General features: G+C 40.5%; 4 protein-coding genes and 2 pseudogenes across 10 annotated transcripts in view; 2 read left to right on the forward strand and 4 right to left on the reverse strand.

The window, feature by feature from the left end:
* Window positions 1–8,517, forward strand: part of pla2g6 (phospholipase A2, group VI (cytosolic, calcium-independent)) — a 16,323-nt gene extending 7,806 nt beyond the window's left edge. For 2 of the 4 annotated variants that reach the window (XM_085409286.1, XM_085409287.1), the window contains exons 9-18: window positions 113–235; window positions 825–915; window positions 1,749–1,912; window positions 1,993–2,143; window positions 3,435–3,571; window positions 4,075–4,229; window positions 4,334–4,385; window positions 5,548–5,663; window positions 5,870–5,943; window positions 7,456–8,517. In XM_085409286.1, coding sequence (XP_085265412.1) covers window positions 113–235; window positions 825–915; window positions 1,749–1,912; window positions 1,993–2,143; window positions 3,435–3,571; window positions 4,075–4,229; window positions 4,334–4,385; window positions 5,548–5,663; window positions 5,870–5,943; window positions 7,456–7,600 — 1,208 coding nt within the window. In that variant the 3' untranslated portion in view covers window positions 7,601–8,517. Of the gene's footprint in view, window positions 1–112; window positions 236–824; window positions 916–1,748; window positions 1,913–1,992; window positions 2,144–3,434; window positions 3,572–3,859; window positions 3,938–4,074; window positions 4,230–4,333; window positions 4,386–5,547; window positions 5,664–5,869; window positions 5,944–7,455 lie in introns of all 4 variants that reach the window. The other 2 variants (XM_085409289.1, XM_085409288.1) reach the window with 2 other exon arrangements.
* An 11,253-nt stretch (window positions 8,518–19,770) lies between these two features.
* LOC146667630 (uncharacterized) lies at window positions 19,771–23,751 on the reverse strand (annotated as a pseudogene).
* Window positions 23,752–29,387: 5,636 nt separating this feature from the next.
* Window positions 29,388–38,629, reverse strand: LOC146667631 (B-cell receptor CD22-like). Of its 3 annotated transcripts, none has more exons than XM_085408492.1 (11): window positions 38,510–38,629; window positions 36,170–36,460; window positions 35,853–36,086; window positions 35,643–35,747; window positions 35,318–35,536; window positions 34,538–34,864; window positions 32,703–33,048; window positions 32,537–32,588; window positions 31,887–32,029; window positions 31,593–31,647; window positions 29,388–31,063 (listed from the first exon to the last, which is right to left on the reverse strand). In XM_085408492.1, exons 1-11 carry the CDS (start codon window positions 38,562–38,564, stop codon window positions 30,938–30,940), a joined length of 1,953 nt encoding a protein of 650 aa, XP_085264618.1. In that variant the 5' UTR covers window positions 38,565–38,629; the 3' UTR covers window positions 29,388–30,937. The 3 variants fall into 3 exon arrangements, 2 of the variants coding, with proteins under 2 accessions (XP_085264618.1, XP_085264617.1); XM_085408491.1 differs by having other exon boundaries at window positions 29,400–31,063; window positions 32,537–32,591; XR_014911960.1 differs by having other exon boundaries at window positions 31,017–31,063; window positions 31,593–31,669; window positions 32,537–32,591.
* A 1,072-nt stretch (window positions 38,630–39,701) lies between these two features.
* LOC146667632 (uncharacterized) lies at window positions 39,702–46,084 on the forward strand. The gene is made up of 10 exons (XM_085408493.1): window positions 39,702–39,773; window positions 40,996–41,117; window positions 41,395–41,685; window positions 41,769–42,002; window positions 42,108–42,212; window positions 42,319–42,537; window positions 42,991–43,332; window positions 44,452–44,797; window positions 44,890–44,947; window positions 45,307–46,084. Exons 2-10 carry the CDS (start codon window positions 41,063–41,065, stop codon window positions 45,490–45,492), a joined length of 1,836 nt encoding a protein of 611 aa, XP_085264619.1. The 5' UTR covers window positions 39,702–39,773; window positions 40,996–41,062; the 3' UTR covers window positions 45,493–46,084.
* Window positions 46,085–58,641: 12,557 nt separating this feature from the next.
* LOC146667633 (B-cell receptor CD22-like) lies at window positions 58,642–66,128 on the reverse strand. The gene is made up of 10 exons (XM_085409294.1): window positions 66,087–66,128; window positions 65,565–65,686; window positions 64,997–65,287; window positions 64,680–64,913; window positions 64,470–64,574; window positions 64,145–64,363; window positions 63,506–63,832; window positions 61,690–62,035; window positions 61,527–61,584; window positions 58,642–61,068 (listed from the first exon to the last, which is right to left on the reverse strand). Exons 2-10 carry the CDS (start codon window positions 65,617–65,619, stop codon window positions 60,949–60,951), a joined length of 1,755 nt encoding a protein of 584 aa, XP_085265420.1. The 5' UTR covers window positions 65,620–65,686; window positions 66,087–66,128; the 3' UTR covers window positions 58,642–60,948.
* A 2,384-nt stretch (window positions 66,129–68,512) lies between these two features.
* The window catches only part of LOC146667634 (B-cell receptor CD22-like), a 6,974-nt pseudogene continuing 4,642 nt past the window's right edge, over window positions 68,513–70,844 (reverse strand). Inside the window, exons 7-9 of the transcript XR_014912085.1 lie at window positions 70,395–70,740; window positions 70,260–70,317; window positions 68,513–70,137 (exon numbers count right to left, since the gene is read on the reverse strand). The product of XR_014912085.1 is annotated as a B-cell receptor CD22-like (transcript). The remainder of the gene's footprint in view (window positions 70,138–70,259; window positions 70,318–70,394; window positions 70,741–70,844) is intronic.

Consider the following 70,844-nt stretch of genomic DNA (forward strand, 5'->3'; position numbering starts at 1 on the left):
CTTGCTTTCTCTCTTCCTTTCATCTCTCTCCGTCTCTCATCTTTGTGGCGTGTGTGCACGTCTAACTTGTTGGCTGCTGCTCTGTGTGTGTGTTTGTGTGTTAACATGAAAGGTCCTAATAGAAAGATACTGCTGGACTTGCTGTGTAGTGTAGGAGTACAGCGTTGCCTCCCTCCCTCCCCCGGCAGTCCTCCTCCTCCTCCCATCTCCAAGAAGGTCAAGCCTCAAGGCATAGGTAACACCACCACCCCCTCACCCCTGCTCCTCCCTCATGCTTCTCCATTTCCATTTTTCTGTCACTTCAAATATTCGAGTTTGTGTTGTCAGTCAATTTTTTACCCTTACTTTTCTTAGCTATAGATCATTCTTTCTGTATTATATATTTAATGATCAAATTTAGGATAATCTTAAATCGCTGTAAACGTAATGTAAGAGCTGGATTCAAGTGTTCCTTCATATTTAAGTTAAAATAATAATAATAATGGATTGGATTTATATAGCGCTTTTCAAGGCACCCAAAGCACTTTACAATGCCACTATTCAGTCACTCTCACATTCACACACTGGTGGAGGCAAGCTACGGTTGTAGCCACAGCTGCCCTGGGGCAGACTGACAGAAGCGAGGCTGCCATATCGTGCCATCGGCCCCTCTGGCCAACACCAGTAGGCGGTAGGGTAAAGTGTCTTGCCCAAGGACACAACGACCAGGACAGAGAGCCCGGGGATCGAACCGACCCCGTTTTTTCCTAGTTTAGTTTAGTTTATGCACAAATGTGATGTCATGTTTTGCTCCTGTACCAACAGCTGTTGTGATTGGCTTTTAGGATTTGAGGACATCTTGTATGTGGGGGCTGCAGTGGGTGCAATGAGCAGAGGCATATCTGAAATAGACGGCCCCCAAATGGAAACGAGAAAGTGAGTATAACATATCACGCGCCTTTATTGCTACTACTTACCCATAATCAAAGCACACACAGAAGGTTTTAGGCAAACACTGAATATATAAGACAGACATGGCCGTTGTGACTTTACCTACAGTTATCATAGTTCTGTATAGTTACTGTGCTGTAACAATGACACATATTTACCTACACCACAGTAACTATGTGTCTTTTTTTCAAAGTGGATGTGACGGTAACAGGTGGATGTGATATTCCTCATACTTCATCCTAAATCATACTCTGCTTTATCTATACTGTCTATTTAACTCTAAGTGGGACCATCATTTATAAAATAATCATATTGTGTTCAGATTGAGATACACATGCACACTGACAATGTGACTGTGGCCATAAACTCACCATGAAAGTGTTTCTAAAACCACTTTAATACAAATGTAATATTAATAATTCATATTATTGTAAAGTGTATAACTGATACACCCACAGCTCACTTTTAGAAAGAATCCAGGGTCAAAGCACTTCTGCTGTTCTGTGCTGCACAATAATAGGTTTCACAGTGTAGTAATGCCATTGTTCAGTATGCATTGAAAGCCTCTGCCCTCCTTGATTTCTTTACCATTTGTGGGCTTTGACCTGCATGCGTTTAAGGCCTTTCTCTCCAGGTTTACTTTGCTTTGTTTTATTTTGCTGTTCTCTGTGTTGTGATGTTTGGTTTTGCTGGTCACATGACTCTTTTCAGTAAACTCTGTTTCGAGGATTCTGCTCTGTTCCAGAGGATCTAAAAAGTTGGATATGCAAGTGATTGGCTGGATAAAATTCATCATATTGGTCTTGGCCATCCGACAGGATGGACAGTCTGCTGTGTCTTGATGGTGGCGGTATTAAAGGCCTGGTGCTGATCCAGATGCTGATCGCTCTGGAGAAGGAGGCGGGCAGACCCACCAGAGAGCTCTTCGACTGGGTAGCTGGCACGAGCACGGGAGGCATCCTGGCTCTGGCTATAATCCACGGTGTGTTTGTGTTCTCTTTTCCAGTGCTGGGTTTTCATCACATAGCATCAGAACAACAATGACACTTCTTCTATGTGTAGGTAAATCCATGGAGTACCTGCGCTGCCTGTACTTTAGGATGAAGGAGCAGGTGTTCAAAGGATCAAGACCCTATGAATCAGCACCGCTAGAGGACTTCCTAAAAACAGAGTTTGGAGAAAACACCAAGATGACTGACATAAAGTTCCCCAGGTAGATATCTGAATGTGATAATAGGCAGAAAAATGCCAAAAAAAAGCTAAAATTCAAAAGAATTGCAGACCTCTGCCCAAGCTGCTCGTCATCTGGGCAGCATTTACTTTTAAGCAAAGAGTAATGTATCTTCTATTAAAACATTGTGTACAAGCAGGCAATAGATAATAGGTATTGATTTGTAAATAACTGAAATAACTTGAGCTTATTATATAATATTATAATGCAGTTTATTTCTAACCAACTAGCAGCTCATTCATCATCGTGTGAAACAAAGGCAGATGTGATACGTAAAAGTGAGGTCAGAGGTCAAATGTGACATGATATTTAAATGGTAACTATAGTGTGATATTTAGAATCCCCATATAACAGAATCATTTCCTAAGTAATGCCAATATAAACAAAGGCAGCAGAATTTTAAACACCATTTTAAGAAAATTGACATTTTATGAAAGTTTGAATTTATCTGACCTCGAAGAAGTAGTCAGAGACAGTAACATGATATTTACAATCCCCATATACCATTCCCTATATAACTATATGTTGTCAATACTGACAATGGCGGTAATAAACAGTTATAAATAGCTCTAAATAGAATTATTATCACTTTAACCTTGAGTTTTACATTGAAGGTGAGGTCAGAGGTCAAATGTGATTAACATGAACCCACTCTACACTCCTACAAAGTTTTATTATAATTCATTCATAACTTTTCGACCTGTCACGCTTACAGAGAGAATGACAAATTGTTGCGTTCTAAATGTTATGCAGCCATCTGCCACAAGATGGCGCTGCAGCTTTTCCATTGCTATAGTTAAGCACCAGAAATTTGTTAATGCAGCCTTAATCTTCCTTTAAGTCTGTCATTGTTCAGACCTCAGTGTTTCTTAGGTTTTATACTAATCAATTAGCCAAAGATTTTTCCTTATTTACTCGACTAAGAATTTAGTCGCCCCAGTTTCTGCTGGTGCGAACAGTGTCATATAAAAGCTTTAAATATCCCACTCTTTTGCTGTGATTGGTCAGTTTTTAAAACTTTGAGCTGGTTTTACCCTGATGTGTTAAATTGAGTCACCTAATTTTTTTCCGAGGTTCAGTTCCTGAGAATTAAGAAAAGGTACTGACTTGCTTAGATATGTGTAGCATGGCTCTCTTAACACTAAAATAATACAGCTGAAGCCAGATTGGTTTTAAAAATATTTTTGTAATTTGGTTGAAATGCTGCTGTTCAAATTTTCAGGTGTTTAAGGAGAACAGGCAAACATCCTTTCACTTCTTTCTTTCTTTACAGGGTAATGGTGACCAGTGTTCTGGCAGACAGACATCCAGGCGAGCTTCATATATTCAGGAACTATGACCCTCCATCCGTCTCCAGAGAGGCCCCATACACCACCACTGCCACATTCAAGCCTCTCACCATCCCACAAGGCACGTCAGATATCACCTGTGTTTGTCAGCTACAGCACCAGCCCTCAAATGTCAAATGTATTAAATGGGATAATGAAGTGCTCTGAACATACCACTGGATGGCACCAAAGGAATTTTCAGAGCTCATATTTTAATGTGAGGGTTATCTACTTTCACTTCACTGAGGCAAGAAAAGCTGAAAACTAAGCCTGTGTTTGAACACAACACTGAAACTGAGACTGTGTGTGCTGTTCATGAAGGAGTCGTGTCCTGTGTTGTGTGTGAGTCCCAGCCGTGTTGTTGTTACAGGCTGGGAGGATAAAGATGTGTTGATAGTAGGATACACAGAAGAGCCACCCAGAAAGATAAGGAAGGTGACAGATGAAGGTGTGTGTATGCGTACAGGACCAAGTCCTGGAAAGTCATGAAAAAGACAGACAGGAAGTGATAATTATGAACTCAGAACAGTGTAATTGCATTTACTATGCATGACTTTCTTACTTATATCCTTGTGTTCATATCAGAACAACTTGTATGGCGAGCTGCTCGCTCCAGCGGCGCTGCTCCCACCTACTTCCGACCAATGGGGCGCTTTCTGGATGGAGGGCTGCTGGCCAATAACCCGACACTAGATGCCATGACAGAAGTCCATCAGTACAATAAGGCCTTAAAAGCAGAGGTAGGCAACCGGAGCTCTATTCACTTTCCTTCCTTTATGCACTTAATGGACGTTAAGCCACATGGATTTGTTCGTGACTTCTTCTCTGCACGTGTGTCTCTTAGGGCCGTGAGAAGGACTTAAAGAAGCTGGGTATAGTGGTCTCTCTTGGAACAGGTGAGCCAAGTAATTGTGTGTCAAAATGTTAAATTATGTGAGTCATATCTCTTCTTCTGTGTCTTTAATATTCATTAAATGCAAAGTAAACTGATATATACACACACACTGGCCACTTTATTAGGTACATATCGCTAGTACTGGGTTGGACTCTGTTTTGCTTTTAGACCTGCCCTAATTCTGTGTGGCACAAATTCAACAAGGTGATGAAAGGATTCCTCAGAGATTTGGGTCCATATTGACATGATATCACAGAGTTGCTGCAGATTGGTTGGATGCACATAAATGATGTCATGTTCAAGGAACCAGACATGGCACATTATCTTGCTGGATACAGCCTTCAAAAGATTGGTACAGTGGGGTGATAAAGGACCACATAGACATACAATATAGACACGCTCAGCAACAATAGTCGGGTAACTGTGGTGTTTAAATGATGTCATTTAGCACTAAGGGGCCCAAGAGTGCCGGGAAAGTGTCCTTGAAACCATTGCACGACCAGTAGCAGTGCAGACGTTTGTGTTTTTTATGCCACATTTTGACCCAACACTCTAAATGTTGCTGCAGAATTTGAAACTTATCAGACCAGGTACTGTTTTTCTAATCTTCTGTTGTCAATTTTTGGTGACTTGTAGCCTCAGTTTGCTGTTCTTAACTGATAGAAGGACACCTGGTGTGGTCTTCTGCTGCTTTAGCCCATGCGTTTGACATGTTTTATGTTTAGAAATGCTCTTAATTACCTTAGTTGATACTAAGTTGACCATTCTCTTGTAAACCTTAGAGACGGTTTTGTGGGAAAATCCCAGCAGATCAACAGCTTCTGAAATGCTCAGAGCAGCCTGTCTGGCACCAACATCTGTGTCGCTCAAATAAAGTTTGTTCCTCATTCTGATGCTCAGTTTGATTTTCAGCAGTTCATCTTGATCATGTCTAAATGCACTGAATCGCTGCCATGTGTTTGACTGATTTAGATATTTGTGTTAACATGCAGTTGAACAGGTGTACTTAATTAAGTGGCCAGTGGGTGTATATATCAGTTGTATCAGAGCTACACAGGAATGCATACCTATCACATTGTGAATAACTAGCTGGAGTTCAGTGTCTCTATTTGAAGTCTCCCTCCCCTTTATCATTTTGTACGCGTGCTCCTGTGTGTCTCCAGGTAAACCTCCACAGGTGGTGGTGAGCTCTGTGGATGTGTTCCGACCCTCCAACCCACTGGAGCTGGCCAAGTCCTTTGTAGGAGCAAAAGAGCTGGGCAAAATGCTGGTGGACTGTGTGAGTGCATCATTTTTCAGTTTATGTCTGTGAGTGGTTAACTCTGGCCATTGCTGTAATGTGCCCTGATTACTTATTTTTATTTAATCTGTTATTTGTGTTTATTCCATTTGACATATGTGCATGTATTGGTGTTCTAATAACAAAAACATTTGTTAAAGCATGTTTTTCTTGCTCATTATAAATACGTCTCTCTTACTGCACAGTGTACAGACTCTGATGGCTGTGCAGTGGACAGGGCCAGAGCGTGGTGTGAAATGATCGACACCATTTACCACAGGTCAGAAACGACACACGTGTTAGTTTTGCTTCTTTTTTAATGCATCCTCTTTTCTCAGCCTCTCTGTATTTGTACCAACTTGCTCTCATCCATTTATCTTAGAATGCTTGTAGTTGTTTCTTATTCCCAGACGCTTCATCTGCAGGGGTTTAAAAGGAGTTCCTGTAAGACTGAGTGTTTACTTCAATTTCATTCAGTTTTATTCAAATGGTGACAAATCACAACAACAGTTGTGATTTGACTTTATATTGTAAGGTAAAGACCCTACAATAATACAGAAAATAGAGGAAAGTCCAGCAATCATATGACCCCTCTATGAGCAAGCAGGAAGAAACCTGCACTAAAATCAAACTCACATAGGGGCTGAGTGGATGAGACCGAACAAAGACATGCTGTGGAAGAGAGCCAGAGATTAATAATAACTATTGATTAAATGCAGACAGTTGTATAAACTGATTCACACGTACATTTCATGTGAACTGTCACAGTGATCAAATCTGCCGCATGTCAGTTATCTAGAAGTAGGACATTTATCACCAACCTATATATGACATGACTGCAGTTTTGTCACATTATAAATTACTTTCATGGATGTAGTTATGACATTTCAATTCAGTTTGGTTTTAATTAAGTTTTATTTATATAGCATCAAATCACAAGCCACATCAAGGCACTTTATATTATAAGGTAAATTACTTTACAGTAATAGATAATAAACCACAACAATCTTATGACTCCCTATGAACAACCACTGCTGACAGTGGGAAGAAAAAACTCCCTTTTAACAGGAAGAAATCTCCAGGCTCAGGGAGAGGGGCGGCTTTTTGCTGTTGAGGGGGAGGAGGAGGAAGAGGAGGTAAAAGAGGCACTGTGGAACTAACTGCTGTGTCTTTTAGCTTCATGGATAGATAAAGGTGCACATCATTTAAATAGCAATAGAAGTATGTATAATATGCCTGCCTAAGAGGAGCATGTAGAATATAAATAGAACTGGTCCCTACAGAGAACCGTGTGCATCATTAAATAGGTAGATGTTTGTGTTTATAAATATGATATCAGTTCATACATATAAATTTTGATGTCAGTGTTTCCGTTAAATTGTGTGATAAAAAGGACCGTAAAGTGTCACAAGGTCATGAGGTTATGTTGCATCTCGTCTTTTTCGCTGTACTCACGTGAGAACCTGAGACCAAATGCTGTAGTTTCACTTCTGTTAGAAACTCATAAAGTACCAAATAACAGGTTTACACTGCAGTCGATCAGTTTAGCACACACACTCTTTTTCTGTTGTACCATGTGGTTCAGCATTGTCTTGTAAGCAAGCCTACAGTGGAAAAGAAGCATGAACGTAGCTCCAAAAGCTCTTCAGCAGCAATGGTGATTTTTCCTGTTGTTTTTATTTATCCCTTTTTTTGCATTTAGTCTTTCTTTACTATCTTTAGCATGTCTCTCTGCACAGTTAGTTATCATTATTTTGTTTATTAATCACTGTGTCCGTTGCATTGTGTGCAGATTGAGTCCCCAACTATCTCAGGAGGTGATGCTGGATGAGGTGAGCGACGCAGCCCTGGTGGACATGCTGTGGGAGACCCAGATGTATCTGTATGAGAAGAGGGAGGTCCTCCAGTCTCTGGCAAAATTACTACTGAACAACTAAAAGCACAAGAACATCACAAATGGAGGCTGTGAAGAGTGTTTGAATGGAGCAGTGAGATTACTGAGCTGTATGTCTGACTAAAAACTGTAATGTGTGTGTCGGTGTGCTCTCTGTTCAAACTGAATGAATCAGTTTGAGTATGAGTACAAACGTATTAAATATGTGGAAAGCTAACCCAGGAAACAGCTGACCTACTAAAGCCTGTTTAAAGGTGTTTTATGTAGCATCATGTGACCTTAGCACTGATCCTGTTGTGGTTGATCAGGTTTACTTCTAACATATGAACCAATGAAGAAGTTGAAGTTGTACTGAGGAAATGTAAACTGACTGTTACAGTGTCATGTAAGTTTCCACTTCCCCCTACACTGTGGGTCAATCTACCTCTGGATTTGTTGAGGTAAATCTGGAGTGTTTCCTTCCCCTTTTTTCCTCACTTGTTCATCACATTCACTTCTGACACACACTTACAAATACACCCGAGTCATTGAATTTTTCCATTAAGCTGTGTGATAAAAGGGACCCTGAATTGCCACCAGAGCATCAGCAGTATTCTCAGGTGCAGCTGAGATGGTGGTGATGTTGAACCAGTTCTGCCTTATGTGTGGGACCCACATTTGTACCTTTTCTTCCTTCCGTAGTAATCTAATGCCTTTCTGAGTTATTTATACTGACTTGAAACGCAATATTTAGCCTCATGTCTGTTGATAAAATATGATATTAATATGAAATCTTAAAACTGACATGAAAGATGTATTTGAATGAATCATCTCTGTGAAAGATAAAGGAACAGACGCCCTGCTGCTATGTGCACAACACGGACAGGAGGAACAAATTATTTTGTATTTTTATTTTTTTGTATTTGGCTTAATCCTGAAGTATAAATGGTATGGGAATAAAATATCTTAATATTGACCGAACTGCTTTGTTGTTGTTTCAGTTAATCTCAGTCAGCCTGCACCCTTATAAACTTGGCTGTTTATTGCTTTGAAACCCTCTATGCATGATAAGGTCAGTGGCTTTATTGCTTCCTTTGGCCAACTTCTTGTCCCAGCAGGGTATCTGACGAACAGCAGGGTGTAGATTTTGCCCTGGATCTTGTCCACCCCATTTGGCTGACTCCTCAGAAGTCGCCTTACTCTCTGCAGGTGTTTGGTGGTTGCAGCTTGCCAAGCGGCCTCTTCATGGTTGCCATTTGCCTGTGATATTCCAAGGTACTAGTACTATCCAAGTACAAGGTACTAGTTCAGTGATGACGTGACGAATCCTACTTCCGGGCCTAAAGTAGTCTGCGTTTAATATGGCTTTTGTGTTGTTAACATGTTTAATGTTTTGTATTTTCTTCTATTTAATCTCAAAAAGCTCCTAAAACAGTCAGTGATCACTGTTGACCTCCCTCGGCTTTTATTACCGCTAATCATTTATTTAAGATCAGTTTTTAAAACCTTAGGATGTAACTACAGCCCAGCCCATGCAGCAGTATATGAATGACTAACCTCGTATTGTGGATGGATTATCTCAGTTGTTCTCCTGGCTGAAGTTTGGTCCTTTTACAGCATCCTGCCATGCGATTACATTTGTTCCTGACCACCGAGAACACTCACGTTAACTTTTATTGAGTGAAAAAAAAGTTAGCTTGTTTATATTATGCTAACATAGCTGTGTCGCTAGCGGTCACGTAGCACATCATTATATACCAGCTAGCCCAACTTCAGTAACCCTACAAGTTTCACTGCTGTTTAGTTTTCTGTCTTCATTTATGCTGGAAGTGATAACAGAGCTGTACGTTTTAATTTGTTTCCAAAACCCCGCAGTCAGGACATGCTATATTGTATTTAGATAGAAGCTAGCGAGCTAACTCCCTGCTAACTTTTAACCCCGTTAAATGTCATAAATTCCGTTTTCATGGATGCCTGGATGTTAAACTCAATTGTTACACCTGGTAGAGCAGAACGCTGATCATTTTATTAAAGATGAAAGACTTTAGACAGTTTTTCAACTCTCAGTAATGCCATAGTGATCGTTTGATATATGGACCTGCAGCGGAGTTTAGGTCCAGACACGGCTAGTGACGTCAGACTGAACAACCGGATAGCTGTCCTCAATGTTTGAAATGGTTACTTTCTGGTAATGCAATCAGACTACAATTCTCCGGTAGGAATGACAGTCCAGTGTCATTGCTGGTTGCTGCATTCAACAACAGAAGCTTGGCATGTTGTAACATCTATAAGGACGATTTGTTTGTCAGTCCAGGCATGATTTAGGTGATCCAAATGCAATTACCTGAACAAAGTCTTTAATGTTGTCCTAACTTCTTTTAAGTATAGTAGCAGTGGATGTGGGTTGGAGTTGCAATGACCTTCAACCTGCAGGTGACCACACCATTTGTGACGGAGAACTCATCTCCATTTGTCATGCAAGGAAACAATCATATTCTTTAAAGCACAGTTATATATTTGCTCTACTTAAAAAAAAAAAAAAAAAAAAAATGTCTGCTCTCGCAGAACAGAAAAGATTGACAGGGGAAGTTTATTTCTGCTGCTTGTATCCGTGATCTCATTCTTTCAATCTTTAAATCAAGCTTATGACCATAGGTGAAGATAAGGACGTAGCTCAGACAGTAAATTGAGATCTTTGCTTTTACACTCAGCTCTGTCTTCACTTCAAACTGGGAGTTTAAGATCTTCTGTACCAGGGCCTCTGTCAGATGTCTCCAGCTCAGCTCCTCTCCTCACCTGAGTGTCCAGACCATACAGCCGCAGATCCTCAAGCTGTTTATTGAGGTCAGTATCTCTCAACCCAAGACACTAACTCGGGCTCCCTCCCCAGTGTCCCGAGAGGTCACATATCATGTCCCACTCATCAGCCACTGATAGCTCTGACCACCGTCCGACAAACAAGAATGTCATGAGAGCATATTTTAATAAAGGGCTTTGCAAATGTAGCTAATAACTTTTCAACAGTCCCGCCAGGCACACGACCTGGCCACCCGTGTATCCGGCAGGGAAAGTACCTCCAGGACACTCAGGCCCACCCGAGCCCAGGCTTCTCGTTGAGAAGAGGGTGTCAATTGCATTCAGGGAACAGATGATGATCAAATTCATTATTGATGAGATAGCAGAGTAAAGTTACAGCAAATGGATAGTGCTCTGTACAAAACCTGGAGCTGTACTCAACTACAATACTTTAGACTTTTTTTTTCAAAAGGCATCAACAGCACAGACACAGTGGATATCATTCACAGAACAATGTTTTCAACCAGGATGTAAACGTTTTTATTTCTGCTGTTAGGTTGTTATAATTGGACATTTTCACATGTTTTAAATGAGACAAAATGTTCACACTTCAGATGTTTTGTTAAATCCAATTGTTTATTTGATTGGTTGATGGTAGTTTTTCATGGGTAAGATGTTATAATACCCTGGTTCACTCAGTGATTACGCCGTCTCCTAAAAATCTTCTTTAATTCAGTTCAATTCAATCCAACAGTATTTACATACAAATGAACTGAATTGAACTGAACTAAAGAAAAAACCCAACAATCCCCTATGAGCAAGCACTTGGCGATAGTGGGGAGGAAAAACTACCTTTCAAAAGGTAGAAACCTCCGGCAGAACCAGGCTCAGGGAGGGGTGGCCATCTGCCGCGACCGATGACAAAGTTATACACAACTAAATATTAAAGCAAATATGCTTTTAAATGGGTGTTTTGGCACTGGAAGTGACTGATAATATTTAGTTGTATATTACTGTGATTTTATAGGAGACGGAGTGGAAGGCACTTAAGTAAATGGCCTGGTAAATGGCCTGTATTTATATAGCGCTTTACTAGTCCCTAAGGACCCCAAAGCGCTTTACATATCCAGTCATCCACCCATTCACACACACATTCACACACTGGTGATGGCAAGCTACATTGTAGCCACAGCCACCCTGGGGCGCACTGACAGAGGCGAGGCTGCCTGACACTGGCGCCACCGGGCCCTCTGACCACCACCAGTAGGCAACGGGTGAAGTGTCTTGGACACAACGACCGAGACTGTCCAAGCCGGGGCTCGAACCAGTAACCTTCCGATTACAAGGCGACCTCCCAACTCTTGAGCCACGATCGAGTGAATAGTCTCCAAAACCAGTTGCGCTTCTTTTTCTTTTTTGGTTTTTCTTTTGGCACTTGGTCATCTCGGGCCTCTGGACTTTCTGGTTTGGTAGCGCTGGCCTCCTCTTTTTCTGGCTGTTTCTCCTGGAGTGTCTCGTTTCGGGCTGGAGAATTTTCAGGATTGGCAACGTTGGACTGGTCTTCTTGCTTTTTTATTGTCTCTTGCAGAGACAGCAAAAACTCCTGAAGTGTGATCTTTTCTTCCTCTGTTTGCCCGAGTTGGTTGGGGATTGTTGTGTTCTCCAGGTTTTGCTCCACGATTTCCTGGTGGGAAGCTTTGGTTTTCTCCAGCTTTTCTTTTAAGTTTTGCGCCTTCAAATCATTTTTTTCACAAAGAGCCTCACTGGTGCTGAGTTTGTCTTTCAGCTCAGTGAGCTCACAGTTGACTCTTTGTTCCTGATCTTTGCGCTTTGCAACTTCCTCTTCAAGATTCTTTTGAGTTTTGAGGAGCTGCTCACGGAGTTGTTCGATCTCTTCTTGCTGTTTTTTGCACTGGACCTCCAACTCAGCTTCTCGAACAGTTTTTACATCTGTAGAGTCTGTGTGTGGAGCTTCTGCAGTTTGTGTTGAAGCGTCCACACTCAGCTCTGCAGCTGTGTTGCTGTCTTCAACAGGAGTCTCACTCTCCTCAGGGGTGAAGTTCTCCTCGGGTGTCTTTCTACGAGCCTCTTCCAGCTGTTTTTGGAGCTCAAGGATGGTTTTTTGAGCGTTTTGTCTACAGCACTGTAGCTGCAGGTGAACCCAATCATTCTGAGTTTTAGCTGCAGCAGCTTTGTGGTTTGCAGCTGTCATTTTATAAAGATTGGTTTTGCACATGTGCTGAGCCTCCTGCAGGTGGAATCTCAGCGCACCCAGTTCATCAGTCTCATTGTATGGACGACTGCCATCATTTGGTGTTAAGTGAGGCTGTGGCTGAGGTGGCCCAGGTGGTTTTATGGTCAGGGATGGGGCTGATGTGGCACAGGCCCTCGTTTTGGCAAAAACTGTGGATTTTGCCAATGTTGCCCAGGCCCATTATTGGGTTTAAAGTGGGCATTGGGCTGATGTGGCACAGGCCCTCGTTTTGGCAAAAACTGTGGATTTTGCCAATGTTGCCCAGGCCCATTATTGGGTTTAAAGTGGGCATTGGGCTGATGTGGCACAGGCCCTCGATTGGGTCCAGGGTTTCTGGCTCTGGGGTTTGGGTTTGCATTTTTCTGCATCTTCTTCTTGTTTGCACCCTTTGGTTTGGCAGCATCAGATGGAGTCCCCTCATTTGGTGTCTTGTTTTTCCCTCTTGGGTTTGGGTTTTGCTGCTTAGGGTGAACAGCGGCCAATGAGGTCCCTTCCTGGGGATCAAGGTTTTGCTGCATATGTTGCATTTTTCTTGTCTTTTGTCTTACAATGTCGAATGATATTTTCTCTATTCGATCGGGGTTTGGGTTTGTTGCATACACTTAACGTGTCAAATCTTTGACTAAAGGTTGGCTCGTGGTGTGTTCCTATACAGTTGCACAGTTCTGAGACATACTGAGAGCACGCTGATGTCCTACTTAATGTTATTGCTCAATTTCCCTTTGATCCTTTGATCTGGAGTGTCATGTCAGGGAGTGCAAATGGAGTGTGATGTCATCCACTTAGAATGCAAAATGTGATTTCATCAACTTAGCAGAGAGTCTTGCTTTTCTTTGAAATAGAATTCTACCAAACTTAAATAAAAGTCTTTAACTTTGTACAAGATGGTAAATTCCCAATCGAAAGGCCAAATCTACCTGAGAACTTCAGGAGAAGATTACACAAATAGCTCAGAAGCTCCAATAAATGCTTCAGGATCAACATGTTTTCTATATATACCTTTAGGATGTTGCATCTTCAAAAAATAAAAATGAAATGACTGAGCCTCACACAGGAATATTGCTGCTACTTGTTTACTGAACCTTCTCTTAGCCACATGTTCATAACATCAGTGTCTGTTCACTGCCTCCTGCAGGACGCTCTCTTCTTCCACTTTCTTACAGAACCGATACTGCCTCTCCTGGCATTACCAGTGTAACAACACACTATGTCCTTTATCACACTCATTCTATCTATGAATAACATAAGCTTGTATCTATGTATCTGTATCTATGAATAATAAATGTTTTTCCATACCAATATATTTATATAACAAATATTTTTTTACGAACCAAATGGTGGACACCAGAGGTGAAGGGAGCCACCAGGCTGAAGAAGGAGTCCTATCGGGCTTGGTTAGCCTTGGTTAGCCTCTCCGGAGGCAGCCAACAGGTATCGACAGGCCAAGCGGAATGCGGCTCGGGCAGTGGCTGAAGCAAAAACTCGGGTGTGGGAGGAGTTCGGAGAGGCCATGGAAAAAGACTTTCGGACTGCCTCGAAGAGATTCTGGCAAACCGTCAGACGTCTCAGGAGGGGAAAGCGGTGCTCTACCTGCACTGTGTATAGTGCTGGGGGAGCGCTGCTGACGTCGACTGAGAAAATTGTCAGGCGGTGGAAGGAATACTTCGAGGACCTCCTTAATCCCACTGACACGTCTTCCGAGGAGGAAGCAGAGTCTGGGGATGAGGGGAATGACCCGCCAATTTCCGGGGGCGAGGTCACTGAGGCAGTTAAACAACTCCTTGGTGGCAGAGCCCCTGGTGTTGATGAGGTCCGCCCCGAGTTCCTGAAGGCTCTGGACGTTGTAGGGCTGTCCTGGTTGACACGCCTCTGCAATGTTGCGTGGAGATCAGGGGCAGTACCTGTGGACTGGCAGACCGGGGTGGTGGTCCCCATCTTTAAGAAGGGGGACCGGAGGGTGTGTTCCAACTACAGGGGGATCACACTCCTCAGCCTCCCTGGGAAAGTCTATGCCAGGGTGCTGGAAAGGAGAGTTCGTCCGTTAGTCGAACCTCGGATACAGGAGGAACAATGCGGTTTTCGTCCTGGTCGCGGAACACTGGACCAGCTCTTTATCCTCTCCAGGATACTTGAGGGTGCATGGGAGTTTGCCCAACCAGTCTACATGTGTTTTGTGGACTTGGAGAAGGCCTTCGACCGTGTCCCTCGGGGTGTCCTGTGGGAGGTGTTGCGGGAATATGGGGTGTCTGGCCCATTGCTACGGGCCATTCGATCCCTATATAACCGTTGCAAGAGCTTGGTTCGCATTGCCGGCAATAAGTCGGACTCGTTCCCGGTGGGTGATGGGCTCCGCCAGGGCTGCCCTTTGTCTCCGGTTCTGTTCATAATTTTTATGGACAGGATTTCTAGGCGCAGCCAAGTGGCGGAGGGCTTTCGCTTTGGTGGCCTCAGAATCTCATCTCTGATTTTTGCAGATGATGTGGTTCTGTTGGCTTCATCGGGTGAGGGCCTCCAGCTCGCACTGGAACGGTTCGCAGCCGAGTGTGAAGCAGCGGGAATGAGGATCAGCACCTCCAAATCTGAGGCCATGGTTCTCAGCCGGAAAAGGGTGGAGTGCCCACTCCGGGTCGGGGATGAGTTCCTGCCCCAAGTGGAGGAGTTCAAGTATCTCGGGGTCTTGTTCTCGAGTGATGGGAGAAGGGAGCTGGAGATCGACAGACGGATTGGGGCTGCAGCTGCAGTAATGCGGACGCTGCACCGGTCCGTCGTGGTGAAGAGGGAGCTGAGTGTAAAAGCGAAGCTCTCAATTTACCGGTCGATCTACGTCCCTACCCTCACCTATGGCCACGAGCTGTGGGTAGTGACCGAAAGAACGAGATCGCAGATACAAGCGGCAGAAATGAGCTTCCTCCGAAGGGTGGCTGGCCTCTCCCTTCGAGATAGGGTGAGAAGTTCGGCCATCCGGGAAGGGCTCAGAGTAGAGCAGCTGCTGCTCCACATTGAAAGGAGCCAGCTGAGGTGGTTCGGGCATCTGACAAGGATGCCCCCTGGGCGCCTCCTGGGTGAGGTGTTCCAGGCATGTCCCACCGGGAGGAGGCCCCGGGGCAGACCCAGGACACGCTGGAGAGATTATATCTCTTGGCTGGCCTGGGAACGCCTTGGTATTCCCCCGGATAAGCTGGAGGAGGTGGCTGGGGAGAGGGAGGTCTGGGCCTCTTTGCTTAGGCTGCTGCCCCCGCGACCCGGCCCCGGATAAAGCGGATGAAGATGGATGGATATTTTTTTACGATACCACAAAAAATATTTTCCATTCACCCAAACAAATTTGAAAAGAGCCTTTTTCGTATTAATTTCTGTCCCAATGCAAAAAGAAATATGTTCAAAGCTTCAAGTTTAAAAGGAAATAATTTTATTTAACACTGTCCAGTTGAAGATTTGCTATATTGAATAGTATTGAACTGTAAGTCTGAAATAGGTCAGTTTTAAGGGGCATTAACTCAGGACAAAATAACTTATTTGCTTTCTGTGTCAGACTCACAAAGTGATCATCACCACAGGGATGTGTGCATGAGTTAATGCTGTAGAGGAGACAATGATCAGGAAGAGAACTGCTGCCACAGCTGCTCCTTAAATACCTGGTCTTGATGAAGGGGAATGACAAATGTGATGGAAAATGTGTGTTTCACCTCCTCTTAACCTCTGTGTACTATTGATATGTATTTGTAACTTTCTTGTACAAAGTTGTAGTTGTTTTTCAGTCTTCATAAACTCTAACTAAGCTTTGCTCAAGGCCACGACACACTTCATTACCAAACTGGTGCCTACATGATGGTGAGAATTTCACTCCCAACCACTGATGAGACAAGACAAGACTGCATCCACGCGACGGATATACAAGAGCTGCTATCCGGTCGTTAAGTGATGACGTGACGAATCCTACTTCCGGGCCTAAAGTAGTCTGCGTTTAATATGGCTTTTGTGTTGTTAACATATTTAATGTTATGTATTTTCTTCTATTTAATCTCAAAAATCTCCTAAAACAGTCAGTGATCACTGTTGACCTCCCTCGGCCTTTATTACCGCTAAGTATTTATTTAAGCTCAGTTTTTAAAACCTTAGGATGTAACTACAGCCCAGCCCATGCAGCAGTATATGAATGACTAACCTCGTATTGTGGATGGATTATCTCAGTTGTTCTCCTGGCTGAAGTTTGGTCCTTTTACAGCATCCTGCCATGCGATTACATTTGTTCCTGACCACCGAGAACACTCATGTTAACTTTTATTGAGTGGAAAAAAAGTTAGCTTGTTTATATTATGCTAACATAGCTGTGTCGCTAGCGGTCACGTAGCACATCATTATATACCAGCTAGCCAAACTTCAGTAACCCTACAAACGTCACTGCTGTGTAGTTTTCTGTCTTCATTTATGTTGGAAGTAGTGATGGGTCGTTCGCGAACGAAATAGCTCTTACAGCCGGCTCTTTGACGTGAACGACGCGAGCCGGATCCTTATCGCGAGCCGTCACGTGGGTTTTTTTTTTTCTTTCTCTCACCCTCTCTCTCTCTTGCACTTTTTTTCCGCTTCACTCTGCACGGGAGCCTTGTGCTTTACGCTGGGCAGAGGGGGGAGGGGCGGTAGTTACACTCAGTAGCACAGGAACAGAGCCAGAGGGAGAGAGAGAGAGAAAGAGAGCCAGGGACAACAACGTCACATTAGAAAGGTATCCGGTTGTTCAGTCAGATGACGTTGCTGGTATTTCCGGGTCTAAGTGCTCCTCAAGAAACAACGATGGCGGAGCCAGTGACTTGGTTCACGATTACCTCCTTCTTTAGCAAAGTACCAATTAGGGTTAAAAAGGGTCTTAATTCCTTCAACTCTAGTAAAGTGGTCAGTGTAACTGTTCTCCCAGGCAGAATTATAAAGGGAAGTGTCCAGGCATCCATGAAAAAGAAGATTTACAATGTTGAGGTGAGCTAGGAGTAAGCTAGCTAGCCGACGATTAAACATGAGATATTCTGTATTCTGATGTATTTCATAAAGCACACACACGTACAGCAATGCTATAACAGTGGAAGTAAACGAAGATGAAAATCTACATAACATGGAGGTTTTGGAGAGTTAGTAATGTTAGCCTAGTACCAGTTATATTAGCCTAGTTAACCTAGTACCAGTACACAGAGCAGCGCTGCAAGTGTTTGTTAGAATGTTTAGGGTAAGCATTAACTTTCTTTCAATGTAGGTGCATGTTGAGGGTCAGTCAGTCAGGTTCAGCTCCTGTGAGTGCCCGATTGGCAATGATAAGTGCCATCATATGGCGGCATTGTTGATTTGGGTGGAGAAGAATGTGTCTCGCACTGACGTGGAATGTGTGTGGAAGAGGGTAAAATCATGCAAAGCAGAAGAAATTACTGCCAAGAGAGTGTCTGTGATGACACCCTCAACAACACAAGGTCAGTTATTTATTTAAAATTTGCTCTTTGAATTAATTATAATAATTATTTTCTTAACTTTTTAAAAAGCATTGTGTTTTATATGCTATAATTATTATTTATTCAGATTACTAAAAGCATTTTTTTTTCAGCTGGAATCGAAAGACCTGTCTCCCAGGAGGACAAGGAATGGGCAGTGGCATCCCTATCGAAATTGCAACGTTTTACTGGGATGGGCTGGATTTTGAGTCCTGAATGCTCCCAGGTACTTTGATATTTACTTTAACATGTGGTATAAATTGTACATGTATGTAAACTCTTGTAAACTACATACAGCAGACTGTTTGCTTCCACTGTTCCCACTTTATTTTTTACATGTATTTTATATACTCTGTACCTGACTTTGTCTATTCTGTGGTCAAAATTGCTTGGTTCCATTAAAACCTTTAAAATCCTTTTGCTTTAAATCTAGGCTAAACCAGCCAAGACATTTGATGAAGTGCTGAGGAACCTGGGATTTCCCCAAGCAGAAGACAAGGCTCGTTATCTCTTGGCATCACTGGCTGTGTCTGACGAAGAGAAGAAACAGATCGAGGAAGCAACAGTTGGGCAAACGAAGAATGCATTGTGGTAAGAAAGTGCTTTGAAATTAATTCTGTTAAGTGTTAAGTAGGAAATTTTAGTTAACTGTGTCTCTTATTTTGTGTTTCTTTATAAAAGGTCAGCATATCGCAAGAAGAGAATCACAGCCAGCAACTTCGGTTTGGTCCTGAGTGCAGTCCAGCAGCGCTCATACCCCCCTTCCTTATTTAAGACTCTGCTTGGACAGTACAACCTGACAGAAGGATCTAAAGTAAGTTGTTAGTAAAAAGGGTCTGTGCATCTAAGAATTCCTTTATGACTAAGTTGTATTTTCATCCCCAAAGGCATGTGATTGGGGGATCCTTCATGAGCCAAAGGCCAAGCAGTTGTACACTGACTGTACTGGTGCAGCTATCAAGGAGAGGGGACTGTTTTTATCTAACAGTGGCCTGCTTGGTGGTTCTCCAGATGGGACTGTCTCTAATGAGTGCATCATTGAGGTGAAATGCCCATGGTCAGCCAGAGCCAAAACTGTATTGGAGGCTGAAAGTAAGGACTTTTTCCTACAGCTGGATGAGGCAAGTGGTTTCCTGGTATTAAAAAAGAATCACAACTACTGGCATCAGATCCAGGGCAACCTCTATCTCACAGGGGCGAAAAGCTGTCACTTTATTGTTTGGACTCCATGTGACTTTTTCATCTTGCATGTGGATAGAGAACAAACTTGGGCTGTTAACATTGAAGCATTGGAAACGTTCTACCGGGAAGTTTTTTTTACCCCATATTTTATCGCAGCTTTGAATTCATATCAGCATGAGTAATTTATCAGTCCAAATGTTTATAGTTAATTTTAAAACTATTTGTAAATATTTGGAAATTGTACATTTTTTGTCATTGTAACTTTGTAAATATATTCAGATAAATTTTTAAATTATATTAATTTTAGATTTGAAAAAATAAAATGTTTTGGACAAACTGTTCCTGAAAATAAAGAGTAACACATGTATCTGGTATTCTTCATTTTAATTGAAAATGCATAGCAAGAAAACTAGGCAGTAATCAGGAAGCTGGAATGGAATGAAAAATGTAACAAGCCATTGATAAAAACAGTAAAACATTATACGAATCACAAATGAGACCATTCTCAATTTGAAACTATGCAACTAAGTTGTTTTTATGTTGTAACATCCTGAGTATACACACAAAACAATCCAGAACACTTAGGAGTTATAAATAATAAAAGTAAACTTATTCAACAGTTGTGTTTTCTGGTCCACAAGTAGTTAGAAAATGACACAATGTACTTTTACCTCTGAACTCTCACAGGTATAATTTATTCAATTTCACGGAGAATAGGTGTTTGTAAATTTGTAAGACACACACATGCTTTCAAGATCTTATTAATTTTTTTTTTTTAACTGATATGGGATGTGATGCAAAATTGAGAAAACTTTCAGTCTTTGAATGGAACGCTCTACATGTATTCTTGCACAGGAAATCTTCCTGTTGTTGTTCACTTCCTCCTGTGTGAATTGTCCGTTGGTGAGGAAGGACGGAATATTCAGTGAGACCCCTTCTGGTAGGATGTCCCGAATTGTGAAGCCCTTATCTGCAATGACCATGTCACCTGGTTGTAGATGTTGCAGTACTCCACAGTCAGCTGTTATGGCCTTATCTGAGGCACTTCCACCGTACAAGTTGCTTACAAAGGTTATTACACCATTAGGAGTAGGGCTGGGCGATATGGCCTAAAATCAATATCACGATAAATTGAGCAGTTAACCTCGATAACGATAAATGGACGATAACCACCCCAAGTGCCAAAAAAACCAAACTTTTTTTTTTTTCATTTGATGGGGCTGTGGCAGGCAGCATAGTTCCTCCAGTTATTTTGATAATATTATTCCCCCTAGACCTATTCATTGCAATTATATTATTACCACTTTAAAGGACTGTAAAATGTCACTGAAAATAAATGAAGACAATAGTAGTAAGTACTTTTAGTGGTTAAGATTTATTAACTGAACAAAATAAAAAGTGTAGGATACAATATGTAACCATGCTCTCTAAAAAATGTGTATCCCTTGTAAACAAAATAGTTTAATAATAAATATGTTTCACATTGGCTATTCACAAAGTAAACAATGATTGTGCAAATGTAATGCCATCATGGACAAAGGCCTATCTCTGCTAAGGCCTTGAGGTACTATAACCTGTAAACAAATAATGTCACAAACACAAATGTCAATTGAACACAGAAAAAACTATAATAAATACTAAGCACTGCCATGTGACTAGTGAAAACTATAAACTCTTAAACAAAAACTTGTGCTGCAGGTGGTGGAAGAGGTTGGTTGTGTTACCTTGACTTGACGCAACAGTCTTTTTGCAGAGTTTACATTTAACAATTGTTTGATCAATATCATCCTTGTTGAATCCAAAATGTTGCCAAACGATTGATGATGCATTTTTTTTGTTAACAAGCGTGTCCTCTTCCTCCTCCACCAGCTCTACCTCCGTCGCTGCTGCTTCAACATTTAAATCGTCCTCCATTTGTTCACCCGTGTCTCGTCTTGTTATGCTGGGCTTACACTGTGCGATTTTTGGCCCATTTTGAGCCGATTTTTGAGTCGTGCGACCGTTTTGGCGAGCGGCACGATTTTGGCCTTCATCGTGCGTCATGCATCGTATAGTATACGTGGGGTAACGAGAAGCGATTGACACCTCACGACGAGCTCCCAATCATCAATCGCTTGGTCGCGAGGATTCACGACCGTCGTGAGGGTGTCACCGCAGTTTGTCACACTGCGCACGCGCAAACACAAATGTCAGCGAAAAAGACGACGCAACACGACAGTGCAGCGTGTGATCTGGACACAAGCGACGGAGGCACAACTTGTAGAACTTTGGAAAGCTCATCCGAGGCTTTTCGATGTGGCCTCACAAAATGATCGCGACCACAACAACCGTGAAAATAGTTGGATCTACACTGCTGCTCAATCACAGCTGCTTGATCAATGTTTTTCATTAGCAATTTAGCAAAGTTGATGGTGGTGGTGTGCGTGTCTGTGTGAGTGAAAGACAGAGAGGGAGAGCGAGCGACAGAATTTCTGTTATAACCTTCATTTTATGGACACACAGTGTGAGCACTCAGGTCGCATCAGAGCATCGGGCCGTATAGTGTGAGACCCTGCATCGTGACCTATGAACTTCTAACCCCTGCGAGTCAATCGTGCAGTTTGAGCAGGAGCTGAATCGCGCGACTGAAAAAATCGCACAGTGTCTGTCCAGCATAACAGGTAGTAGAGTCATGTGACTCCACCCCGTCAAGTCTGTAACGTAGCACAGCGTCTTAAAGGGACATGAACATCGCCGACCTGCACATGCCTTTTCTTTTTTTTAAAATACCGAATTTACCGACATGGGCAAAATGACGTCGATGAGAGTCATAAATTTCGGTAACGATAAATTTTTGATATATCGCCCAGCCCTAATTAGGAGCCACACCAATTAGAGCCTTTAGTGTGGTCCGTCCTTTGTACTGGCTGTACAAATGACTTTGTGTGTCAAGTCTCTCTGCGTTACAAACAGAAACTTCCGTGCAGTCAAGCACAATCCTGCAGTTAGGAAATGATTGGAAGCAATCTGGCAGCGATGTTTGATTCTTGGCTCTCGAGGGAATGTTGTTTTCCAGCATGCCAACATACAAAATGTCATACAGTGCACTAACAATTGTTGTAAAAATATTAGTTACTGTGCCTCTGCTGCAGTTAAACCTTGTTGAAAGGTCTTCATGAATAAAATTAAGTTTGAGCTTGATCAGGGTTAGAAATAACTGGTCAATTAGGGGCATCATTTGGACAGTCCAATCAGAATGATATTTAAGATCAAATCTGGAAAGAAGCGCTTCTAAAAACAGGACAGAAGCAGCATCGGGCAATCCAGTATAGTACTGGACCCTTTCAGGATTGTCAGATATTTGACTGAATGAGAAAGTCTGCTTCTGCTTCTCTACTTGTTTTTTAAGTTTTTCATTCTCTATTCTTAGCATGTCATTCTGAATCTCTAGCACCAGAAGACTTTGGGAAGAACTTGTGGAACTTGCAGTAGCTGTCTGTGTATCTGCATTGTTGGAATGATGTAGCTCATCTGATCTTTCACTCTGATTTTCACCAATAGCTGGGACCTGCTCTTTTTTCTAACAGGGTTGTGGTCATCTGGGAACTGAAAAGACTTCCCGTCGTTCCATGCAAATCTTGTTGGCCCCGCAGCTTTTCCTTGAGGGAAGTGCCAACTGCAGACTCTTGAGTTGCAGTTTGGGGTGAAGTTTTCACGTCTGTGGAAGTGTTTAAAAAGGCAGAGAGAAATTTCAGATCATACGCTAGCCCTCCATTAGTTATGATTAATAGAAAAAAAAAATAGAGATAAATAACAGAGAGAAGCTTCTTTCATCCAGATGAGAGAAGCTTCAAGAAACTTAAAACTTAAAGAAGTCCAGATGCTTTTCTTACACATTATTGTACTAATTTGCTTTTAAGCTTATCAGAAAGGTAAGTACTGGCAACCTTTGCTTGCTATTTGTTGGTTAGGTCTTTATTTTGGTAATTAACTGGCACATAGGCTGGGGATTGTAATGTATTTTCTTACATAGACATCGCTTTTTGGACGTAATTTTTATTCCTCTGAGGGTCGAAAGGTAACTAAGGTTCATATATATAGCGAAGTGACCCTTAGCTCTCAATCTTTGCTTGGAGAAATAAAAATGACTTCAAAAATGCAACAACGTCTTTGTATTAAAAAAAACACACAATAAAATCCATTGCCTATATAAGTACAATTACTCGTAAAAGCCAGTTTGTCTTTTAGTAGCAGGTTTTAATTGTTCATCACTAGCTATATTAGCTAACTAAAGTAAGAGCCCACTAGCTCTTATCTTACAAATTTATTCATTCACTTACGAGTTGTAACATACCTTATCAACTTCAGCCACTTCCTCTTCTCTCTCTTTTCACAAGGAAACCGGTAAAATGACAGATTAGACTGTTGTTTTGAGCCAGATTGGTTAAAACAACCAGGAACACAGCATTGTGTCATATTGAACACAGGAGCGTTTAGACCCGGAAGTAGGATTCGTCGGATTCGTCGCGTCATCACCATCCACAACTATTTTCGGTTGCAGATGATAAAGGATTCAGAAAGTTTATTCATGCAGGCCCATATGACAGAGAATATGCATGTTCTTTTTGTTTTCATATTATAATTTATATTTAATTGTGTTGTGGTTTGCAGTGTTTTGTGTTGTTTTCACTTTAAATTTGTAAAAAGCAAAAGCTGAAAATTTAAATAGTTAAAAGTTGAAATGTGAATAGTTGATTTTTGTATTATATGATTTATTTATTACATTTTATGTGGAGTGAATAAATAAAAGTATATTTACAGTGACCCCTAGAGACAAAGCACATACAAACTTCAAATCACGTACAAACTCTGAAGCATGTACAAACTCCAAAACACGTACAAACTCCGAAGCACATAAAAACTCAAAACACGTACAAAAGACAACAGAAGTGCTCCAGGATGCTGGGCGCAGTGTTGAGCTTTTGTTATCTTGTGGCTACACAAGCCAGCAAGTACCAACGACCGGATTTGGTGTGTGGTAGTAACAGGTAAATGAACTTTTTTTTAAAATTATTTGAATATATATGAGTGCCTGTGTATAAATACACAAACAACACACATATGCTTTCAATTGTGTAATTTAAGTGATCTAGTAGCTCTGATTTGGAAGTTCAGTTCATGCTAGAAATGTGTTTTGGAGTTTGTACGTGTTTTGTCTCTAGGGGCCACCGCATATATTTATATATAAACATATATAAATAAAACCATTTTTTTTTACGTTAGTAATTCCTTTTGTGCATAATTTTATATTATTGTTAATAATAAATGAAATAAAGCAACAAAACAACCTGAAGAGCCGGTTCGGAGCCGAAAGAGCCGGCTCTTTTTAGTGAGCCGAACCGAAAGAGCCGGATCTCTAAAAAGAGCCAGAAATCCCATCACTACCAGGCACAACCAGCACCAGAGGGGGAAACTACACCTAGACCCAGGAGATGTTACCCTTTTCCCTGGGGTGGAGACAAGAAGACCGCTCCCGCAGTAGCAGGGAAGCCCCGCATCCCAGACTCCAATCAGACAGCCAACTCCTCCTCAAAGCCGCTACACCCCGATGGCTCACAGAGAATGGGGGTGTGTGAAGAAAATTGAGCCACAGGCAGCCAGAAGGGGACAGAGGGGGAGTGCCTCCCCTGCACTTCAGTGACACAGCTGCACCCCAAGCCCTGCATGTGTGGGTGGTTGTGGTGGAGCAGAGTGAAATGGAAGCTGATTGGCTTAGAGAGGTTGGGTAAGAAGACGATGACTGGACAAGAGTAATGATGTCAGTATTGAGTTTGACAAGATGGGCTAGTGGCAGTGAACTAAAGAACAGATGAGTCATTGCAGATTACTGATTACTTTTTGAACTTACACATATGCTTAAGTTTTATGTTTATAAAAACTTTATTCTTAAGTTGGTGGGACCAGAGAAGCCCATCCTGTCAGTGTAAAGAAGTTTAACTACATTTACACTGCAAATCAGTTTTTCACATAAAGTTGTTCTACTGCAGTAAGTGAAAAAAAATATGTTTCCCCACTGAGCAGGAGGACTAAAGTGTGTTGTAAATCCATCAATCCATTCGCTACCGCTTATCCTTTTCAGGGTCGCGGGGGGCGCTGGAGCCTATCCCAGCTGTCATGGGGCGAGAGGCGGGGTACACCCTGGACAGGTCGCCAGTCTGTCGCAGGGCCAACACACAGGGACAGACAACCATTCACACTCAGATTCACTCGCACATTCACACCTAGTGGCAATTTGAATTATCCAATTAACCTATCCCCACAAGCTGCATGTCTTTGGACGGTGGGAGGAAGCCGGAGTACCCGGAGAGAACCCACGCAAACACGGGGAGAACATGCAAACTCCACACAGAAAGACCCCGGCCTGATGGTGGAATTGAACTCAGGACCTTCTTGCTGTGCGGCAACAGTGCTAACCACCGTGCCACCGTGCTGCCTACATTGTGTTGTAAATCCTCCTTTAAAAACCACGTTTCATGTGTAAGCCACAGAGCAGATTCCTTATAAAATTAGATTTTTTTTTGTATTTTTGTATTTTTTTAATTAATGCACCATTTTTGTTACTTTCAGACGCAATGACCAGGCTGTGGACACCTAGAGCCTGTACAACACATCAACTTAAAGAAGATAAAATATAACAACGCATCTGCCTGTACAGAACTTAAATTGTTCTGTTCATGATGTTGGTATTACATTCACTTCTTGTATTTACTTTTTCTGATGAGTATGGACAAACTGTGGTGACTCTTTACAGGCTTCTTTCAAACCCTCATAGGAACTGAAACTAAAACATTTGAAATGGTTACCAGCTCTTTATGTTGAGACAATCGCTCTCAGGCTCTGTCTCACACCGGATAAGAGGAAGCCTCAAAAACAGTGCTTTATCTATGTGCATATCTCTCTTAAAGTCTCTTTCACACATTATAAAGTCATCATTATATCAGGCTTTGCTCAACATGCCAGCAAAACTGTAGAGCAAAATAGTCCCAAAGACTGTAATAAAGAAAACAAACAAACAAACAAACAAACAAACAAACAAACAAACAAACAAACAGTGCAGCTCAATTTCCTGTAAAGTCAAAAATGTCTTCATCAAAAATCCAGGATAGTTACAGGATAGAATATCAATAAGACTTCATATTCATGAACATGTAACAAACATTTTGCATTAAAAGTGAAACAATAAATTTCATCCTTTAACATATTTGAGTTTTTTTTCTTTGTCTTTGCAGATCAACAAACAAGCACAATGAAATAAAAGTATTTTCTGCTGAACATGAAACACATTTGAACTGGTTCTCAAAAATCTGCCTTTTCAGGTTTTGTGACTTTTTAATTCACAAACTGGTCCTGTTCCTTTCTTGGTCCAAATTTATAAATACGTCATGAAACATTAAACAGCAATGGGTTAAAATGTTGTCTGTGTAGGATCTCAGTCATTCAGGTCATGGTAGTCTTGAGAGCCAGACTTTATTCTTTCACTTCCATCCATCCCCTTCTGCTGGGGGCTGGAGCCTATCCATAACATAGTGAAAGAGGCAGGGAACAGTCTGGACTTGTTACCAATCTGACCGACACATTTTTTTACTTTAATAACTTATTTTTGTTTTTACTTTAACAGTCTTTCACATTGATGTGAAGGAATATTGGTCCACTCTCCTTTACAACATTATTTGAGCTCATTGAGGATCGAGGGCATTTGTTTATGTATCTATTTTGGGGCGGAATCAAAGTTAACTCACCCAGCCAATTTATCCAGCAATTTAATTATGACACTAATTGATTAGAAAAAAATGCAAACAAAAATAATATTTTCATTACAGTATCAATACCAGTTCAGAGCTAGTTTGCAACATTATGCTAACAAGTTAGCATTGTAGACGTAAAGAGAAAGAATCTTGAATTAACGTGTTTGGAAGAATTCCACAACAGAACGGTGGCAGACGTAAGAAAAGTGTTCAAAAAAGTTTATTGTGGAGCACAGATGTGTGTTATAAATAAAGTTAACATTTAGAAGATCCCACAGTTAGTTCAAAAAGGCTGGTGAGTTTGAAGACTGGCTATAAAGACTCTGGTATTTATTTTAGGCTAATGATAGGGGAGACTGGGGATAGTTGTAACATTTTTGACATTTCTGTCTGTAAATTGAAGCTCTTTTAAGGTAGTGGATTCAAAATGTAATGCAAAGTATTTACATGTCTCTGCTATTAAATAGTGCAGCTATTTTCTCTGCAGCACAATTACCCATTGCATGGTATGGTCTCAAACACAAAGAGTGAAATGTTACAATTAACCCCATAGTCTGGGTTAGTTGTAACATATCCTGGGGTAAAATGTAACACAATGAAATAAGGGTACTAACAAAACATTAACATGTAATCTTTGTTTATTCAACACATGAATGTGTGTGACAGAATGCAGAAATCTAGCTTTTGAACATATTCCAACCCCCCAAAAAAGACAAGTTATGGAATTTTCTGCAACTGAATATTTCATTAATTTTGGTTGGTCTTCCTTGAGTTTGGCCTCATTGGCTCAGTGGGCATTGTAACCTACAACTTTTGCACCAATTTTGAACATAACAATGAAGCTGAAAAAATGTAGTTGTTCACCAGCATCGCAATTCCATTACTTTTTATCATGGCTTACCTTGGTGTGGTTTGCAAAGTGCTTCAGAAAGATGAGGAAATCTGTTTCTTGCACCCATCCTGATTTATTTCCACTACCAGTACTTCCTACTGGTCCATCTCTGACACAGTGGTCTGCATAATGTATGTGTGGGAACACAAACAGTGGAGGAATTGTGTTGCCAATGGCATTAACCACATATACAAATGCGACCAGTGAACCTCTCTCTGCTGATGTCGTTGCCCCAACTTGTTCAATATAAGTTAAAGTAATAGTGTGGTAAGTTGTAACATACATTATTGTTACAACTAACCCAGACTGTTACTGTTACAACTGACCCAGAACTCCTATAGCCATAAACTAGCTAACATTACAGCCAACGGCTAAAACATTAGCACTAAAGACTTACACAGAATATATCCCCATAGACATACAAATAACATAATTTAAGTTTGAGTTTAGCTGCAAAGCAGATAATGCTATTACAAATTGAAATAAAGTAGAAAAACTTACTTTTTGGCATACAAATGACTTTTTTTCGTGTTTCGTGCAAACCCTCATCCCTGAACGATTACCGGCCAGTTGCACTGACCTCGGTAGTAATGAAGGTGTTTGAGAGGCTGCTGAAGAACATCATCTCCTCCTCCATCCCAGACACCACAGATCCGCTGCAGTTCGCCTACAGATCCAACAGATCCACAGAGGATGCCATCGCCCACATCCTACACACCACTCTCAGCCACGTGGACAAGAAACAGGGTAACTATGTGCGAATGCTGTTTGTTGATTACAGTTCAGCGTTTAACACAATAGTGCCCTGCAGACTGTTCACAAAGCTCAGGGATCCGGGACTTAACAGCCGTCTGTGTGCATGGGTGTTGGACTTCCTCACTGGCAGAACTCAGGTGGTGAGGGTGGGCAGGTGCTTCTCCAACAGCATCACCATCAACACAGGAGCACCTCAGGGATGTGTCCTCTCGCCACTGCTCTACTCCCTCTACACTTCAGACTGTGTGGCCATCCACGGCTCCAACACCATTGTGAAGTTTGCTGACGACACAGTGGTGTTGGGTGCCATCTCCAACAACGATGAGGCGGCCTACATGGATGAAGTGAAGAATCTGGCATCGTGGTGCCAGGACAACCACCTCCAGCTGAACGTCAGCAAGACCAAGGAGCTGGTGGTGGACTTCAAAAGGGGTCAGCACAGAGACTACAAGCCCATTATCATCAATGGAGCTCCAGTGGAGAGGGTGCAGTCCTTCAAGTATCTCGGTGTCCACATCTCCTCAGACCTGACATGGGCTGCCCACATTCAGGTCCAGACCAAAAAGGCTAGGCAGCGCCTGTATCACCTACGACAACTGAGGAAGTTCAGGGTCTCTCCAAAGATCCTCAGGATTTTCTATACAGGCGCTGTGGAGAGCATCCTCACACAGAACATGACATCGTGGTTTGGGAACAGCTGTGTGAAGGACCAAAAAGCTCTCCAGAGAGTGATCCGTACAGCAGAACGCTGCTGCAGGATTGCTCTCCCCCCGCTTCAGGACACCAACACCAGGAGATGCCGGACTAGAGCAGCGCAGATACTGAAGGACCCGTCCCATCCTGGCAACAAACTGTTCCAACTTCTGCAATCTGGTAGAAGGTTCCGCATCTTCCGGGCAAGGACAGAGAGACTCAAGAGGAGCTTCTATCCCCAAGCCATCCGTGCCCTAAACACACACACCCGCCCTCTCACATCATCTATAATTGACTGAGACAGGACTCTCTTCCAGACACTCTAAACCAAGGCACAATGTACATTTCAATTCCTTTAATTTTAAATATGTTTATATTGTCTATCCCGTAAAATAGTCAGATGTCTATTCATATTAATGTACAGAATTCACCTGCTTGCTGCTACTACTGCACATTCACCCAGTGTATATACTATATGTATGTATATATATATGTATAATGTTCTTCCTCTACACCCCCCCCCCCCAATTTTTGCACATGTCGAGGAGCGTGTCAGGCTACATTTCACTGTGTGTTATACTTGTATAACTATGCATGTGACAAATAAAGAACCTTGAACCTTGAAATTGTCTGTGTTTGACAAAATGTGCTGATTTTTCACATGTGATAGCAGAACTGAATTGGGCATGCACAGGATGAGTCACATCATTTGAAACTTAGCCCTGATTGGAGAAATTGGAAGAGTTACAACTGACCCATGTTACAACTATCCCCGGTCTCCCCTACCTAAAAAAAATACTCACCAGCATGAAAATTCTGTTATGCTTCTATTACGTGTTGTTAGTTCAGCCCTTATGTCATTTTCAGAGGGATGCTTTGTGTTGTTGGTTAAAAAGATGTCTCGTGTGAGTGTGTCTGCAGACAGACTGCATTCAGCATTAAAAGCAACACTTCCTCATATGTCTTTCCCACAAAGCAGAGCCCTCTAGTGGAGAATCGATGCACTGACATCATATTGAATGTTCCTTAGAATTTGTTTTCTTCTTTGCTGCATTTTTTCTTTTTATTGTTTAGTTTTTACAAAGTACACATAGGAAATTATTAAATGTAATGTAATTAAACGTAATTATATTTTCATCAATACCTGTCAGTGTAACAGTGGGAACAGAGACATGTGGTTTAGTTGTTATTTTGTGGTTTAGAAAAAACCCCCCAACACTTGACAGAAGTTAAACCTGCAGACGTGATGACTTTGATGTTTTATGTTGTGTCAGAAACAGAGTTAATAATTTTACAGTCAAAGCTGCAGAGCACCCAGAAAGTAAAACAAACCAAAGCTCACAGAGTAATATCATTAGCATGTCTCCTATTTTCATTAGACCTCTTTAAAGTGAAGCTGAAGTATTTCTATATTTCTGTTAATTACTTTCCTGTGTTGTCTGTTTTAGTACAATGTGTGAAACCCACTGACAGACACACCAGCTGTGGTGTCTCTGCTGTGACACTGAAGTTATTTCAGACAAAAACTCTCCGCAAAATGTTCCTTTAAATCACCATGGTAACAAACTCTTCTTTAGTGAGCAGGCAGTGGCTCCATGGTGGAGTAGAGATCAGCTGTGTGGTTCTGACTGAAGTGCAGTCTCCTGTAGTGATGATCATCCTGCTCTGCTGACTGAGCTGAGATACTTTCAGGGTTCATCTGAGGAGACGAGACAGTAATTATACATTTATATTAAACTAAATCTTTAGCTCACTCTCCTTTCAGAGCATTATAAACATCACTTTGTAGAGCTCAACTGATAAATGTCTGTGTTAAACATGTGGTAAACAAGCCTTTTAGTGGTCGTTTCAGGGAATTATTTCCTAGTTTATTAACATAAATTATACTACATGGCTTTTTGATGTAGTTCAAATCAGAGTGAAATCTGTGTACAGTCAGGGCTAAACTTCACGTCTGTTCAATGTCCAAAAATAATATGTAAGCCTGATATCAGCCTAATGATTGTCGATGTATGGCATTTGTAGTATCTCAAAATATAATAGTAGTGTGTCCCTGTCACATGATGTTCATGGTGTAACTGTATATAATCTAATAAAAACTCTATAAAAGAAAATCTTCAGGTAGAGTTTGTGAGAAAACTGAAAAAGCTGAAGACTTTTTGGATTATTTCAGGTGAAGACAAACACGACAGATGAGGAGATGTTTTTGTTTGAATCCAGTTCTGTACCTGCTCTTTGTTGTCTGATGTTCTTCTTGGAGACTGTCTGGAAGTCCTCTTTGATCTAGTTAAAAAAAGATGACTGACTATGTGAAATATAAGACAAAAACAAAAACAATTTCCTTATTTGATCCACTGAATCTGGAAAGGAGCTCACAGCCCTCTATATTCAAAACACAAAGTAATGAACTCTATAATCCACTTTGATCTTATTCAGGTTATTATAAAGCCCAGTCTGTAATAATCTACAGTTTTGTAACAATATAGCCCTCGTTTACAGTGTAATTAATGTTTCAGACATACTCAGGTTTGTAGTGGATATGATGTTGTTCTCGGGGCTGAGATGGAGGAATCGTGGAGTAGAGAGAATCTGTTTCATTCTTGTAGACGTGGAGTCTTTGGTAGTTCAGGTCCTGCTCTCCTCGATGGGCTGCGATGTCGTCATACTGGGGACCAAAGTTTAAATGATAACAAAGAAACAGAGAAGTTACATTTTCAGTGATGATGATGATTATTGTTACTTTTACAATAATGAATACATTATTGCAGATCCTTCAACTAAGAGCTCAGCTGGATGGTAGAATTAGCCCAAAATAGTAGATTCAAACTTATATTCATAGATCTTCTATATGAGTTAAACTATGTGAGTGAGTCTGTTTAAATAATTTGCTCTGACATTTAAAAAAAAAAAAAAAACTATCATGAAGCTTTTAAAAAACTGACTGGTCTATTATTTGTTGCTGTAGAGTACAGGACCTTAAAACATGTGGTACATAACATTTCTGTGTCAGCAGAAGAAAAACTAAAAGAAGACAAAAAACTAAGAAAGAACAATGATCTGATTAAATAATGAATAAGAAACATATCATCTCTTAAAAAATGACTTGTATGAAAAAGTATAGAATGACACTGATGTTTTGTGTTGTACTAAAACTGTACTTTATTTTTATCACCTCCAAATCATCCAAATCTTCATTTCTTGAAGGTTGGTGAGAGTTCCTCTTTCTTCTGGTTTATGAAAAATAGTGAATACAAACATGAACAGGTGGTGTCTGGTTAGTGTGTAAATTCTAGATGAAACCTAAGAGATTTGACAGAGGAAACAGTCTTTATCCTCACCTGATCCACCAGCAGACAGTGAGAAGTATTAAAACCAGCAGAGCAGCAGAAACTCCTGCAGCTGCTGGTGTCCATGTTCCTGTGATACTTTGGACAGTGAGAGTCTTTGGAGCAGAGCTGATCTCTTTGTTGGTTTTCACAGCACAGGAGTAGCTTCCTGCATCCTCCCTGCTGACTGGGTCTAGGATCAGATGTTTGTTCTGGTTCTCTCTCGGGGTCAGAGGTCGACTGTTCAAATACCAAATGTAGTTTGTGTTGTCAGTCAGAGGACAGCTGGTACTGCAGGTCAGTGTGACTCTCTGACCCTCTGTCACCACTGCAGAAGGACTCATCTTCACTCTCAGCTCTGAAAGACACTCAGACTGGTCAGTAAATGTAAGAGATATTTCTTATAAACAGCAGGTTGGTTTTCAGGCATCAATGTTACAAAGTGAGTGAGAAAATTTTTTTGTTTTTACAAATATTAGAACTGTATTAAATTGAAGAAAAAAAAAAAGATAATTTAGTAAAGATTTTTACCCAAAATGAACCTACTGACAGTAAATGTTCAAACGGCCAGAAATGTAAAAATATTACTTTACTGTACGTGTGACACCTTTTACATTACTGGAGAACATCTTTAGTAGGAAACCTGAGAGAATTGTGTCACGGCGGGTGAGGAGAGCCGTGTGAAAATAATAAATGAGGATCCAATCGCAGGCAGTAGTGGAGAAGTGAAGGTGGTTTATTGAACATGAAATAAATAGGGACAAACAGCAAACGGAGCTCGAACTAAACTAGACTGGAGAACAACTAAACTACAAAGCACAAACCTGAATGAGAACGAGCAGAGGAGAATGACGATGGACAGCAAGGGAGAACACACGGGTGAGACATGGTAGATACACAGATGACGCAGAGTGGAATACACAGACGGACCAGCAACTACAATGACGGAGGACACGACTTAAATACACACAGAGAAACACGGGAATTACACACAGGTGGTGGACACAGCTGGGAACAATCAGTGAGACGAGACAGAGGTAAAACTGAACACACTCACATGAGACGCAGACCTTCACAATAAAACATCACACGCAGGCTCGACATCGAGAGACAGACAGGAAATAACATATAAACTAAACCCGCATCTTAAACCCAGATAAACAGAAACATGGAACTCTAATAATAAACATCATAATCATCACCATAAACACAACAAGAGAAGAAGAAAACAATCCAAAACTAAAACCCAAACATAATAAAACTCAAAATACTGGGTCCAACGGACCCAGAACCGTGACAAATTGAACCATAATCAATGGATTTATGAACTGGAATTCCTGCTGTGTTGGACTGAAACCTGGAAGAAGTTTGGTGATTTTGTGCTGAGTCTCTGCTTCTCCTTGATGCTCTCTCTCCCTCAAAGCAACACAAGACTACATTTAAAGTCTAAAGTTGTGGACATTTTCTTTTTGACTCTTTCAGTAACTGTAAAGGTTAAAACATGTGTATAAATATTACATCTCTCAAATCGTTCTCACCGATTGTTCTAGTCCTTATGCTGACACATACCTGGGATCTATTTTCACCACTAAAGTAACAAGTGCAAACATAGGTGAGCAGAGCTTCTGTTAATTGCCATTAATAGCTAATAATTGCAGCTAACTCTGGAGTTGCTCGTGGATTTCATCATCAAGCTGAAACGTTGTAGTCATGCAGCTGTAGGCTGTTAGAGCTGGCTGAGTCTCCCCACTACCAGCTTAGATTAGTTTCTGTTAGCTTATTTGAGTAACACACAGGACTAACTGGGATCTAAACAATGAACAGTGAGTCAAACAAGCTGTAATTACCTGTGACAATCAGAGTAACTCCAGGAAAATCAAACTCTTTCACTTCTTCATTTTCTGTTGTGATGGTGAACCTGTATTCTGCTGAGTCATCTCTCTTCAGCTTCTTTAATCTGAGGATGTGTTGGTTCTTCATGCTGTCATCATACTCCACATGATCTGCATCCTCAGTCAGCTGTTCAGCTTCTCTCTTGACTTTATACCAACATTTAGACTGTATCTGCTCGTAGTCAGGATGTGAGTATTTACTGGAGATGTTGACTGAAGATCCTTCCAGAGCACAGATTCTGCTGTGGACATAATTCAACGCCCAGCAGGAATCATTTACACCTGAAATATGGATGAAACAGAGAAGAGATATTTAAACTTAATTAGTCAAATCAGTTTATTTCTATCACACATTTAAACACAACAACAAGTAAAAAGCACTTTGAAGTATACTTAGAATAAAAACAACCAAATAATTAATAAAAGCAATAATGAAATAATAACATTAAATATATATAAAAGAAGAAAGAAATACACTGGGCAAAATGACAGACTGAGTTACTCTTGGGTGAGACTGAAAAAGCTGAGCAGAAGTCAGGAGATGAATACTGTTAGTATCATAGATGAGCAGATCTGAAGAGGGAGAGTTTTGGATCTGCAGCTGAGAATTGTTATGTGATCACCAACGTTTTAAAACTGATCCTGAACTTTACAGGAAACCAGTGTGATGATTAGTCTTAATTGCAAGAAGTGGTGGTAATACTTTGTAAGTGGAGAGACAATAAGTTTACTCACAGATGTCAGCAGAGCGCACATCCTCAAGACCTTTTACAGCACAAGACAAACTGTCATGATTAGCGCTGGAAACTAGAATCTGTTTTCCCTCCTGCACTGTAGGCTTTCTGGTCTCATACCACACAAAGGAAATCAGAGGCTCAGTCAGAAAACAGCTGCTGTTACAGGTCAGTCTGATGTGACCTCTGTGTTCAGCAGGAGTCCTCTGGACATGAATTTCTGTTGGGAGATGATGAACACATTTTCCACCAGTTCATCTCTGTCATGTCAAATAAATTAACAAATAAAAATGAAGTTTCAAAGTGCAGTTTGTCCAGAACTTCACCTCTGGGATATGTGATGGAGCAGGACTCGTCCACTGATGTCTGCTGAGAAGAACACATTCTCCCTTTAGCATAGGTCACACTGAAGCAGGTCTCTGTGATGGAACCTGAGAAAAACCAACAACTTTCAGTAAATTCATTAGAGTCTGAAGAGTAAAGTGTTTGTGTTTAACATCTCATAACATGATGAGGAGGCGTCCATCATGACTCACCCACAGAGACTTCAGGGGCTCTGAGATGCTCGTAGCCTTTGACAGCACAGGAGTATGTGACTGCTTCCTCACTGCTGAGCAGCTCTTGGTACCAGGGAGACCAGTCCTCATAGAGAAACTCTCTGTTCTTGTACCAGATGTAGGCTGCAGGCTTTTCAGTCAGAGGACAGCTGCTGCTGCACATCAGTGTTACTGTCTGTCCCTCTGTGGCAGGAATCACCTTTACCTGCAGCTCTGAGAGGTCACATGACCAACATGAATACACTGATCATTCATAAACTCATTCATTTGTGATGCATTTGTAAAAAGAACTGTACCTGTAACTTGGAGATGAATTCCACTTTGTTGGCACTTTGATCTGTCAGCAGTTTTAATGCAGCAGTAAAAATTTGCATCTCTCTCTGTCAGATTATTGATTGTTAGAGTGAAATTACTCTCTGCTGACATGCTGTACTTTACATGTGTTTCCTCTACTGAGAACTTTATCTTGGAGACAGTATCGTGTCCAGTGTACCAGCCATTTCTTGCAGTGGGATGTTGATGTGAGCAGGGCAGATTCACTGATGAACCTTTCAAGGCACAGATGCTGTTTGCTTTTCCCTGAACACCTTTAACACAACATGTGATTAGAAAACATGGTGAACATTTATGCTAACTTTCTTTTCTGTGCTAATCTGTGATGACAGCATGTTACTGTGAAGGATCACAATCTGGTGCTTTGATACACTTGACAGTTCAGAACAGTAAAAGTACAAATCCTGTTAACTGTCAATCTTCTGTTCTCTAAAATCATTTTGTAACTTTCTGCAGGTTTGATACTAGGGTTGCCAACCGTCCCTTAAAATACGGAATCGTCCCGTATTTCGAAACAAAAGTACACGTCCCGTATTGAGCTAATAAGGGACGCACTTTGTCCCGTAATACAGTGAGAATCAAAAGTAGTCTATAACTTTTAATGGAATTAACGCTTTGTTTGAAAACATAATTCCCAGCCCCTCTCCTGCTTTGTGACCAATGAGCTGACAGCACACTTATGACAATTCGAGTATGACAATTCAGATTACCGCTCATCTCATTGGTCGAGGAAAGGTCGCTTACGGAGAAAATACCGGAAGACAACAGATGACCACAACAAGAAGCATGGCCAACAGGGAAACAAACGCCGACACTGCGGTGCAAGTCTCGGATGACAGTACACCTAAAGCTGGGCAAACACTGTGCGATTTTTTCAGTCACGTTATTCAGCTCCTGCTCAAACTGCACGATTGACTCGCAGGGGTTAGAAGTTGGTAGGTCACGTGCAGGGTCTCACACTATACGGCCCGATGCTCTGATGCGACCTGAGTGCTCACACTGTGCGTCCATAACACGAAGGTTATAACAGAAATTCTGTCGCTCGCTCTCTCTGTCTTTCACTCACACAGACACACCACCACCATCAACTTTGCTAAATTGCTAATGAAAAACATGATCAGGCAGCTGTGATTGAGCAGCAGTGTAAATCCAACTATTTTCACGGTTGTTGTGGTCGTGATAATTTTGTGAGGCCACATCGAAAAGGTTCGGATGAGCTTTCCAAAGTTCTACAAGTTGTGCCTCCATCGCTTGTGTCCAGATCACACGCTGCACAGCCGTGCTGCGCCGTCTTTTTCACCAACGTTTACGTGTTTGCGCGCGAGCAGTGTGAGCGGCTGTGGTGACACCCTCACGAGCGATTGATGATCGGGAGCTGGTCGTGAGGTGTTAATCACTTCTCGTTACCCCACGTATACTACACGATGCACGATGAAGGCCAAAATCGGTCAAAAATCGTCTCAAAATGGGCCTAAAACCGCACAGTGTGAGCCCAGCATTAGAGCAGCAATGTTTGTTCCCCTCAGAGAAAGGGAAGAATGGGAAAAGGAAAACACCTGGCTGGAAAAAGTTAATATGGGCATGTGCAATGAATATCAGCGCTATGTGGCCAGAAGTGTGATAATATAATTTATTTTGTGTAATAAACGACTGCAAGGATAGATGATTACAACAAATAGATGACTAATACATAAAAGTAATACATAGATGAATAATGATGATGAGTTAAGATGCGTAATCATGGGAACAAGCGGGTTTACAAACAGGAGCAGCTGATTAGCATTAGAAAAGCTGAAATAATATTTCAACTGAAGCCGATTGTACTAAATGCACTAAATGTGCACTGTTACAAGAATGTTTTTCTTTCTATTGTTTTCTATAATTTTAAGTTAAGCAGGACAGAGTTCTTTTAAAGAAAGATTTACTTATATTCTCAAAAGTTAAGCATGACAGGCTTCTGTTTAAGAAAGAGACCTGTTTTATTGTGTTAATGTTGTCATTTTGAGCTAAAAATAAATGGCTAAATGATCATTTGTTTCACATGTGTTCATATCACAAAGAATACACATCTACTTAAATCAAATTCAAGTCAAAGGGTTAAAAAAATAATTTCACACACAAAAAAAGAGCTAGAAAATTCACCACACTGGGAAGGGTGAAGACAACTGGGTCGCCCGGCCCTGGCCACGAGGTGTCCCTTATTTATTTTTCAGGGAGTTGGCAACCCTATTTGACACTAAAACTCCTGCCTTCCACAAACATCATCACAGTCATCATGAGGAGGAGAAACAAATTATTCCTACCTGAGAGACACAGAATGAAACCCATGAACAAACATCCAGCTTCGGCCAACAACATGGCTGCTGTAGATTTTCTCTTCTAATGAGAAAGTTGATGTATGATGATTATAAAGAGCCGATCACTGCTGCTCTCAGAGTTTCAGAAATATCAGAAACATGAATGTTAAAAATCAACTTCTGTCTGACAGGAATGACTGACTTGTGTGAGTGTGTCAGCAGACAAACTGCATTCAGCTTTAACACCATCACTTCCTCATTTACTTATTTGCCCCACAAAGAGCCCTCTAGTGAAGAATGTATTACATGAGATATTTGACAAAATACTGAATCTACTTTGAATGAATTGTTTTCTGTTTATTTTTCTTCCAGAATTTTTGGCTTTATAATTTTTCAGTGACAAATGATCTCAGTTAAACATGTGACGAGCCAAAATTTCATTGTGTTTTCATGAAAGCTCTGTCTGTGTGGTGGTGCAGTGGTTATGGTGGTCGTCTCACTTTAACAAGCTCGTGGCTTCATGTCTGGGACTTTGCCTTCACATGTTCTTCCTGTGTTTGTTCACAGGTGTGAGTACATCTAGTTTTCTTTCTCTCTGTGTTTGCCCTGTGAGAGACTGTTGGGCTGTCCAGGGTCGCCTCACCTCTTGCCCTGTGGAAACTGTGATAAACTCCACCTTCCTTGTGAACTCTAACCATATAAGTGGAAGAGCATGTATCTGTCAGCGTTGATGGTGAAAGCAGAGACATGAAATTGTTTGAGGTCATATTGTGGTTCAAAAAACAAACTTAAAAGAACGACCTGAAGACATGATCACCCAGAAAGTAAGAAAACCTAAAGCGCCTAAAGTAACACGATTAGCAGGTCTTGTATTTTGCATCACATGCATTTCATTGTGTTTACAGACAGAACAACATGAAAGCAAACACTACAAAAAACATCATCTGCTGTACAAATACCTGATTTTCAATTTAAAGATGTCTGATGATATTATGTGGTGTCAATGTCTGTATCCCAATTCAGGGTCTGCAGCCTTAAAGTACGCATTTCAAGGCCGATTACGTCACAGCGGCGCGCCAAAGGCTGTCCCAATTCAAAGGCTGCTCGAAATGCGGCCCTGAAATGCATCCTTCATTTCCCTGAGTTTTAAGGCTGTGGCAGTGTAGACTTCGTGGCCCAACAGATCCCAGAATGCATAGTGCGGCGGTGGGTGTGGATAATTTTGCCGAAAAAAACGGCGGATGAGGGGCGCCCGAAGAGTAAACTTTAAGTAAGTACTGAATATTATGTCACGTATTTATGTGCAAATGTTTAATAATGAAGAACATTAAAACATTACTGTTGGCCACATGTCGGCAAAGTTATGTGACATTAGTGACGTTTGTACTAACTTGGTTTTAAAGCCTTTAAAATATACTCCGTTCAATAGCTGAGCTTAATCCTACAGAGAATGATCAAAGCTCATGTAGAAAGAAACAAACAAATGAACAAAAGATTTTCTCCTTCATTTCTGTCAAACAAAGCTGTATGAAACGTTTCCAGCTGTTAGTATCATGGTTGCTAGACAACCTGGGCAGCGCAACGGAGGCTAGACCGTCCCATTACACAAGCCTCGCACTTCCAGCCTAAGCGGTCTTTAAGTACGCGGCCCTTGAGGACCGTTGAGGCTGCGTACTTTAAGGCTGCAGACCCTGAATTGGGATACAGCCAATGTCTGGCATGATTGTGTTGAATGGGGCGATCGTAGCTCAAGAGTTGGCAGTTCGTCTTGTGATTGGAAGGTTGCCGGTTCGAGCCCCGGCTCGGACAGTCTCTGTTGTTGTGCCCTTGGGCAAGACACTTCACCTATCGCCTACTGGTGATGGCCAGAGGGGCGTGATACAGCAACCTCGCTTCTGTTCTGACTACAACTGTAGCTGCCTTCACCAGTGTGTGAATGAATAGTGGAATCGTAAAACGCTTTGAGGGTCTCGAAAAGCACTATATATATGCAATCCATTATCAATAGTTGTGCGCGTTGTGTTACTTTCTGGGTGATTTGCAGCTTCAAACATAAAAATCCTTCACATTGTTTGTGTCAAAAATTAAAACATTAAAGACATCATGTTTGGAGGTTTAACATCTGTTAAATTAACAACAACAAACATCTTCACGTTCTCATTGTTATCACTGAAGGTTTTTTGTTGTAAATAAACACAAAATATTTATGTGAAATTTAATGATATTGCAATTTTTACATTTTGTAAACTAAAAAACAATATTATAATTTTAATAATGATGACAAGAAATAGAAAATACATTTATTTGAGGTCAATACATGGATTCTTCACTAGAGGGCTCTTTGTGGGGCAAATAAGTAAATGAGGAAGTGATGGTGTTAAAGCTGAATGCAGTTTGTCTGCTGACACACTCACACAAGTCAGTGATTCCTGGTAGACAGATGTTGATTTTTAACATTCATGTTTCTGATATTTCTGAAACTCTGAGAGCAGCAGTGATCGGCTCTTTACAATCATCATACATCAACTTTCTCATTAGAAGAGAAAATCTACAGCAGCCATGTTGTTGGCCGAAGCTGGATGTTTGTTCATGGGTTTCATTCTGTGTCTCTCAGGTAGGAATAATTTGTTTCTCCTCCTCATGATGACTGTGATGATGTTTGTGGAAGGCAGGAGTTTTAGTGTCAAACCTGCAGAAAGTTACAAAATGATTTTAGAGAACAGAAGATTCACAGTTAACAGGATTTGTACTTTTACTGTTCTGAACTGTCAAGTGTATCAAAGCACCAGATTGTGATCCTTCACAGTAACATGCTGTCATCACAGATTAGCACAGAAAAGAAAGTTAGCATAAATGTTCACCATGTTTTCTAATCACATGTTGTGTTAAAGGTGTTCAGGGAAAAGCAAACAGCATCTGTGCCTTGAAAGGTTCATCAGTGAATCTGCCCTGCTCACATCAACATCCCACTGCAAGAAATGGCTGGTACACTGGACACGATACTGTCTCCAAGATAATGTTCTCAGTAGAGGAAACACATGTAAAGTACAGCATGTCAGCAGAGAGTAATTTCACTCTAACAATCAATAATCTGACAGAGAGAGATGCAAATTTTTACTGCTGCATTAAAACTGCTGACAGATCAAAGTGCCAACAAAGTGGAATTCATCTCCTAGTTACAGGTACAGTTCTTTTTACAAATGCATCACAAATTAATGAGTTTATGAATGATCAGTGTATTCATGTTGGTCATGTGACCTCTCAGAGCTGCAGGTAAAGGTGATTCCTGCCACAGAGGGACAGACAGTAACACTGATGTGCAGCAGCAGCTGTCCTCTGACTGAAAAGCCTGCAGCCTACATCTGGTACAAGAACAGAGAGTTTCTCTATGAGGACTGGTCTCCCTGGTACCAAGAGCTGCTCAGCAGTGAGGAAGCAGTCACATACTCCTGTGCTGTCAAAGGCTACGAGCATCTCAGAGCCCCTGAAGTCTCTGTGGGTGAGTCATGATGGACACCTCCTCATCATGTTATGAGATGTTAAACACAAACACTTTACTCTTCAGACTCTAATGAATTTACTGAAAGTTGTTGGTTTTTCTCAGGTTCCATCACAGAGACCTGCTTCAGTGTGACCTATGCTAAAGGGAGAATGTGTTCTTCTCAGCAGACATCAGTGGACGAGTCCTGCTCCATCACATATCCCAGAGGTGAAGTTCTGGACAAACTGCACTTTGAAATTTCATTTTTATTTGTTAATTTATTTGACATGACAGAGATGAACTGGTGGAAAATGTGTTCATCATCTCCCAACAGAAATTCATGTCCAGAGGACTCCTGCTGAACACAGAGGTCACATCAGACTGACCTGTAACAGCAGCTGTTTTCTGACTGAGCCTCTGATTTCCTTTGTGTGGTATGAGACCAGAAAGCCTACAGTGCAGGAGGGAAAACAGATTCTAGTTTCCAGATCTAATCATGACGGTTTGTCTTGTGCTGTAAAAGGTCTTGAGGATGTTCGCTCTGCTGACGTCTGTGAGTAAACTTACTGTCTCTCCACTTACAAAGTATTACCACCACTTCTTGCAATTAAGACTAATCATCACACTGGTTTCCTGTAAAGTTCAGGATCAGTTTTAAAACGTTGGTGATCACATCACAATTCTCAGCTGCAGATCCAAAACTCTCCCTCTTCAGATCTGCTCATCTATGATACTAACAGTATTCATCTCCTGACTTCTGCTCAGCTTTTTCAGTCTCACCCAAGAGTAACTCAGTCTGTCATTTTGCCCAGTGTATTTCTTTCTTCTTTTATATATATTTAATGTTATTATTTCATTATTGCTTTTATTAATTATTTGGTTGTTTTTATTATAAGCATACTTTAAAGTGCTTTTTACTTGTTGTTGTGCTTAAATGTGTGATAGAAATAAACTGATTTGACTAATTAAGTTTAAATATCTCTTCTCTGTTTCATCCATATTTCAGGTGTAAATGATTCCTGCTGGACGTTGAATTATGTCCACAGCAGAATCTGTGCTCTGGAAGGATCTTCAGTCAACATCTCCAGTAAATACTCACATCCTGACTACGAGCAGATACAGTCTAAATGTTGGTATAAAGTCAAGAGAAATGCTGAGGAGGACGTCAGGAGGAACCTGACTGAGGATGCAGATCATGTGGAGTATGATGACAGCATGAAGAACCAACACATCCTCAGATTAAAGAAGCTGAAGAGAGATGACTCAGCAGAATACAGGTTCACCATCACAACAGGAAATGAAGAAGTGAAACAGTTTGATTTTCCTGGAGTTACTCTGATTGTCACAGGTAATTACAGCTTGTTTGACTCACTGTTCATTGTTTAGATCCCAGTTAGTCCTGTGTGTTACTCAAATAAGCTAACAGAAACTAATCTAAGCTGGTAGTGGGGAGACTCAGCCAGCTCTAACAGCCTACAGCTGCATGACTACAACGTTTCAGCTTGATGATGAAATCCACGAGCAACTCCAGAGTTAGCTGCAATTATTAGCTATTAATGGCAATTAACAGAAGCTCTGCTCACCTATGTTTGCACTTGTTACTTTAGTGGTGAAAATAGTTCCCAGGTATGTGTTAGCATAAGGACTAGAACAATCTGTGAGAACGATTTTAGAGATGTAATATTTATACACACGTTTTCAGCTTTATTGTTACTGAAAATGTCCACAACTTTAGACTTTAAATGTAGTCTTGTGTTGCTTTGAAGGAGAGAGAACATCAAGGAGAAGCAGAGACTCAGCACAAAATCACCAAACCTCTTCCAGGTTTCAGTCCAACACAGCCAGAATTCCAGTTCATAAATCCATTGATTATGGTTCATCCACTCGGGTTTACAACTAAAAATGTCCTCCAGTAATGTCACAGCTGTCACACGTACACTAAGATTTGTGGCCCTTGGACCATTTACTGCCAGTGGGCTCGTTTTGGGTTACAAACAGCATGAAGCACCATCATTCATCTATGCAAACTGGTCAAGGAGACACAACCTGATCCATGATGGAGTCATCAGACGTTTCAAGATGTTTATACAAACTGATGCAATTTTATTTCCTCATTCAGTCAGTGATGAAAGGTTTTTTTAGTCTAATTTTTCTGTTTCAGTCCATGCATGGTTATCAGTCCCCAAACAGAGAAAGAACAGACAGACAAATGTTAAGTTATGTGAGCAATTAAATCTGTCATCTCCTACATAGAGTTAAAGCTCTTTATGTTATCCTTTACAATAAAATCTTTACTAAATTATTTAGTTTTCTTTTCTTAAACCTAATACAGTTTTCATATTTGTAAAAGAAAAATATTCTCTCACTCACTTTGTAACATTGACGCTAAACACCAACCTGCTGTTTATAAGAAACACTTAACATAAAATATCTCTTACAGTTACTGACAAGTTTAAGTGTTTTTCAGAGCTGAGAGTGAAGATGAGTCCTTCTGCAGTGGTGACAGAGGGTCAGAGAGTCACACTGTCCTGCAGCACCAGCTGTCCTCTGACTGACAACACAAACTACATTTGGTACTTGAACAGTCGACCTCTGACCCCGAGAGAGAACCAGAACAAACATCTGATCCTAGACCCAGTCAGCAGGGAGGATGCAGGAAGCTACTCCTGTGCTGTGAAAAGCAACAAAGATATCAGCTCTGCTCCAAAGACTCTCACTGTCCAAAGTATCACAGGAACATGGACACCAGCAGCTGCAGGAGTTTCTGCAGCTCTGCTCCTTTTAATACTTCTCACTGTCTGCTGGTGTGTTAGGTGAGCATCACTGTGTTCTCTTTCAAACTGTCATTCACACACTGACCTGACACCATCTGTTCACTTTCATATTCCCTTATTTCATTAACCAGAAAAAGGAGAACTTCTAGCCAATCATCAACAAGTGAAACAATGGAAAACTTGGAGCAGGTAAACAAAATAAATGCAATAATTCTTCTACAACAGAGGAACATCCCCTTGATCTATCTAGATTATTCCTTCATGCATGACAGAGCAGCTTCATTTTAACAAATATTGGAGATTATGTATTGGAATTTCAGGAGCAGGACTACCCCTACAAACACCGTAGTTCCAGCTGTCATCTATATAGGTTCCCCCAGTTCTGCAAGCTGATCATTCTTGTTTACATGCTCCACCCTCCCTCCCTCCTGGTTCTCCATTCTTTAACTTCTTCGCTTCTATTTAGTACATGGGGATCTGCCAGGCCCGGGAGCCATCGTTAGCCCCTTTTAACATGTTATTAACATGTTATTTCTTTTTTTTATCAGGTAAATTTTGGACCCCAGCATGACGACATCTCAGCTCAACCAGCAGAGCAGGAACTTGACTACAGCGAGATCAACTTGTCCAAGATCCAAACAGAACATCCCTACTCCACTGTTCAGTCATTTCAAGAGCAGGAGCATGTCCCCTACGCTGTTGTCAACTTCAGAGACAACACAACACCTGAGTGAGTTTATTTTATGATTATCAATAAAACTCAATGACCAGGCTGTGGACACCTAGAGCCTGTACAACACATCAACTTAAAGAAGATAAAATATAAAAACACATCTGGACTTAAATTGTTCTGTTCATGATGTTGGTATTACATTCACTTCTTGTATTTACTTTTTCTGATGAGTATGAACAAACTGTGGTCAATCTTGACAGGCTTCGTTCAAACCCTCATAGGAACTGAAACTAAAGCATTTGTAATGGTTACCAGCTTTTTATGTTGAGACAATCGTTCTCAGGCTCTGTCTCACACTAGATAAGAGGAACCCTCAAGAGCAGCTCTTTATCTATATATGTATATATTAAAATGTGTTTCTTAAAGTGTCTTTGACACATTAAAAGGTCATCATTATCTCAGGCTTTGCCCAACATGCCAGCAAAATTGTTCTAAAAATTGCATTAAAGAACAAACAAACAGTTGAACTCAATTTCTTGTAAAGTCAAAAATGTCTTCATCATAAATCCATTGGAGATTTATAGGACAGACTTCATATTTATGAACATGTAACAAACATTTTGTATTACAAGTAGAATAATAAACTTTATCTTTAGCCCTTGTGTTGTCCTTGGGTCATTTTTGTCCTCTAAAGAAATCTTTTGCTATCAAAAATGTGTTTTTTATTCATCAAATGGTCTGAAAATAACAGAAGTTATTCATTACTATGCTATGCATGATTGGAATAAGTTTTAAGTAATTTGATTTATTAATGGGGTTTTTATTGGATTTTATAATACCTGTGGTCCTTGTGGACAACAATGACCCCAAAGTGTTGCAAAGGGCCATGTTTTCACACCATACTGCTTTCAAACATCTTTGATCTTGGATCACTGATGTGTGGGGTTAAGCAATGGTCATAACAACCACAACAACAACAACAACAACAACAGGCAGCACAATGAGGAGGCAGGTGCTCTATATTCAATGAAATTGTATTTATATAGCGCCAAATCACAACAACAGTCGCATCAAGGTGCTTCGTATTTTAAGGTAGACCCTACAATAATACATACACAGAAAGTATGCTCATAGGCCTCCATTGCACTGGAGATTTGTGAGTATACTTTTTTTTACCATGTTGTGCAAAGCAATGACCAGTAGAACAATGCATATATTGTCCTCTAGTATAATGAGGACAACGAGAGAGGAAGAATAATGGATCGAATGCAGCTGTAGGCATATGTGGGTGTGTTGATTCTTACTGCCGTGCATCCAGTAGAGTCGCTACGGCCAGTTTATGACATCCTGAGTCTGGTAGAGAAGTTTTCATGCTGACACAAGATTAATCATAGAATCACAAAAAGGATATCATTTCTTAATAAAGACACAATAGAAGATCGTCATTCATGACACAAACGTGCTCCCATTTGCTAGTTTCTTCTTCAAAAAAGTAAGAGTTAGTAACTGAGTTACAATATTCTAAAAGTAATTAATTACTTGAAAAGTAACTGTTGCATTACTTTAAAAAAATGTTTAACCCTCTGGGGTCCTGGGTGTAATTGGCCATTTTTGACTACTTTTGATTTTCCCTCCACATTTTACCTTTAAAAACTTTTTACTTTGCCTTGTTTGGTATCATCCTTTTCAGCACAGCCTCACGTGTCTGAATTTACAGTCAGGTTTACATTTTGACATACTGTATTAACACAACTGATCTAAAATCAGACAAAAAACATAAAATCCGAGTAAAAAAGCTTATATTTTTTACTGTAACAGACATGTGTAATGAATCATATTTCATTTCATATTTCTTTAAATACAAATATAAATTGTCAATTTTAAAATCATACGCACAAGTTTTGAAAATAACAAAGTTACTTGCAGCCATTTACCTTTTACCCCTTTTTTAAATAACCATTTCAAACTATTTACAGAACAATCAGCTGTTCTGCATGCAATAAGATGCCACACAAATTTTTTGTGCCACTCCAAAAAAATAATTTCTGTCCTCTATAAAGGAGAACATCACAGCCTGATACCTGCAGGTCTGACAGCAGCAGGTGCATCATCCTGATTCTACCTGGAGACAGCAGTCACCTCATTGTTCTGACACAAAACACAAAACTATCCACAACACTACACACTAACTACACAAGACAACAGATTGACTACACACTCCAAACACGCTAAACGTCACAAATCTCTCACATCTCAAAACTCGCTCTCTCTCTCTCTCTCTCTCTCGCTCTCTTTCTGCTCTCTCTCTTTCTGCTCTCTCTCTTTCTCTCTCTCTCTCTCTCTTTCTGCTCTCTCTCATTCTCTCTCTCTCTCTCTCTTTCTGCTCTCTCTCTCTCTGTGAACAAAGTTTGTGTTTTTTCCATTGTTTAAGCACTGCTTCCAGCCAAGAGTGATACCATATATGCCCTATAGCTGCAGAAAAGGCTAACATTGATTATTTTTACAAAAAAACAGCTAAACATGAGATGTGTTCTCCATTCTTTAAGCACCTGTTCGAGCATCGTTTAAGCACCGGCACCGTTTCAGAAGTACCGGTTTGGCACCGGTATCAGATAAAACCTAAACGATACCCATCCCTACCACGACTACTTTATTCTTCCTCAGTCAAACAGCAGCACTCATGCGATTGTTTTCCTCCTAGCTCCAGGTGTTGTGCCAAAAAGTGACCGTGATTACCATCAGCGGGAGCGCGCGGCTGCTTAAAGCTGTAGTGTCCAGATTGCTTACATAGTCAGCTACTTGCATGCAACTGATATAAGAGTGTGAATGTGTATGAATGTAGTTAGGAAGAATCAGTTTAATTGTAATTGGGTGAATGTGACATGTTGTACTAGATACATGTTGTAATGTGTTTTGACAAGCAACCATTTGACTAACAGGTCTGTCTCACCTGCTCTTGTTCCCTCTCTGTTCCTCTCTCTCCCTCTTTGTGCTGACAATCAAGCCAAACAGCAACATCATCAAATATAGTTGAAACCAGATATTTACATACTCTTCAGATAAAAACATAAACACTTGTTTAATTGTTAAACATCAAATCAGACTAAATGCTTATTTTTTTTAGATATAAAATACATATATAAATATAAACAACATATTTGTTAAATAGAGAGAAATTGTATGTATTATTGTATTCAAAATTGAGCCACACTTATGGAGCTCCACAGTTCTTTTCTTGGTGTTTTGGTTGATATCTCTTGATTTTTGCATGTCAGAGAAACAGGCTCTGTGTTTTGCCTTATATGCATCCACAGCTGTGCCACCAATTTACTCACATGGACTCTACCAACCAACCAGAAGCTTCTTAAGCTCAGAATGCAATCGTCTGGAGTTTTCTTATTAATTAACAATAAACTTAGTGTACATGTACTCCTACATTTGATGAAAGTGATAAAAATAGACAGGTCTCTCTTTATTCTGACATTTAACTAATTCAAAAGATATTTCAATATTTATTGATCTAAAACAAAAAAGTTTACTCTAAAATTGATGTTCAACAGTAAAGAAAAAACATTTTTTTGTTTTTCACTAAAGTGTATGTAAATATCTGGTTTCAATTGTGAATATACTGCTGTGTATTGAAATTCATCTTGTTTTGCATAGAAATATACTGAACAACACACAAAGCATAATATATAAAATAACATCTACCTGAGTTTTTTCTTTGAAAGAAGCTCCTTATGTCCATTGTTTTGTACATCAGTACATAACTGAAAGTGATTTCGAGTGCTTTGATTAGCCATTGAGGGTAACAACTGAGATTTGAAGAGATATTATTTACATTGTGCTTCTTCTATTTTGGGGGAATCAAAGTTAACTCACCCAAACAATTTATCCAGGCAATTTGATTAAGACACTAATTGATTAGAAAAAAATTCAAACAAAAATAATATTTTCATTAAAGTATCAATACAAGTTCAAAGCTCATTACTGCCACCATGTATCAAAAATTCGTAATTTGTTTTAATTTTTCAGCTGAGTCTATGAAAAATGTTTAATATAACACACAACAGGCATGCAATAGTATTTGTACACTTGCAAGAAAATTCCCATAGAGCTATATGTGTGGTGTGCAGTGTCTCTCTAAGGAAATGTGATGAAACTGGTGGCAGGCCTTAAAAACATACTGTTATCTTCTGTAAAAGGCTGAACTGTGCTAATTTACACAAGAACTGGACTGAAAATCAGTGAAAACAGGTCTAATGGACTCAATCCAATGTGAATATAGTGGTTCAGTGATTGTCTGCAGCTAGCTGTAAAGCACCATGGAGGTTGTGTTATGGTATGTGGATCCATATACTGCTGATGGTCTGGTGGCATTTTAGGGTCCCTTTTATCACACAGCTTAAGGGAAACCTTCAATGACTTGAGTGTATTTGTAAGTGTATGTATGGAGTGAATATGAAGAACAAGTGAAAAAGAAAAGGGAAGCAAATACTGCAGACTTACATCAACCAATCAGAGGTAGATTAACCCACAGTGTAGGGAGAGGCAGAGACTTACGTGACACTGTCACAGTGAGTTTACATTTCCTTAATACTCGGTCCAAAAAAGGATAAGCTGTATAACTTCTTTATTGGTTCAATGTTAGAAGTAAACCTGATCAACCACAACAGGATCAGTGCTAAGGTCACATGATGCTACATGAAACATCTTTAAACAGACTTTAGTGGGTCGGTTGTTTCCTGAGTCAGCTTTAAACCACTTCACACTCATATTTCATAGTAAAAGTGGAAGTCACTGTGGTCAAACTGTCATTCAGTAAAGAGAGCACACTAACACAGACATTACAGTCTTTAGTCAGACACACAGCTCACTAGGCTCCATTCAAACACTTTTCACAGCCTCCATTTGTGATGTTCTTGTGCTTTCAGTTTGTCAATAGTAATTTTGCCAGAGACTGGAGGACCTCCCTGTTCTCATCAAATAATCTAGGTGTCCCAAAACATCCACTAGGACTGCGTCAATGTGTGTGGGTGCTCCACAGAAGATCTTCCACTGGAGCAGTCTTGTGACATCACTCTACACTCAGCCTTTGACTAAGTTATGATGATTGATGGTCAAACAGTGCACCTTAAATCTGACCCTGCACACAGGGTCAGATTATATAGCGTTAGTCTTGACAATCACAATAAGGAAGACCACACCCAGTTGTCGGTGCCTAAAAGCTGCCAGGAAATTATTTTCCAGGCGGCTCATTACAACCTGATGGCTTGTCACATGGGGTATGACAAAACTGCCCTGTGGTTTGCATCATCCAGTGCTGGAAGCCAGGTTCTGTCCCAAATACCAGGCGGTATGTGCCCGAGGAGGGGGGCGGTGTTCACAGAGGGAAAAGTGGGAGCGAGAGTGGAAGAATGAGGGAGGGTCTGTAGTGAGGGGAGGTCCAGAGGCAATAATACAGACAGAGCTTGGCTGGCCAAGTTGATTGATGGGGGTATGCAGGGTATGGTGTGTGGCTTAGCTGCAGGTTAGGGGTGGAGCAGTGGGTTGTGAATTGGCCAGGGGAACCTGGCACAGCCAGGTCTGTCAGCCTTCACACCAACTACACCTTTCCTATTTTCAGTAGCTACTGGGGCCCAGAGAAGAGAGATGTGTGGTATGTGCAAGGCGGAGAAAGGAGCTGACAAAGTGTATATATGTAAAAATCACTCTAAATAAAAACAGTTAATTTGTCTCTAAAAACACCAGTACAGTAAAAGTTCACCATTGTTGTTAAAGAGGTTTTGGATCTGCATTCATGCTTCTTTTCTACTGCACATGACAATGAGTTCCCCGTACTACTTTACTTCACAGGAACCAGAACTCAATCCATTACAGCACTCGCCTCTGTCAGTGCGCCCAAGAGCAGCTGTGACTACAATGTAGCTTGCTATCGCCAGTGTCTGAATGTGTGTGTGAATGGGTGAATGACTGAATGTAGTGAAAAGTGCTATACAAATGCAGGCCATTTACAGCACTTTTTGGAATGTGGTGGGATGAAAATTGACATTATGGATGTGCAGTTGATAAATCTGCACAGTATGTTTGATGCTGTCATGTCAATATGGACCAAATGTGGGAAATGTTTCCAAAATTAAGACAGCTTTGAAGGGAAAATGGGGAACCAATGTGTACCTAATAAAGTGGTACATTTACTTTTACATTTACTTAGTGTTTAATAATATTTAAAAGAACAAAAAGTAAAGTGAGTTCAGCCGAGGCCCAGTTAATCTTACCTTCTTTATCACAAAGGGTTTATGTTCTGGAAAAATTCAAAATGTTAATCATCATATTCATTGTTCCCAAATAAGGCACACAGGGAGCTCTGCCCACAAGTTGTTCTGATATGGTAAGGAGGTAATCCATAGTAAATATAAGTACCCTGCTTTGAGTTCATATTTATATTCATAGTCAAAAGAGCTTACAAAGAAAAGAAAGTAAATATGAACTCATATTTACTTTGAGTTCATATTTATCACTTCCTGTCTGTCTAAAAATCCTTTTTAAAAATTATTTTTCACAACTTTCCAGGACTTGCTTCTGTACGCACAAACACACACCTTCATCTGTCACCTTCTTATGCCCTCCGGGTGGCTCTTCTGTGTATCCTACTATTAACACATCCTCATCCTCCCAGCCTGTAACAACAACAAAGCTGGCACTCAAACAGCACAGGACACGACTCCTTCATGAACAGCACACAAAGTCTCAGTTTCAGTGTTGTGTTCACACACAGGCTTAGTTTTCAGGTTCCATTGCCTCAGTGAAGTGAAAGTACATAACCCTCACATTAAAAAAATGAGTGCGGAAAATTCCTCTGGTGCCATCCAGTGGTATGTTCAGTGCACTTCACTATTCCTGTTAATACAACATCTGAAAAAGAAAAGAGTGTAAAGTCCTGCTGTCATAGTAAAAGAATTTCTTCATAAACTCAGAAAAATCAGCATTTGAACCAAATAACAAAAATATTTTAAAAATCTGGTCTCAGATTTATTATTTTACTGTTTTATTGTGAAGCACTTTGGTGTGCCTTAGGGTTTTTAAATGTGCTATATAAATTGTATTGTAGAATAAGCTGAATAACACAGTGTATTGTGGTCTGGCTTGCACTGTCAACAGGTAAGCATTTTTCCAGTGATATGGTGGAAGAAAGAAACTGTCACAGTGTTTGAAACGGACTCACGTGCAGACCAGGTATCCTTGGCAAAGAGAAAGTGCGTTTATTTACAGTGAGACACCAGGTGAGAATATATATACAGTGTGGTGGGGGAAAGGGTCCGGGGGACCAGGGGCCAGGGGGAAACAGGGATTAATCCAATACACGTTCTCAGTTGTTCCCCACACCCCCACTGATTTGTGATGAGGGGTCTTTGGTCCTATTGACCTTGTACAGTTCTAGGCATTCCAGGATCCATGTCAGGGACATTGACTCACAGACAATGTTCCCTCTAATTTTTCATGTGCCTGAGCAAACACACAAACTCCCTGAGCGGACCCTTGGACCACTGTGAGCAACAGCAGATGTGTGCACTCTGGTCACGCCAGCATCAAATCCATCCAAGTTTATTTATTACAGTGGTTCCCAAACTTTTTTTGCTCGGCCCCCTTTGCTTTACAAGAAAATCTTTGTGCTATCAATGCATTTTTCAAAAAAATGCTTCTCTGTGCAAAACATGCTCACGATGCAGGGGGATTAAAATTTTGTTGGGGATACCTACCTTGGTACCACCGCTGTGCAGGTGAAGCCAGTGTGCTTGGACACGTTGCAGTGGAGATTTTTTTCTTTTGGTTTTTGACCACCCTGAGTCTTGGGTTGACATAACATCTTGTTGCTATGCCACCTTAAATTGGTCATGTGATTGGTTTACCACAACTTCTTTATTATTCCTCAGCTAATCTGTCCACACCGCATTTTCTTCTTAGTAACGGCGATGTAACAATAGAAATAGTAATTATTCAGATTACTAGTTACTGAAAAAAGTAACGGCCGTTATTCCCACCACTGATAATGACACGATTACCTGCATTTCCACTACTCATAAGCTCGTGTCAGTATTTAATGATCAATATCCACAAATGAATATTGGAACTAAATGACACTAGATAAGCACATATTTGACTGAGAACTTAAACTTCACCTTAATTTAACGTCTGCCCTGCTCACATCTCGTTGTCATTAGCGTGTCTTCACTCCACATCGGCCACACCGCTTTGCTAGCTAAAACACGGGTGTCGGCATATAAGGACGCCATCATAACCACTGTGGTCTTCAGGACTTTGAGATATAAAAAGTATATTTATGTGGATTCACCTCTGTTTGCACCATTTTGTTATCAGCGGTTGCATCTGTGCATGCCAAAGAGAAAATTTTCATAATAACAGCTGGATACTGAGCTGACTCTACCTGCCTCTTGCATGTAGCACAAGCGTTTACTACTATAAGGGAGAAGAATTTCAATTTATAAAGGCAGTTAAAAAAAACTGTTAATACTTCCATGAACCATTGAGCAAGGCATATTACTAGATAGATGCTATTAGGAATGCTTTCAAAAGGCATCAACAGCACAGATACAGTGGATATCATTCACAGAACAATGTTTTCAACCAGGATGTAAACATTTTCAACAACATTGCAAGCATTGATCAACAACCGCTGATCAATGGCTATGAGTTCCATTCACTGAGAGTTGGGGAATGGCTGCAATGACAGCATTGTAACATGGTGAAAGATGTACCCTTAGGCCCCCTGCTCGATTCAGAGATGGTGGTTGTTGATCAATGGTCATGAGAATTTGCATAATTATGACGAAGGAACTGACCTCCCAGCCCATTGTTCCTTCAGTGAGCTGGTTTCAGTCATTATGCAAATGTACTGTTTATAAGATTGGGGAAACCTGCAGTCAGCTGAGACTGAAGAAGTCAGTTGGATGAGTGATGAAATGTTTCTCCCAGTGAAAACGTTACGTCCAGATGAACAGAATCAACTTTTGGAGACAGAGAATGAACTTGTTATGCTCACTGTGTAACTGTCTCCCTTTATAAGAGCATTTTTCTGACACACTACTTAGCAGTGACATGCAGTGACTTTTATAGAAAGGAAAGCAGCTGATAAGCAATTAAAAGTCTTGACTAGATACTCACAGTCTCTAGTGAAATTGAAATAAGCCCAGTTTTCAGTGAAAATATCAAACTGCAGCCACAAGATGGCAGTAATGTAAAAGAAACACGTTGTTGCAGAATTTCTGAAATACAAATCTGAAATAAAAATCAGTGCTTATTCTTTACAAGTGAAAGTCTAAGCTAATTATCCACATATGTGTGTCTCGTACCAGGCTTCAAGCATCTGGAGAGTATTGTCAATTTTTTAAAATACCATCATTGATGCAGTTGTCTTCTTTGAAAAAGAAAAAGGAGTACATTCTGTTAAAATTATGGTCCCCAGCTATAATATACTGGGCAACATGGCGGCATGGTGGTTGGCACTGTTGCCTCACAGCAAGAAAGACCTGAGTTCAATTCCACCATCAGCCTCTTTCTGTGTGGAGTTTGCGTGGGTTCTCCCTGGGTACTCTGGCTTCCTTCCAAAGACATGCAGCTAGTGGGGTTAGGTTTATTGGAAACACTAAAATTGCCTATAGGTGTGAATGGTTGTCTCAGTCTATGTATTAGACTAGCGACCTGTCCATGGTGCCCTAAGACAGCTGGGATAGGCTCCAGCGGGCCCCCCGACCCTGAAGTTAGATGGATATAAGATGCTGTCGTCCTTACATTTAGAAGAAGTGTATGACTAGGAGCAGTCCGGTTGTGCTGCATGGATGTTGTGTTTAGAATCTCTCCACCACACTCCTCTTTTAGAGGCAGAAACGTGCTACTTGCAACGTGACTCTCATGTGGTTATTTGGTGGTTCAAGTGACGAGAAACCTGCAGACATGACGACCTGAAAGTGACATGATGAACAGTCAGTGTAGTGCAGCAGCTATCTGCCATCATTCAAATTAACTTGAAGTATTCTTTGCTGCTCTGTACTTTACCATGATTCTTATTTTCTTTCTTTCCTGTAAAAAGAAAAAAATCACAAGATATGCTCATAAAACTTGCAGCAACAGCAAATTTGATTTAGTTATGAGAGTTTTACCAGAATGAGAGTAGAGACTTGTAACACAGCTGTCTGTGGTTATCTTGTGGCGTGAGAAAAAGAAACCAAGAGAAAGAGGCAGATGATGTCTATGATACTGTAGTTCACTATGATGCATGCAGAGCAACACTTTTGAAAGAACAATTTATTATCACACATCTGGATCTATACTGTTCACTCTACGGAATTCTTCTTTAGACTAATTAGTCAGTAATGACACTTTGATATTGAAGATCTCATCTTTAACTGTAAGTTTCTCAACACCAATGTATACTACACCATACTACACTAAAGTAATTAAGTAATAAGTAAACAATTAAATGACGTAAAAGTTCAGTACCGTAAAATTATATATAAGAATTCCAGCTTCTCATGTTCCTTTTTACCCATGTTGCTGTCATTCGGTATCTTTACGTCTATCACTATGGCCATCTTCCTCTCCTTGTCCACCACTACTATGTCCATTCACTTCGCCATCACCAGTTTGTCCATCTATATCTCAAAGTCCCACAGGATCTTAGTTCGGTCAGTCTTGGTCATTCTCGAGCACCCCCCTAGAGGGAGGACCATTTTGACCTTGGGACTTCCAGAACATTTTCCAGGCCACAGATGTTTCTGTCCTGCCTGCTAGCATCTTACACCCTGCTGTTATGTGCTGGATTGTCTCAGGGGTACCTTTACACAGCCTGCACCTGGGGTCTTGCCTACCCCAGCCTCTATGGATCTTGTACTTACAGCTTGTTCCTGTGCTGCCATGATTAGTGCCTCTGTGCTGTCTTTCAGTCCGGCTTTGCCCAGCAACTGGTAGGATTTCTGGATGTCAGCCACCTCCTCTATCTGATGGTGGTACATACTGCACAGGGGACTAACCTTTTCAAGGTCAAGGTCAAGGTTCTTTATTTGTCACATGCATAGTTATACAAGTATAACACACAGTGAAATGTAACCTGACACGCTCCTTGACATGTGCAAAAAAATTGGGGGGGGGGGGGGGGGGGGGTGTAGAGGAAAAACATTATATATATGTATATATATATATGTAGTATGTACATTGGGTGAATGTGCAGTAGTAGCAGCAAGCAGGTGAATTCTGTACATTAATATGAATAGACATCTGACTATTTTACAGGATAGACAATATAAACATATTTAAAATTAAAGGAATTGAAATGTACATTGTGCCTTGGTTTAGTGTCTGGAAGAGTCCTGACTCAGTCAATTATAGATGATGTGAGAGGGCGGGTGTGTGTGTTTAGGGCACGGATGGCTTGGGGATAGAAGCTCCTCTTGAGTCTCTCTGTCCTTGCCCGGAAGATGCGGAACCTTCTACCAGATTGCAGAAGTTGGAACAGTTTGTTGCCAGGATGGGACGGGTCCTTTTGTGATGGTTCCTCCTCTTTCTTGGGTTTCTGCTGCCTGTGGTATTCACTGAGCATGCGGCCTGACATATTTGTGCGTGTTCGTTGTGTCGTCCTGGACTGTGGTGCTGACACTCACTAGTCCCCGGCCTCCTTCCTTCCGCTTAGCATAGAGCCTCAGGGTGCTGGACTTGGGGTGAAACCCTCCATACACGGTTCGGAGCGTCCTTGTCTTGATGTCAGTGGCTTCCATCTCCTCAGTTGGCCAGTTTATTATTCCAGCAGGGCGTTGGTGTTGATAGTCCGGATCTAGTTCTTACCATTCATATGACTCTTCAGGACGTGCCTAACCCTCTACAGGTACTCAGTGGTTGCAGCTTTCCTACCGGCTTCTTTGTGTCTTCCATTTGCCTGTGGAATTCCCAGATACTTGTAGCTGTCCTCAGCGTCTGGAACGTTGCCTTCTGGTAATTCGATCCCCTCAGTTCTGACCACTTTTCCTGTCTTCATTACCATCTGACTACACTTCTCCAGTATGAATGGCATTCCAACGTTGTTGCTGCATATCTTGATCGTGTGGATCAGGGGATCAATATCCCCTAAGCTCTCTCCTGTGTATATATTGTGTCAGTCTCCCTTTGTCCTTTATGGATCATCAGCTCACCTTCCCTCAGTGTTTTCTAGCTTCTTGTGCCTCCTAATGTTTTGCTTAGTGTAGTTCTTTAAAGTTTTAGTTTTATTGTAATTTTTTTTGTCTGGATTACCAACCTGATAAATGGTGCCTTTTATTATAGTATTATTGTCTCCCATTGTCCGAATTTGGGTCCTCGACCTCTACACTTGGTCTGCTCATCCCACAGACCCTGACAGTTACTGGATTTTTCTTTTGTGGTGTAAAAAAATAAAGAAACATGATGACAGAAGTTTTCATTTCTGACAGCATGCATGAAAACTGCCCTTTTTGAAGCACTAGCAAGTTTTCTTGCATTTTGCAGGACATTTGTGAAACATGAATTTCATTATTACACATTTTTCAACTGAACAATTCAAGCACTGCTACTTTTCTTCTGATTTCTTCTGTATAATATGCCCGAAAACAGAGAGTGAACACTGACCGATATACCAGCTGTGGTGTCTCTGTTTTGATGCTGAAGTTATTTCAGATAATAAAACCATCACTGGTTACAAACTCTTTTTTTTAGTGAGCAGGCAGTGACTTGATGGTGGATTCAAAGTCACCCGTGTGGTTATCAGTGAAGTGCAGTGTTGTATAGTGATGAGCTGGGATGTTTTCATCCATAGAGTCAAGGTTCAGCTGAGGAGGCAAGACAGTTATTCTAATTTTACATTGAACTGCTTCAAACCTTTGGCTGATTCTTCTACAGACCATCAAAGTGCCTTGAAAACTATTCACCCCCTTCTTGATTTTTTTATATCTTACACTTAAAATGATCAGATCATCAAATACATTTTATTGTTAGACAAAGATAAGTAAATGCAAAATACATTTTTAATTGATGATTTTAGTTATTAAAGGAAGAAAGCTATCAAAACCTAATCTTGCCTCCCCTATTTTAGTAGCCTGAAAACAGAACAGAGCTAGAGTCTAAGGATAGAGGCTTGCGTGGCTTCTGTAGCCTCAACCAATTAAATGCAGTGAACTGTGCACTCATCCACATCCTGTGTGTTGACGTGTCGTGGTGGGTCCCCTCAGTAGCTGGAGACTTGCTACAGTGGTGCCAAACATACCATACCAGCTTTATTTATGAAGCACTTTAAGATAAAACCAGGGTTCACAAAGTTCTGTACATATACCAATAGCATAAACACAATAAAACAAAATAACACAAAATAAGATAAAATAAATAAATGAATAAAATAAAAGTAAAACAAAACATGTTAAAACAAGTTGATAAAACAAGTTGAGTGAACCCCTCAAAGAGTGCCAAAGGCTTCAGCAGATAAATATGTTATAATAAGAGTTTTAAACTGAGAAAGAAGAGGCCTGCCTAACGTACAAGGGCAGATCATTCCACAACTTTGGAGCGGCTACAGCAAACCCACGGTCATTCAGAGATTTAAAAACAAAAAAATTCACCAAGTTTCACAGAGAAAGTTCGCTGTGCCAAATAGGATGTGAACCACTGCAGTGCGGTACTCCTAACACCCGCCAACTGCTGTAAATTAAACTCTTATGATCCACTCTATCAAAGGCAGCAGTTAAATGTAAAAGCACAATAATAACAGTCACCCGAGTCAGTTACTAAAAACACATCATTAAAAACTCTTAGAAGGGCAGATTCTGTACTATGCAAAACTTTAAAACCAGATTGAAAAACTTCTAAAATACTGTGTTCTTCTAAAAAGGACATTAATTGCTTGTAATCTGCTTTTCATTAATTTTTGAGATCAAAGGCAGTTTGGAGATAAGCCTGTAATTTGCAGTAATATCAGGATCAAGAGCAGGTTTCTTGAGTAGAGGCTGAATCAATGCATGTTTAAGATTCACGAGTACAACACCAGAGGGAAAGCCACTATTTACAATGGATTGCACAAATGGTGCTGTAGTGAGGAAATCCTCTTTGAAAAATCGAGGAGGGAGAGAATCATAAGGGGAACCTGAGAGCTTCAGGTGAGAGACCAACTCCTGCAGGCAAAGCAAAGAAACTGGTGCAAACCTGTCAAAGTCAACAGAGATATGGAAAGGCATAGAAGGGTCGAGAACGGAATAGGAAATCTGCGCTTTCACCGATGATTTTCACAAATTTCCTGAGAGGACTCGACACCAACAGTCTGTGGAGCATGAAGGACCACGTCAGTGGTTTTTAAATAAGGCGTAATGCTTACAGGAGTTTGCCTGAATAACAGCAGCAAAACGTTTTCTCTTAGCATCTTTAAAAGTTTTCTGATATGAATTCCAGTAATACTGTAATGTTTGGTATGACACCTGAAGTTGATTCTTCTTCCATTTACGTTCAGCTCTCCTAAACTTTCTTCTGACAGCAAGGAAGGAAGGGAAACCTCAAACAAGACAGGCTTATGATCCTACCATACAACATCACAAAACCTTTAAGTTAGAGGTAAACCATGAGTCAAATCAAGATCCAACGTGTGCCCACATTTTTGTGTAGGCACAGACACAGGTTGCACAAAATCAAAAGAATAAATAGGATTTAAAAACGTCCATCACAGTACATCAAGCAGAATCCACAACACATACAGATGGTCGAGGTGCTAGTGCAGATGGTGGCAGACCTGGTGATGATGCAGTGTTAGCAGGTGGTGGTGCATCAGCAGAGACACTGCAGGAGGAGACTGAGTGCCAGAGGCAGGTCTTGGAAAACCTCCTTGCTTGGCCTGGGTCTTGGCCTGCACCGCCACTGCTGGATGAGAGAGGGGGGTGATCTCCAGTCTTTTTTTAGTCTTTTTAAGCCATAGTCGAGGCATGCTGGTGGCCTATGACTGAATGGATCATATGGCTGTTGCTTGTCTTATTGGGAGAGTTACAGACGGCAAGGCTCAGCCTGCTGCAAGAATCACAGGGAAGTTTTGGGCAAGCTATGGTGGAGTTATGCTCTACAAAGATGCCACAAACCCTGGTTTGATCAGGGTCACTGCTGGAGGCAGAGTGGGTGGAGATAAGGTGTCTAGATGGGGACAGCCACAAAACATTTTCTTCATTTGTGGATAATGGCTCTTACTGTGGTTCGCTGGAGTCTGAAGCCTTTGAAATATCTTATGTAAACCTTTGTAGACTGACTGATAGATGTTAATGACATATCTTCTCAGCTGTTCTTGAGTTTCGTTGAACCATCACATGATGCTGCTTTTTGGGACTTTTTAGCCTGCTTCAGGTTCTATTTAAGAGATTTGACAGTATTCAGGCCTGAGTGTGGTTAGTGAAATTGGACTCACAGAAAAGACTCACTTAGGGGTTATACTGGGTCAGAAGTTGTCCACAGAACCATAGTGGACATGGTCTTATAAAGGGGGCTCAAATGGAGGAATGGTGGAATAGAGATGATCCATTTCATCCTCTGAAGAATTAAGTCTGGGGTAGTGATGATCCTGCTCTGCTGGTTGGGGTGAGATTTCATCATACTTGGAACCAAAAAAAAAGAGAGAAATAACAATTTGAGATGTTATTATTGTTGAACTTATTGCTGATCTTTCAGTGCAGAGCTCAGCTGGAGAGAGGATTAACACAAAGTAGACTCACTCATAGCTCTTATATGGTAGCTCAGCTGTATGAGGTGGTATGTTAATAAAATGTTTAAAATCATTTACATGGAAATTTTTACAGATTTATGACCTCCACCGTGAAGTACAGGACGTGGAACATTTGGTACAAAATATAACTGTCAGCAGAACAAAATCACTGCCTACTAAAACAAGAGAAGAAAACCAGAAATCAACAATTCTCTGATTTTAATGATTTGGACATCTATTTTAAAATGAAGCCTCTCTCCTAGCTGGTGTGAAAGAAGCATGATAGATGATGCTGATGTTTTATGTTATAGTACAGTTTTATATATGTACACAAATATGTTTTTCTTTACCAGGTGCGAGTCATCCAGAGTTTCATGTCTTGAAGGTTTGTGAGAATTACTCTTTTTTCTGGTTTGTAAAAAAAAAGTGAATACAAAGATGAACACGTGGTTAGTCTGAGAATTTGAGACTGAATCTGATTGAACCGAGAGAGAAAACAGGGCTCATCCTCACCTGATCCACCAGCAGACAGTGAGAAGTATTAAAACCAGCAGAGCTGCAGAAACTCCTGCAGCTGCTGGTGTCCATGTTCCTGTGATACTTTGGACAGTGAGAGTCTTTGGAGCAGAGCTGATATCTTTGTTGGTTTTCACAGCACAGGAGTAGCTTCCTGCATCCTCCCTGCTGACTGGGTCTAGGATCAGATGTTTGATCTGGTTCTCTCTCGGGGTCAGAGGTCGACTGTTCAAGTTCCAAATGTAGTTTGTGTTGTCAGTCAGAGGACAGCTGGTGCTGCAGGTCAGTGTGACTCTCTGACCCTCTGTCACCACTGCAGAAGGACTCATCTTCACTCTCAGCTCTGAAAAACACTCAGACTGGTCAATAAATGTAAAAAGAAACTTTCAATTGTAGGATTTTATGAATTAGGAAAAAAACAAAATAGATCTTGTCCTCAGCAGGTCTTGAAATAAGGTAAATACAACCACAGATGAACAATCCAAGAGGACATGTTACACTATGCAATTATTTATGTAATAAATATTGAGCGGACCTCAACTAAAGACACCTGTACTGCTTATGAGGACTTAAGAGGCTAAGAACCAAGCAGATGACCAAGGTAACATCAGCAAGTGTGATCACTTCAATAAAAACAGAGGTTTTAGCAGTTTGTGAGTTAACACAATGACGAGGAGGAAAAGATATCAGCAAGACCATTTCCAGATTATGTAAGAATTTGTATATATATATGTATTCATGTCCATGTGCCCACCTGTGTCTGTGTGTATTCATCTCTCTCTCTCTCTCATTATATATATATATACACACATTTAAATATATATACATATGGATTTTTAAAAAATATTTTTATATCATTTATTTTAATTATTTCATTTATTTTGACTACGTTGTCCCTCTGTTCAGCACGTTGGCTGACACTTGGTGTCTGTTAAATGTGCTATACAAATAAAGGTGACTTGACTTGACAGACAGTTTGCCCTCATTCTACAGTGAGACTGATTCTTCAGGTGTGGAAAACCTTCAAAACAGCTGCCAATCTTCATAGCAAAAGGTGAGACCGCGCAATGCTCAGAGAAACTGCAAAAAAACAGAGTCACATCTAGCATGTCAAAGGTCAACGTTTATGATGCCATATTTAGAAAAAAACTGAACAAGTATGGCTTCTTTGGAGGGATTAACAGGATCAAACCTCTTCTCAGGTCATGTTTATCATGTTTCTTACATCATGCCCTGATACACAAAACATTAGACCTTTCAAAAGGCTGTACTCTCCAACCTACACAACTGCATTTTAAAGGTACTATTTACAAACATAAGGTTAGTTGTCAGTTTCCCAAAACAACCATGTCAACATTACAAAGTTGCTCAGGTAATCCTTTTCTTTTTCAAAGCATGAGAAAGTTGTTTAAAGAAAACGAATTAAGATTTTAAACATAACAGGATAACAGAACGCAGGTTTAACTTATTTGTAGGATTTGGTAGACTTTTCTCTCATCATATTAATATTATAATATCACTCACCAGAACATGAAACACATAAAGAATCTACAGAGTAAATATAGAGTGTCTAAATCTGGCAGTGTCAGAAATTAATTTGCATAATTTGGTATAAAGATCTGGAGACGTTTGGTGACTCCATCATGGATGCTGTTGTGGATGGTTCTGCTCCGGTAACCAAAAATGCACCTACCTGTGGCAGCAAGTGATCCAAGGGCCAGAAATGTAAAATGTTACTGTACATGTGACAGGTGTTACATAATTTGAGGACATTTTTGGTACCTGAACACTGAGTCAAACAAGCTGTAATTACCTGTGACAACCAGAGTAACTCCAGGAAAATCAAACTGTTTCACTTCTTCATTTTCTGTTGTGATGGTGAACCTGTATTCTGCTGGGTCATCTCTCTTCAGCTTCTTTAATCTGAGGATGTGTTGGTTCTTCATGCTGTCATCATACTCCACATGATCTGCATCCTCAGTCAGCTGTTCAGCTTCTCTCTTGACTTTATACCAACATTTAGACTGTATCTGCTCGTAGTCAGGATGTGAGTATTTACTGGAGATGTTGACTGAAGATCCTTCCAGAGCACAGATTCTGCTGTGGACATAATTCAACGCCCAGCAGGAATCATTTACACCTGAAATATCAATGAAACAGAGAAGATATATTTTAACTTAATTAGTCAAATCAGTTTATTTCTATCACACATTTAAACACAACAGATGTTGACCAACGTACAAGTAAAAATAACTTTAAAATATACCAGTAATTACTAATACTAATAATAAAAAACAACTAAGTACCCTATGAAAATAATAAGAATTGTGATGTGATCACCAACGTTTTAAAACTGATCCTGAACTTTACAGGAAACCAGTGTGATGATTAGTCATAATTGCAAGAAGTGGTGGTAATACTTTGTAAGTGGAGAGACAGTAAGTTTACTCACAGACGTCAGCAGAGCGCACATCCTCAAGACCTTTTACAGCACAAGACAAACCGTCATGATTAGAGCTGGAAACTAGAATCTGTTTTCCCTCCTGCACTGTAGGCTTTCTGGTCTCATACCACACAAAGGAAATCAGAGGCTCAGTCAGAAAACAGCTGCTGTTACAGGTCAGTCTGATGTGACCTCTGTGTTCAGCAGGAGTCCTCTGGACATGAATTTCTGTTGGGAGATGATGAACACATTTTCCACCAGTTCATCTCTGTCATGTCAAATAAATTAACAAATAAAAATGAAGTTTCAAAGTGCAGTTTGTCCAGAACTTCACCTCTGGGATATGTGATGGAGCAGGACTCGTCCACTGATGTCTGCTGAGAAGAACACATTCTCCCTTTAGCATAGGTCACACTGAAGCAGGTCTCTGTGATGGAACCTGAGAAAAACCAACAACTTTCAGTAAATTCATTAGAGTCTGAAGAGTAAAGTGTTTGTGTTTAACATCTCATAACATGATGAGGAGGTGTCCATCATGACTCACCCACAGAGACTTCAGGGGCTCTGAGATGCTCGTAGCCTTTGACAGCACAGGAGTATGTGACTGCTTCCTCACTGCTGAGCAGCTCTTGGTACCAGGGAGACCAGTCCTCATAGAGAAACTCTCTGTTCTTGTACCAGATGTAGGCTGCAGGCTTTTCAGTCAGAGGACAGCTGCTGCTGCACATCAGTGTTACTGTCTGTCCCTCTGTGGCAGGAATCACCTTTACCTGCAGCTCTGAGAGGTCACATGACCAACATGAATACACTGATCATTCATAAACTCATTCATTTGTGATGCATTTGTAAAAAGAACTGTACCTGTAACTTGGAGATGAATTCCACTTTGTTGGCACTTTGATCTGTCAGCAGTTTTAATGCAGCAGTAAAAATTTGCATCTCTCTCTGTCAGATTATTGATTGTTAGAGTGAAATTACTCTCTGCTGACATGCTGTACTTTACATGTGTTTCATCTGTAGAGAGTTCAATCTTGGAGACAGTATCGTGTCCAGTGTACCAGCCATTTCTTGCAGGGGGATGTTGATGTGAGCAGGGCAGATTCACTGATGAACCTTTCAAGGCACAGATGCTGTTTGCTTTTCCCTGAACACCTTTAACACAACATGTGATTAGAAAACATGGTGAACATTTATGCTAGCTTTCTTTTCTGTGCTAATCTGTGATGACAGCATGTTACTGTGAAGGATCACAATCTGGTGCTTTGATACACTTGAGAGTTCAGAACAGTAAAAGTACAAATCCTGTTAACTGTGAATCTTCTGTTCTCTAAAATCATTTTGTAACTTTCTGCAGGTTTGACACTAAAACTCCTGCCTTCCACAAACAGCATCACAGTCATCATGAGGAGGAGAAACAAATTATTCCTACCTGAGAGACACAGAATGAAACCCATGAACAAACATCCAGCTTCGGCCAACAACATGGCTGCTGTAGATTTTCTCTTCTAATGAGAAAGTTGATGTATGATGATTATAAAGAGCCGATCACTGCTGCTCTCAGAGTTTGGAAAATATCAGAAACATGAATGTTAAAAATCAACATCTGTCTACCAGGAATCACTGACTTGTGTGAGTGTGTCAGCAGACAAACTGCATTCAGGTTTAACACCATCACTTCCTCATTTACTTATTTCCCCCACAAAGAGCCCTCTAGTGAAGAATCGAGATATTGCAGGAGCAAGTCTACAACTATACCTTTGCATTTGCTCCTTATCACTATTGATGGCTTTATTATTGTTTTACTTTAAGGATTCCAATTTACACATTTTAATATATGTTATTAGATCCTGTCAGTGTTTTTTTTTTTGTGGTTAAAAAAAGTTGCACATTACCCAGAAAAAGCTCAGTGAAGTGCAGTCTGTTTTCACGATGATCATCCTGCTCTACTTACTGAACTGAGATGTTTTCATGCTTGACATCAGGGTTAATCTGCAGAGACAAGACAGTTATTATAAATTCATAAATTAAATTACATCAAATGATTTGGATGATTCACTTTGCAGATTCAAGATTCTTTATTTGTCACATGCATAGTTGTACGAGTTCAACACGCAGTGAAATAAATTGTGTCCTGAAACGCTCCTCGATTAAAGAGGACATTATATACACTAAGTAGGTAAAATATATACATTAAGTTAATTTAATAAAGCAATCTGGAAATTTTTAATTAAAAGTCTGAAAATGTACATTGTGTGAGTGGAATGTTAAAGTGTCTTGTGCCATATTAGCACTGCAATGTATTGACAGAGCAGTGCAGGTGGTGTAAACAAGTGCCCAGAGTGATGTAAACAGAGTAATGCAACAGAGTGACCGGAGTAGTGCAAACTGTAATGTATAAGGTGATATACACAATAGTGAGGCCAAGAAGAGTCAGACATGATATGAGATGATGTTCTGGAAAGTTCTGTAATGTGGCAAAAATCAGTCCTGTCTCAGTCATCTAACTATAGGTTCAGAAGGAGGTTTTGATTTGCGACTCACAAAAGGAGTTGGCTTGGAAGTAACCAACTGGGACCTTTATTCTCAGTACCATTCATAAACACATACATTCTCTTTGTGGTCAGAGTTCGGGCTGAGATCTTTTTCTGTTGCTGTGACACACTTGACCGCCATTAGAGGGAAGATCCCACAGGAAGAGACAGGTAATGCTTCCTGTGCACGAGGCGCATGGTCCTTGTAACACAAGACTGCATCAAAGCCTGTTATTGTCACAAGGACAATAACAGGTTATAGCTTTAGATGATGAAAAGGGATTTTGTAGCCCTGTATTTCGCATGGGTTACATGACCATTGAATGTTAATTATACAAGTGTTTTGAGCCATTGGAGCTGCTAAAACAAATAAACTACCGACTTTCTCTGCGAGGATAACTGAATGGTCTAAAGTTTTTCCAAAATCTTCTAGTTTCCATGATGAGCATCATTCATTAGATACTGAATGATTCACTTCTAAATTTCTGCCTGTAGGCCTCATGTACAAGTATATAAGTGTGTAAAATTATCTCTTTAAGCACTTCAAATGGAACGATAGTTATCTTTTCAAAAGTGCTGAAGTACAAATGTACCTCAGACAACTAAGGCAGGTAGACATTTACTGCAATGTTTTTACTGCATTTTTGGGTGAGATTTTGGGTTTGTTCAGTCGAATGCCCTTTCTACCCTGAGGATATCCTCAATGCTTTTACTTCAAGCTTTTTTAACTTTAACTTTGGAGATCATGATCTTCTTTACACACTTTATCCTTTTCCTGTGGCTCCAACTGTGATGTGTTATCCTGAGTACTGAAGTTAAAGTAAGTGAATCCAGATAACAGAATAAAGAACTCAGTTAATACAGGGCTCAGGTGGAGGCCTTAAAAAAGGTTACAGGTAGGTGTATGTGAGACAGAAAAAGGCTGCAAAACAAAAGCTTAAGATTGATTCCTGATGGCAAATAAACGATCATTCGGATTAAGGGAAACAGGACAGATGAGGAGATGTTTGTGTTTGTACCTGCTGTTTGTTGTCTGATGTTTCCCTTCTTGGAGACTGACTGGAAGTCCTGTTTCTTCTGATTCATAAAAATAAATTAAACAGTGAGTGAAGAACAGATTTCAAAACACATTTTAAATGTGACTGAAAGAGAACAGAGTGATGCTCACCTAAAACCCAGCTTCTGCTAAGATCATGACTGTTGTGGATTTCAGCTTCCAGTCAGAAAGTTGGTTGGATGATTCTTTTACAGCTGCATCCTTTCACAGAAAAAGCAGAAAACAAAACGGAGATTTCCGATTTCCTGTCCAAACTAAAGAAGTTTTTGTACCCTTCTTTAGCTACTTTCTGCTAAAACCCGAGAAGATACAGAGAACATGTCGTCTCTTTCAGCTGCATGCAGTTGTGTTAATTTGTGGAGGTGTTGGTGATAAAACTGTTTTCTGCATTTATGATGGAAACAAACTTCTGTGATGAAGAAGATTCTCCAGCTTCAGCCGTAGTGGTCTGTAAACACACTGTAAACACACTGTAGGAAATGATCAGTGAACATAGTACATGAATATTGTATAAATACATGTGACTGTTTCAATTTTTGGTGTTCAGTGTTTTTTTAAGTAACTCATTTTTGCTCAGATCAGTGAGATGAAGTTGTGCAGAATGATCGAGTGTAATATTGTAAAGCTTATTCTGCTGTTATGCTGAGACCTGTGTTTTGGGGAAACCAAGAAGAAGGTGAGCAGAGATCAGTGAATGAGTCCTGCTCCATCACAGCAGACGTCTCCGAGTAAGACAGAGATCTGTTTACTTTAGTCAAGTTTTTTTCATACAGGGCACTGAATCAACTTTAAAATCTCCCATTTAAATTTCCAGTGTTCTGGATAATAACTGCTGGAGAGTGAATTAAATCAGCAGGATGCTCTGGAAGGATTTTCAGTCTAATGATGGAGTAAAACGATGGAGAAAAGTTAAAGTGGAAGATAAAAAGCTGAGATTGTTCAATGTATAACCTTAGTCCCTTGCTCAGCTTTCCTTGACTGGTTGTTAGTTCCCTGTTTTGATCCTTTTCTGTTCCTTCAGTCTTGTCCCCGTGTCCTGTCTTCACTCTGAGTGTCTTATGTCTTATTTTCCCGTTTAGTTGTGTCACGTTGATCTTGCCTCCTTTAGTCATGTCTCTATTCCTGTTTTATTTTAATGATTGTTGTGCTTTCTTGTCTTCAGTTTTACTTCCTCAGATTAGTTAGTTAGTTATTCTCAGCTGCATTCCCACCTGTTTCCTCCCCCCTTTGTTATCTCATGACTGTTTATTTTGAGTCTCAACAAACAGTAAAATCAAAGCTTTTTCATGTATTTTAAAACATGCAAGTAAATCAGTTCAACTCTGTGACCTGTGAATAAAAACCTTTAAATGCTGTTTTGAGACTTTGACATCAAATGGTTTAATCCTTTTATCAAAACTTTCTCACTTTGTAAAAAAATGTGCCTCATGTGGAGTTCAGACATAAACATTAAATGTGAAGGATTTATGTGAAACTTTACAAAAATACAACTTCTGAAATAGAGAAAAGCAAAATAATATATGCATCAGAAAACAGGAGAGCAAAAACAAAATGAGAAAGTAGCACCAACTACTGTACAATACATCACAGCAGCACTGCAACACTCACCGGCCAATTTATTAGGCATGCCTGTCCAGCTGCTTGTTAAGACAAATATTTAATCAGACAATCAGATCAGTGCATGAAGACATCTACAGCAGACATTGTTAAGATGAAACTGCTCAAACTCAGTTCAAGATACTGAGTCACTGTAATTCCTTTGTATTTCATACATAGGAAATATTTTTTTAGGGTTAAGAAGGTTATGAAATAAGGGCATCCCACAATAAATCATTCATTGTAACAGCTGTTAATAACTGTGCTGTCCTGTAATGTTAGATACCAAACTGCACCAGTAGAGGGTGGTGTCATAAAAGAGAGAAGGAAAACGACGTCCAGAGATAGTTAAGATGGCGAACTGATAAACAGACATGTAACACCCTGCTGCATTCAGTTATGTAGGTTTATGTGCTGCATTCATTAACAGGCACTTGTTCCTTGCTGAGGACTTGTTTCATCATCAGCCACCACTATAAACTGACCATTTTCCTTCTGAATAGATTGTTGAGTTTCTGGTGAGCTCTTCAGGTTGTACTCTGACATGGCTGCAGGGTAATGGATATGTGGCTGTTGAACACAGCATCTCTCTCAAACTTTCACAGTAGAGTAAGTCTGTAAGTCTGTGTCTGCTGGAGTGACACCAGATGCTCCGTCAGAGCTGTAACTCACAGCAGCATAATGAGAACACTCCTGTTGTCTGGGCTGATCTGACTGTACGGTGGAACATGTTTATTTTTAAAGTAGACTCTGCTGTAGTAGATTTCATCCTCCTGCTTTGGTTGTGTTGAGATGTCATTAACAGGACCAAGGCTGAGCTGAGGGAAACAAACAGCATTAATTTATACTGTACTTTAAACTTGACTCCTTTCACTGTATGTTGAGAAAAATGAAATGACCACTGGAAAGATGAGACAATCCACAAACATCTAATCTCTACCTGTTCAATTTGGTCAGACCTTTCAGTTGTTGGAGGCTGAGCAGAAGTTCTCTGTTTCCTGGTTGAAGTGAATGAACTGAAAAATTAGTGACTTCAGAGCAGAAATTGAATCTACTGCTGTGAACCAACACTTACCTAACACACCAGCAGACAGTGAGAAGTATTAAAACCAGCAGAGCTGCAGAAACTCCTGCAGCTGCTGGTGTCCATGTTCCTGTGATACTTTGGACAGTGAGAGTCTTTGGAGCAGAGCTGATATCTTTGTTGGTTTTCACAGCACAGGAGTAGCTTCCTGCATCCTCCCTGCTGACTGGGTCTAGGATCAGATGTTTGTTCTGGTTCTCTCTCGGGGTCAGAGGTCGACTGTTCAAGTACCAAATGTAGTTTGTGTTGTCAGTCAGAGGACAGCTGGTGCTGCAGGTCAGTGTGACTCTCTGACCCTCTGTCACCACTGCAGAAGGACTCATCTTCACTCTCAGCTCTGGAAGAAGAACATTGGCAGTGTTGTGTTTAATGTATTGTTGTAAACACAAAACATTTTTCAGTAACTCAGTAATGTAATGTGTTACTGTACTAAATTCACTA

This window comes from Rhamphochromis longiceps, linkage group LG6 (genome assembly GCF_057381845.1).
Source record: "Rhamphochromis longiceps isolate RC_006_pf linkage group LG6, R_longiceps_female_GT1.1, whole genome shotgun sequence".
NCBI classification, from domain to species: Eukaryota; Metazoa; Chordata; class Actinopteri; order Cichliformes; family Cichlidae; genus Rhamphochromis; species Rhamphochromis longiceps.

Excerpts from the sequence above, each read along its gene's own strand:
- LOC146667631 (XM_085408491.1), bottom strand. The coding sequence starts at position 38,564 with ATGTTGTTGGCCGAAGCTGGATGTTTGTTCATGGGTTTCATTCTGTGT. Across the intron at positions 36,087-36,169 it reads AATTCATCTCCAAGTTACAG|AGCTGCAGGTAAAGGTGATT; the intron begins GTACAGTTCTTT and ends GTGACCTCTCAG. Across the intron at positions 31,648-31,886 it reads CATATCCACTACAAACCTGA|ATCAAAGAGGACTTCCAGAC; the intron begins GTATGTCTGAAA and ends TTTTTTAACTAG.
- LOC146667632 (XM_085408493.1), top strand. The coding sequence starts at position 41,063 with ATGTTGTTGGCCGAAGCTGGATGTTTGTTCATGGGTTTCATTCTGTGT. Across the intron at positions 42,538-42,990 it reads TGTTCGCTCTGCTGACGTCT|GTGTAAATGATTCCTGCTGG; the intron begins GTGAGTAAACTT and ends TCCATATTTCAG. Across the intron at positions 43,333-44,451 it reads AGTTACTCTGATTGTCACAG|AGCTGAGAGTGAAGATGAGT; the intron begins GTAATTACAGCT and ends AGTGTTTTTCAG.
- LOC146667633 (XM_085409294.1), bottom strand. The coding sequence starts at position 65,619 with ATGTTGTTGGCCGAAGCTGGATGTTTGTTCATGGGTTTCATTCTGTGT. Across the intron at positions 63,833-64,144 it reads TGTGCGCTCTGCTGACGTCT|GTGTAAATGATTCCTGCTGG; the intron begins GTGAGTAAACTT and ends TTGATATTTCAG. Across the intron at positions 62,036-63,505 it reads AGTTACTCTGGTTGTCACAG|AGCTGAGAGTGAAGATGAGT; the intron begins GTAATTACAGCT and ends AGTGTTTTTCAG.